At 42.3% G+C, this 71,899-nt stretch overlaps 3 protein-coding genes and 2 pseudogenes across 3 annotated transcripts; 4 read left to right on the top strand and 1 right to left on the bottom strand.

The window, feature by feature from the left end:
• The first annotated feature begins 6,098 nt into the window (after positions 1-6,098).
• LOC148000730 (uncharacterized) lies at positions 6,099-9,822 on the top strand. The gene is made up of 4 exons (XM_087586986.1): positions 6,099-6,264; positions 7,015-7,174; positions 8,559-8,690; positions 9,134-9,822. Exons 1-4 carry the CDS (start codon positions 6,174-6,176, stop codon positions 9,333-9,335), a joined length of 585 nt encoding a protein of 194 aa, XP_087443112.1. The 5' UTR covers positions 6,099-6,173; the 3' UTR covers positions 9,336-9,822.
• Positions 9,823-28,421: 18,599 nt separating this feature from the next.
• LOC134481918 (uncharacterized) lies at positions 28,422-35,891 on the top strand. Its single transcript, XM_087586985.1, has 6 exons — positions 28,422-28,526; positions 28,652-28,879; positions 29,620-29,782; positions 30,923-31,054; positions 31,513-31,689; positions 35,300-35,891. Exons 2-6 carry the CDS (start codon positions 28,729-28,731, stop codon positions 35,397-35,399), a joined length of 723 nt encoding a protein of 240 aa, XP_087443111.1. The 5' UTR covers positions 28,422-28,526; positions 28,652-28,728; the 3' UTR covers positions 35,400-35,891.
• A 4,950-nt stretch (positions 35,892-40,841) lies between these two features.
• On the top strand, positions 40,842-41,361 carry Glrx-ps3 (glutaredoxin, pseudogene 3; annotated as a pseudogene).
• A 10,492-nt stretch (positions 41,362-51,853) lies between these two features.
• Positions 51,854-55,004, top strand: Spetex2h (Spetex-2H protein). The gene is given in 4 exon segments (NM_001009969.1): positions 51,854-51,944; positions 52,695-52,854; positions 54,224-54,355; positions 54,797-55,004. Coding segments are annotated over 4 exon segments (591 nt in total).
• Positions 55,005-65,944: 10,940 nt separating this feature from the next.
• LOC148000729 (small integral membrane protein 14 pseudogene) lies at positions 65,945-66,244 on the bottom strand (annotated as a pseudogene).
• Positions 66,245-71,899: the final 5,655 nt, after the last annotated feature.

Genomic DNA, 71,899 nt, shown 5'->3' with positions numbered 1-71,899 from the left:
ATGTTACCCTTCAGGTGATCAATGAATTGTATAGTGGGTCTTCTGGAACTTTTGACATCTATTTGTCACTAAATACATCCCATTTCATATCCTTTTGATCTCTGTTACTTCACTATTTTCCAGTTCCATCCCTTTGCCTACAAAGTTCTTGGTGTATTCATTTTTGATACCCGAGTACTGTTCCTCTGTTTGAATAGAGCGCACTTTCTCTATTCATTCCTCAGTTGAGTTGAAGTCTATCGTGGTTGTTTCCAGCATTTGACTAATATAAGTAAGGCTGCTATGAACATATTCATCCACACGTCCTTGTCATATGTGGATCATGTTTGAGTATATGGGCTGAAGTGAGTGGTAAAGCTGGGTCTTCAGGTAAAGCTATTTGCATTGTTCCCATCATCCTCCACATTGATATCCAGAGTGGCTATACAGCTAGTAATCGCACCAGCAATGGAGGAGCGTTCCCCTTCCTCTACATCCCAGCCCACTCTGCTGCTGCCTCAGTTTTTATCTTAGCCATTCTGATTGGTGTAATGAAGGATCTCAGGTTCGTTTTGATTTGCCTTTTTCTGATAACTAAGGATGTCGAACATTTCATGATGAGTTTCTTAGGCACTGAGATCCTCAGTTGAGAATTTCTGGTTTAGCTCTCTGTCCCAGTGTAAAAGTCGGGTTATTTGTTAGTCTGGGAGTTTACCTTTTTGAGTATTTTGTTTATTTTGAATGTTGGCACTCTCTCAGATATAGGGTTGGTAAAACCCTTCTCCGAATCTGTAGCTTGCTGATTTGTCCTACTGGCAGTGTCCTTTGCTTTAAAGAAAGTTTTCAGATTGTTGAGATTTCATACATTTACTGTTGATCTTAGAACCTGACCCTTTGGTATTCTGTTCTGAAAACTTTCTCCTCTGCAAATGTGTTCTAGAAACTTTGTGACATTTTCTCTTCTATTAGCATCTGCATGTTTGGTTTTATGTGGATTTCCTTGATTCACTTGGACTTGAACTTTGTAGAAAGAGAGAGAAATGGATCAATTGGCACTCAACTACATGCAGACCACCAGTTAGGGTAGCATCATTTCTTAAAATGTCTTCTGTTATGTTCAAAGTCCTCAGTCATCAGGGAAATGCAAATCAAAACAACCCTGAGATTTCACCTCACACCAGTGAGAATGGCTAAGACCAAAAACTCAGGTGTTAGCAGATACTGGTGAGAATGTGGAGAAAGAGGAACACTCCTCCACTGTTGGTAGGATTGCAAACTGGACAACCTCTCTGGAAATCAGTCTGGAGTTTCCTCAAAAATTGAACATTGCACTGCCTGAGGACCCAGCTATACCTCTCCTGGGCAATACCCAAAAGATGCTCCAACATACAGCAAAAACACATGCTCCACTATGTTCATAGCAGCCGTATTCATAAGAGCCAGAAGCTGGGAAAACACAGATGCCCTTCAACAGAGGAATGGATACAGAAAATGGGGTACATTTACACAGTGAATACTACTCAGCTATTAAGAACAAAGACTTAATAGAAATCTTACGGCAATGGAAGGAACTAGAAAATATCATCCTGAGTGAGGTAACCCAATCACAAGAAAGCACACATCATATGCACTCACTGATAAGTGGATATTAGCCCAAAATCTCAGATTACCCAAGATCCAATCCACAGACCACATGAAGGTGAAGATGGATGACCAAAGTGTGGAAGCTTCAGTCCCTCTCAGAAGGGGGAACGAAAATACTCACAGGAGGAAGTGTGGAGATGATGTCTGGAGCAGAGACTGGAGGAAAGGCTACCCAGGGACTGCCCTAACTGGGGATCCAGTCTATATACATCCACCAACCTCAGACAATATTGGTGATACCAAGAAGTGCAAGCTGACAGGAGCCTGATATAGCTGTCTTCTGAAAGGCACTGCCAGAGCATGACAAATACAGAGGCGGATGTTTGGAGTCAACCATTGAACTGAGAACAATGGAGGACGCAGAGAAAGGATTGAAGGAGCTGAAGGGGTTTGCAACCCCATAACAACAATAATACCAACCAACTACAGCTCCAGGAGACTAAACCATCATTCAAATGGTACACATGGACAGACCCAGGGCTCCAGCAGCATGTGTAGAAAAGGATTGGCTTGTTGGGCATCAATGAGAGAAGAAGCCCTTGGTCCTGCGAGGCTCTATGCCCCAGTGTAGGAGAATGTCAGGGCAGGGTGGCAGGAAGGGTTGGGTGGGGGGGAGAACACCCTCAGAGAAACAGGGTGAGGAGGATGGAGTAGGGGGATATGGGTGTGAAACAGAGAAAGCCTATAACATTTGAATGTAACTAAAAACAAAGAATGAAAAAAATTAAAAGGCATAACAAATGCAAAAGATTGGGGTGCCATTCCATAGTCGTGATGTGTTTCTTCTGTGAGAGCATACTGGTTGTCACTTCTCTATGACTGTCTTCTTATTTGAAAGTAAATAATGGGATCATCTGTGGAGTGGTTAGTAAGAAAAAAAGCATTGCCTAACATGAATAGGTCCCTCCAGAGCATATGCTTAATATTCTAGGTATAGAGCAATTAGCTGTGGAGGGGGGATTAAAAACAAAAACCAAACAAAAAACAAGAACATCAACGATTAACATAAATTTTGAATCCTGGGATTAATGCGTGTGCTGACTTTGATCAGCTTTGTGGATGCTTCTAATAAACACACACGTCCTATCACAGTTCTAGCAGTCGCCAGCAGAGGGAGCTGTGAGGTAGTGTGTGCTTCTTCCTTTCCAAGACACCCCATGGCCTCAGGCCTGCATCCAGTGAGCTGGAACTAAGAGCAGCCTGGTTGAAACTCCTGCTGCCATGGCAGATTCGCAGGAACATTTTCCTTTGCCCACAAGGAGCCTGTGTGGAGGGGACCTTTTGGCGGGGTCCTCAAGGACTCTGCATGTCCTATTCTACAGGGAGAAGCCCAGATGGGTCTTTGAGAAAGGTCAGTGAGTTGTTGGGGGAAGTCTCTGATTGTGTGGCCAAGGGCCTGGAATGGCTGAAAGAATGGTTGCTTCCCTGAGGGCAAAGGATAGACCTTCTAGGGCTCTGACCTCCTACTTTATATTTTCACCTGGTCGCTTCTTATTCATATTTTCTTAATGGGATACGACTATGGTCTTGGTGAGCATCTTGATTCTCTGATTCTCAATCAGTTCTTTGTTGTCACAGACTTTTTGAGCTTACTCCAGCCCCTGGGACTTATTCATACCTCCAAATTTCTCTGACTTTTGGGATTTCTAATATTTGTGGCAAACTGAGTGACAAAAGCAATGAATAGCCTGGTGTTCAGTGCATATGGATCTGTGGGTGTATAGATATCATAAGCCTCTAGGATACACTCTGGGAAAGCAGCAGTGTGCTCTTAGGTCCCCTGTGTGACCTCACTTAACTTCGCCAATTTGTGGGCTTCTATTCTGCTGCTCTCAGAAATGGAAACTCCTGGAATAGATGTATAGTGTCCCATTACCTTTGTCATTCTTAGGGTATTAGTGGGAGTAAGTTTGATTGAAATATACTCTCAAGAACATTATCCAAATCAGTGCTTCTTGTGTGCTGTCTATATGAAGTACCAAGTTCACAGACAGATCTGCATGAACTTCCCAAAGCCAGCAAATTGGAGCATGAAGAAAGCCCAAGGCATCCATTACCAGCATCCTCAGCACCTGCCCCAGGACAGGGTAAATTGGCTTTGGTGGAAGAAGGGATCTACTGTGATAGCTGGCCCTCATACACCCAGAGAAGAATATACTAGGAGAGTTGGGGAAGGATTGTGGGAGAGAGTAACCGGGTGTCAGTGGGCAGTGAGCAGCATGCAATGTGAATAAGTGAAATATGTATAAATAAAAAATAAAATAAAGTTCTTTAACAAAATGGGACACAGTGTAATGTTGTAGTAACTATACTATGTTTACACTAGCGAACACTTTAACAACTAGAGTGACTAGACATGATAAAGTAGGATGCCTCTGTCACTTACAAATACTATTTACACAGCAAAGATAAATGCACGACTTGCAGCCCAAAGATCGATTGTTCCCAGCACATCTATGTGACTCTCCTTCCCTTTATCAGGACTCTGGAGGCCTCTGTTCATCCAGGTCTCACGGATCATCCAAAAGGCAGTCCCTTACCAGCTCTGATCAAGTGCCCTTGTGCTCTTGGCAGACCTCTGCTCAGGCTGCAGAGGCACTGAAGGGCCAGCCTTTTCCATGCGTGGGAAGCCATTATGTCAGCCTTTCCAGACTCTCTGCTACCCAACTGGAGACTTCTGCAGAGGCCTGTCGATCTCAAAACCAGAAGCTTGTCAATCCAAAACCCTAGGATGCCATCCTGCACTCATGATGTGTTGATTATCTGAGACCATACACGTTAACTCTCTTCTTCATGCCTGTTTTCCTTCTTTGAAAGTAAATAATGTGATCATGTGTGGTGTGGGTGGTATGAGCAAAATCTTTACCATGAAGAATAGGGCCATGAAGAGTGTGGACTTAACATTCTAGGTACAGAGCAAATAGAGGGAATTACCAAAGAAAACAACAGGAATTCTAACAATTGCAAAAAAAAAGAAGAGAAAAAAGAAAAAAAAACTTTATGGGTGCTGGGATTAAAGGCATGTATCAATTCTGACCAGCATTGTAGGTATTTCCAATAAAATATTAAAAAACAAACAACCCGATTATTCTTTTAGCAAGTGCAGCAGAGAAGACTGTGAGAGATCATGTGCTGCTACCACCATGCTATGATTCTGTAGCAACAACTTCCTTGGTGATAGGAGCCTGTATGCAGCAGGCCCCTTGGTGGGCCTGTCATCTCAAAAAAAGATGCTTCAGTCATCCAAAAGATTGGACTCCAGTATACTTCAGGCCAGGAAAGAAGCCAGCTACCATGGGTGAAAGAAGAAAGGAAAAATTACATTGGAAAAATATGTGCCTTATTTGGAAGAAATGACCCTAAACTTCTGAAGCATCCATCATCTCCACTCCTCTGTTTTGAGCTTTGTATAGCGATGTTGTCCAACTCCAGGTGAGAGTCAGAGGCAGAGCCCTTCCCAGAATAGACAGACGTGATTTTCACTCTGTGAGGTTAGGAGGCGTCATAGCACAGACTGAGCGCACCTAGGAGAAGAACACAGACGCCACACATGACAATGCCAAATGGACTTTCCCCTGAACTTATGGACCCACTAAAATTGAGGTTTAACCTGACCTCAGGCCATTCGACTCCCTGCCCATCCTGCTGATTCTTATGTTTGCTAGGAGTAAAGTATCAAGGGGCAACCCCCAATATCCTCATGCCTGGACTTGGAAATTAAGGAAGACAGATATTGGAGAAGTGATGGCTGTCGGGCTACAATGGAGGAACACGCAGTCCAGGTTGACCTTTACTCACTGATGACCAATTTAATTATCTGGCTATATTTGAGAAAGGAATGATGTCCTACTTAATGTGTAAAAGAAGGGACAGAAATTTATGATTTTATATTTGCCCTGTAGTTGATCCCCTATATTCCGAAGAAAAGGGAGTTTTTATTGCAAAAAGTAGGATTATTAACATTGACTTTGTGAAATACATGGACATGTATGTGGAAATAGTCCTGGCCATCAAGGAATGCACAATAAGCAAATATTATTCAGGTTTTATAAAATTAAAATTATAGGAGAAATATATTGGCCTCTAGGAAACAGGGAAACTTTGGGAATTAGACTGTATGTATGAGCATCGTCTCAGGTGTAGATTTATTATTGATAGAAATCGTCCTCATTTGTGGTCCCTAGAGATTTGGGTGCTAACAAAAATCTCTTCTCCAATTCAGGGTTGTAACCAACTCTCCCCATCAAAAGCATTGATGACATCCGATGAAGCAGAGAGACATATCTAACTTTGGAGGAGAAGTTGCCAAAGGATATTCCCTGGGTCACAGGAGAGGCTGCAGAAAAGGGCCCCATAGAAATTGGTTGCTTTTAGGAGAGCTGGGTAGCAGGGAGGCCATAGAACTTCCCAGTGACGTCATCAGTAATGTCTTCCTTGGACAATCTCTTGTATCTAAGCGAGCACTAGAATCTTCTGTGATGTCACCAGTGTTGTGGTGACACCAACTGCCTGTGGGATTCCCTCAGTGCCTTTTGGGTTCACAAACAGGCATGTTTCACCAGCTGCTCAAGCTCCTTCAGAAGGAGGGGGGAGACCAAGGAGAGACCAGACCGAGGCAGAAGAAAGCTGGCCTTCTGTCTTGTAAGTATGGAAGAATGAAATCATTCTGGGGAAGGCACAGTGAGTACTGGGTAGAGTCAGGGAACTTCCTCCAGGAGGTAGGTTTGAGCTGTGCCTTTCAGGAGTCGGCCTTACAAGCTGGAGCCTTGGAAATTGTCAATTGCAGACCAAGAGTCAAGAGTTCTGATGATTAATTTGACAGAGAGCCAGGAATTGGCAGGCCTGCAGCTTCTTTTCTATGAGCTTTTTAATTTCTACTGCCAAGGAATGCCAGGAGGAAGCCCTATGAGGATAACAATGTGCCCATTCATGGTTGGGTGCTGAAGCACTTCATCCTCTAGATTCCTGTAGGTTACTAAGCCTGTGGTGACAACAACAAGGAAGGATGAACCCCCTAGTCATAAATTGAGGTCGCAGACACTTTAAGCTTGAACACACGATTAGGGTTTGATGGTGCTGTGAACTCCAGGATTGACCTGCTCCACAACTGATATCTGCTGAAAATGTCCCAAATCTTTATGTCTGAGGTAGATTCTATCTTTCAGTATGAGGGATCATGTAATAGTGAGTGAGGCTTATGTATGGCACTGGAGGTTGGGAAGAGGGAAATAGCTTAAGAGTCCACATTAGAGATAGCTTTTCTTCTCTTTCAGGGATTCAACAAGTCTCCAGCCTTTCTTCTTCCTCAACCTCCTTTTTGAGATTCAGAATGGTCTTTTCTGCCCATGGGCTATTAAATATGTACATTCACTTGTGTTTATCTATCTACAGGGTTTATTCGGAAGGCATCATCAGAAAATTTCATCCGTAACCATGAAAAGCGTATAAAGAATTTGGAGGAACTAAAATCTGAAATCCAGAAGTGTAAAATCGAGCGGGATGAACTTTCTCAAATCCTGGACCTTTATGTCAATGATGGTTTGAACTACAGGTAGTCATTATGCCCTGTAACCTACTGACTGTCTTGTGCTCTCTCTGCTAAGCCAAGATTTCCTCACATCCAGAAAGTGTTTCACCTCTCATCCTGGACTTTAAGGAGCCTTGGCAGGTGCTGGCCTGTGAGAGAAGCTAGGTGCTGTGTGTTTAGGGTCAACCTCTCTTGTACTTGACCCTGATCTCCTTGGAGTTGGATTGGATTTTTTTCAACAGCTGGAAGGACCTGGTCACACTTGCTGCATCTAAGTGTGTGAATGAAATGCCTGAATGTCATCACTCTTACTCTGATTTTGGGCCTTATACACTGATTCTATGGCACCTCTATGATAAAGTTGGCATTCTAATTATGTTTGTATATGGGTTGGTATGTATGGATGGATGTGAAAGTATTTGTGTGTGTTTTGCTCAGGATCAGGGAGTCTGGGACCTTTGATTGGGTCTGAGGATTTGTTTGATGAACAGTTTGCAGGTCATGATAGTGATGAGTCCGTGGAGGCCGTCATTGATCAACAGAGCACTTTGCTCCTTCTGTTTACCTTGCTGGCACATAGGGCTCTCCTGAGGGGAGGAGGTGTTATGAATCCTCTTCCCTGTAAAAAGTAGTTACGGCCTCTGGGAGTCATGTAACAAGGATTGAGAATCTCTGCTTTCAAAACAAGAGAAAGTCATCACACATCTTTCTGTTGGACCCAAGGCTGTGGCACAGACTGGAGGAAACATCTTATATTTCTTACACAACTGTTCAATTCCTCCATGCTTACCTGGCCAGATCTTGAAGGTCAGCTCCCTCCATTTGGTCCCCTGGCTCTGCCGTCCAATGCCCAGGATAATGAGTTTAACCAGCACCAATAGGAAGGAGCAAGTTTGTGTTATATAAATGGGCTTAGGTAGTCCAGAGAACACTCTGATTTCATTTATTTATTTATTTATTTATTTATTTATTTATTTATTTATTTATTTTCCTGCTTTGAACTTTATTTTCTTTTTTCTAATTATCCAAGAATGGTTTATTGTGACCTAGAAAAGGTCACTGTGGGAATAAATTCTTGGCACTTGTTATTCCCAAACATGCAGCTCTCAGACTTTCCCCCCTCTTTTACAGAGGGTCTTTGTAGGACCGTATCTCACCAGCCTTTTAAGGAGCCCTTATTTCAAAACAAATGTGTGCTGATTTGCAGAGAAATATTTTCTATGGGAGAGTGATGGTTTGAGTCTCACTGTTGTGTTTTTGCTGTGGTCTTTGAGTTTTCCACTTTCTTCCCTAGCCCCCATTCCTTGAATTTGAATTTTTTATTGGGTATTTTTTATTTACACTTCATCTAATTCTGAAATCATGAGTTCAGACAGTTATTTGTTCCTTGGGTCATGTTCTAACACAGGCTGAGTGTTGAATTGCCAATGCTTAAATCCCAACATGAGATGAGAACGATGGATATGCATAAGATGACCAACTGGATAAGTGATGCCATGGAGAAGTACAAGGAGCTCATGCAAGAGAACAATTCCTACCGGTGAGTCACTGACAGAAAGGAGACCCCAGCACTAGGCGGGAAATACTTCTGTCCAGCTATGACTTTGAAAAAAGATCTGTGGTCCATGAGAAACACATGGAAAGTTTGTATAGCTGCTGAGTCTTCTATCAGCCCTCAGAGGGGATTGGCCCTTCACCTGCCAATGGTTTTAGAATACCATGAACACATAAGCACCCATATGCACCATTTCCTCTTCTTTGATGTGCACATACCCTCTTAGTGTCAGGATTTTCTGAAGTACTTTGATTCCCATGGAGTGCGGACTCGGGATTTGACCTGCCTCTAATTGGTGCTAACATGCAAACCGTGGCTCTATTCTGGAGATGCCTGGGGATGGGGCCCTTGAAGGGATGATTGTACTTGCAGGAGTGGCAGGCAAATAGAAACTGCCTGGGATTTACCATTATTTGTTTTTGATTCAGCATCAGAAACTTCCACCTCCTGAATGAACGCAATGAATTGAAGAAGAATGTAAGGATTTTGATGAATGAGAACAGAAAACTGCTGGTGGAGCAGACTGAACTGCAAGCATCCTGTGAGGAGGGAAAGAGGTTCTGTGAGGAGGCCAGCAAGACCATCTACACCGCAGATATTGGATCCTTGTGTCCTGTTACTTTTGAGTAAATCGAATGTATCCTTGTGAATCAAACAGTGATCTCGAACTCGTCACTCTTAAGAACCTTCTTTATTGAAGTGTGATGTAACCATCTGAAATCCCACAGCTCTCAGGCAGAGATGGACCCTGCATTCTCACAGGGATTGGGCATCATAATTACTTCCCAGTCAGACTGAGATACAAAGAAAATTGTACTTTCCGTGTAGATTGTGTGTCCAACTCTGAATACCAACTTCATGATGAAAAAATTATCAATGCTGTATCCTTATCAAATATTTAGCGACCGCTAAAATATACTCTTTTGTGGATGAGAGTGTTGAACATATTAATGGAATATTCATCAGGCTTTCTGTAGTATATCCCAGGAAATAAAACAATATTATAGCGAGTATAGAAGCAGTCATGAAACAGAATTGCTTGGTTTTGGTTTCCTTCAAACATGATATCAATTATAACTGCACAGAAGAGATAATAAATTGCAAGACCTTTCAGGGGATAGGGTTTTTATGGTTGGTTGTTTTCTTGTTCTTGATTAGGATGATGACTTTTGTTCTTGACAATGTACTATGTTCCATTTGGGATTTCAACTCAAGCAGACCACATAGTTTACAATTCAGTTTCTAGATTTCTTTAAAAGCTGGACAAAATATCCAGGCAAAGGTGCCCTATGAGTTTTCTCCTTTGGTTTTCCCTCCTTTGGGTGCTTTTGTTTTTGTTTGTTGTTGTTGTTGATTTATTTTACATTTATGAGTGTTTTGCCTTCTGTAGGTCTGTGCATGCTGTTCCCCAAAGGCCAGAAGAGGTCATTGTGTTTCACCTGGAACTTAAATGACAGAGGATTGTTAGGTGCCTTTTGAGAAACAAATTCTCAAATGATGAGCCATCTCTCCAGCCCCTACCATGGACGTTTGTCCTTCATCGTGTTCCTTATTAGTTGCAATGGATCATACCTGAACAAAGTGTTTCTTGAGATATGTAGGGATACATTCATGGGGTATGCATGCTAATTATCTAAACTTCCAGGCATCTATGTGAAGTTTTTAGTTAGGGTTTCACTGCCGAGAACAGATACCATGACTAAGACAAATGTTATAAAGGACAGCATTTAATTGGAGCTGGCTTAAAGATTCAGATCTTCAGTTCTTTATCATCAAGGTGGGAGCCTGGCAGCATCTAAGCAGATATGGTCCTGTAGGAGCTGAGAGTTCTACATCTTCATCTGATGTTTGCTAGCAGAATCCTCAGTTTCAGGCAGCTAGGATGAGGGTCTTAAAGCCTAGACCCACAGCGAAACACCTGACCCAACAAGGAAATACCTACTCCAAAGGAGCCGTACCGTATAATAGTACCACTCCCTGGGCCAAGCATATACAAACCTTCACATTCCACTCTGAGGCTTCCAGGGGCTTCTTCAAACATATGAGACTATGGGGGGCACATAGTGGTGTTTCTGAGACTTCCTTTTTCAATTCAATTTATCTGATTTTCTTAATCTAGGTCTTACGCAGAATCTTCAGAGAAGTGCAAAAGGTAGCCACATTCTTTACCATAAAATCTCCCCAAAGAGTCTCTAAGCAAATATTGAAATTCTTCACAAAACGCTTGGGACAGAGTCACACAATTTAAACCACTTTCAGTAACAAAGTCTTCCATATTTGTTCTAGGATAGCCCATTAAGCCCTATTTAAAGCATTTCCACAGCTTTCCAAATCCAAAGTCCCCATGAAAGAGCCCGAGTTGGAACAAATCTGAGGCCAGCGGGAAAATTCCACCACCAACCTCTGAGCACAGAAGGACCCCTCCCTTCCAGGAGGAGTAGAGCTAGTGTAGTTCCTGCAACAGCTGCAAACCAGACTGTTGAAAAAGCCTCCTGTGACTCCCCATCCGACTCCCTCAGAAAGTCCCAGAACAGCCCACTGACTGCCAGTCTATTTGGAGGTTGCCTCTCCCCCCTGATTGTACCCTATATAGTTACCATTGTCCAAATTCTGCCCCAATTGTTTGAATTCTACCCTAATTGTAAGTATATAACTCCCTGGTAGACTCTGCTCAGGGACTTCTCTCTCTGAATGGGATGACCCCGATATTTTGGAATGACTAAACTCTTGCCTTTACATAGATTTCCTCCTCTGTGAGTGACATTTCAGGAGGTTCAGGTAGTGGTTCAATTTGTACCTCATATTTTGTGTATTGGCCAGTAAACTCACCTCTTGGAGGAGACCCACAGGAGAGTGGTGAATCGGGGAAGTGACAACTTGAGCAATGTAACACAGTTGTCTACTTCTCCTCTATCTAGCTTCCATGTGTTCTGCTTTTGGTTAGATTCATATGTGCAAGCTTAAGGAGGGCTCGGACAGCCTCAGTAACAGGACTTTGATCTGGCCAGTGGCTGGAGCAGAAGGCCTGAGTTATCCTGTCCGTGGCATGGACAGGCTGGTCTGTGTACTTCAGCTGCGAAAGAGGGCGCTTTGTGTTAGTTGTTCTTTTGTTTTCTGTGTTCTTGGACTTGGACTGATGAAATTTTTTGACATGGGACAGGTTTTTAGGACTAATGACCACTTAATGTAACTTAGAGTGGCCTGCTTTTGATGTTAAATGGCCACAGGACCCCCCCCCCAAGGTGTCAGCAGTAGAGGATATAGTGTTTCAGAAGTTTTCCCTCCTCCTTCCTGCTAACACTTCTTTGTCAACGGGAACAAAATCTGAGTCCAGCCTAGCGGTTAGCTCCATCCTTGTTGACAGTGTTAGCTTTGGGGCTAGAGAGATGGCTCAATGGTTAAGAACACTGACTGCTCTTCCAGATGTCCTGAGTTCAATTCTCAGCAGTCATTTGTTGAGTTTCTTTTTCCCTCAGGACCAGCTCCAGGTTTTACATTTCTCACCGGTTTATCCCCTCTTCCCCTCTCCTTCTGCCTAGGGCAGACACAGTGCAGTCTGGCATCCAGGGTCCATGACAGGAGAGGCCCCAAGTGGTCATATGTATCCATTAACAGAGTTTGCAACTGACTCCTGCTCACATCTTTTGTTCAGTAAATGAATATCCTTCTTGCCAAGAGAAATGCATGCTCCCTGTCCGAGTAAATGTGGTCTCTGAGTTTTTAAGATGAAAAAGATTTATTTTATATAAAGAAAGGGGATGCCTCTGGTAGGCTCATGTTGAGGCATCTCTTCCCCTGAGGGACCAGCCACAAGATGGCATAATGTAGAGTAAACTGTATTCAGGACATGACACCAACTCCCCCGAAAAGTTCTTACATTCTCTTCACCACAGACATAGGCCAAGAAACTGGCCCTTGGGCCCACAGGGAACCCACCCAGGTTGGTTATTTAATGGGTGTAAGGGTTAGGGATCTCCTCCAGATTTGCCACCAGGCTCTACAAGCAGGTTTAAACAATAATTGGCCAGTGTTTAGATATGATATGAAATAAGAGAAAACAGAGAACTATAGTACAGGGCGTTCTTCAATTAGTTAGTGCCAAATATTAGATAAAAGTTACAGATACAAGCTAATAAAAGTTGCAAAGATTATAGAAGAGTGCAGATTAGACAAGAAGAATGAATTAGAGCCCCTCTAGCCAACAAAGCCCTGGATCCAGGAGAAAAGACTACCATAGAAATGGCCAATGGCTTATTTATCATAGAAACTGGACTCAGTGACAGCAGGATTGCCTGCTTATTATTGTTGCCACAGCACTGTTGGATAAAGATGCAGATAAGTTAACTTTGCGACTCATCACACACACACACACACACACACACACACACACACACACACAAAATTCTGATTGTTGTTCAGTAATGCCTACAGGCTTCATTTTCAGACTTTCTCAATTTACCATGGCTTACATATTTTCCAGCCACCTGTTTCCCCGAACCGTGCATTTCTGCTGCCCGACCCTGACTTGGACTGTCCACTCCATCAAAGTGATTCTCCTCTGCCAGAGACAGAACAGATCTGGTTTATTAACAAAAGCAGCTTTACCCATGAGGGTCAGAGGAGAGCAGGGGCAGTGGTGACACTGGAAATGGAGGTAGTCTGGACTAAGTCTGTTCCTCCAGACACTTCAATTCAAAGGGCCAAGCTAATAACATTAACACAAGCCCTCATCATGGAAAAAGAAACCAATGGCTAGAGATAACACATGGGCTAACAAGGCCGCTAAGGACATAGTCTTAAAGAAAACAGCATCTCTAGATTGGATACTGTTCTATCTGAACCACCTAGATCAACTGATATATGGAGAAAAAGTAATTAAATGGGATGGTGATGATCGACTGAATGTAAGCTAATATTATCCATCTCTTTAACAAGAACTCTTCTCAGAAAGATCCACAGAGTCACTCACTTGGGAGTAAAACGAATGACAAACTTTAAAGCTTATCAGCTGAGCAACACTCCCAGTCACCCCAAATATCCAAACTCCTGACTGAGAGGTAAGAGCCTGGAGGCCTCTACTGGGAAAATTGATTTTATAGAGATTAAGGAAGAAAGACATGGCTCAAAATACCTGCTGGTTTTTGTGGACATTTCCTCCTGGATAGACGGATAGAGATACTAGAAGAGATTTTCCCAGATTTGAAGCACCTAAAGTAATAGGACAAGATAATGGGCCTGCCTTCATATTTCAGAAATGTCAGTGACTGACTAAGATCTTGGCGACAAATTGGAAGCTTCATTATGCATATCATCCCCACCGCTAAGGGCAGGTAGAAAGGATAAATAGAACTCTAAATTAGACCTTAACTAAATTAGCCTTAGAGACTGGTGGGACTGGATGATGCTCCTTCCCTTTGCCCTATACTAGATGTATATGGCATTCTAGCCCCCATTGTATCCAGCCTACAGTTGGCAGCTATTACAGAACTGAAAATGATAATTTAATACTTAAGGTCAGCGCTACTCAATAGGCTCATGACTATGTTTGCCCTAAATTATGTGCCCTCAACACCCTGGCAGTCCCCTACATTGGGGAAATTATCCTTCACAGGACCATGAAGTTAGGGTTTTACTGCTGAGAACATATAGCATGACCAAAGTAAGTCTTATAAAGGACAACATTTAATTGGGGCTGGCTTATAGGTTCAGATGTTTAGTTCAATATCTTTAGGTGGGGACGTGTCACCCTCTAAGCAGGTGTGGTGCTGTAGGAGTTGTGAGTTCTCCATCAGAAGGCTGCTAGCAGAATACTAACACTCAGGCATTTCTCTGACCCCAGATATCTTAATCAAGCAACTGGCTTTTGAAAATGCTAGTACAGTAGAAAAACACTGTCTCAAAAACCAACCAACCAACCAAACCAACAAAGACAAATTAAAAACAGCAGCAACGGGGTTGGGGATTTAGCTCAGTGGTAGAGCACTTGCCTAACAAGCGTAAGGCCCTGGATGTGGTTCTCAGCTCTGAAAAAAAAAAGACAAAATAAAAACAGGAGCAGCAGCAACAATAACAACAACAAACGAAAGAAAGAAAACACCAATGCATACTCTTATGTGACCTTACCTCCAAGTTATTTCTGAATTATAAATAAAAATGCCTATAGTCAAAAGCTGTGCAGAATTAAGATAGGTGTTCCCTGGTGGTTCCAATTGGGGGTGGGAGACCATGACAGACGGGGTAGAAAGAAGAACATAAATAGAGGAGAAGCCACCATGAGGTAAGAATCTTTAAATAATGGACATGTGAGTGGGCTAATTGGAGTGAAAAGCATCCCAGACAAAACCATGGCAAATTATATAACAGAATTATTGGAAAAATATGCATAATAGTATAGAGGATAGCTATCTGCCCAGTTCTTGTGCTAATTAAGGATTATCATAGATATAAAGCTAGTGTGAATCTTTTATCCAGAAACTAACTGGGCAAAGGATGGGCAGAAATCCATGGTTGGGATCAAATACTTTCTACACACAAAACCAGATTCAGCACCTAGAATTACAATCTTCCCAAGCCCAGATAACTACAGACCAGCATAGAAACACAACCAGTAACAGCCAGGGCATTCAAATCTCTATTAGAGCCCATCAACACTATGACAGAAGGCCCTGAATATGTCAACATGATTGAAGAACAAGAATAAAATAGACTGTAAAACAGCATTTGCACATATGGGAGAGGCCTTTAAAGAGAAAGTAAAGAAATGTGTGAAAACAATAACTGTGGAAGGAAATGAATAAAGAAATCCTAAACAGAGAGATGTGGATGAGTAAAATGTAGGAACTCAAATAGTCTCTCAGAGGCAGACCTTAATAACAGACTCCAACAGATGGAATAGAGAACCTCAGGCATTGAAGAGATGATAGAAGGAATGGATACGTAGATAGAGGAAATCTTAAATCCAAAGGGAGGAAAAGAGTGGAGGGGGAAAGGAATAAAGGAAAAGCAAAGGAAGAAAGGAAGGAAGGAAGTCAATCCTGGAAGAAAACATCCAAGAAATAGACAGGATTTTTCTGCAAAATAACAAATATAATAATGATAAAGACAATAAAGTATATAGGAAGGATGAAAATAAACTTGGGTCAAAGGCAAATAAAACAAAAAACAAAAACAAAAACCAACAAACAAACAAACAAACAAAAATTCTCAACAAAATCATAGAAGAAAATGTCCTTAACTTAAACAAGAGACTCATCAAAGTAAAAGGAGCACACAGTATGAAATAGACTGGAGTGGAAAAGAAATTCCCCTGGGCATATATTACCTAAGACAGTAAACATGGAGAACAAATAAGTGTAATAAAAGCTGCAAGGGAAAAAGTACTGGCAACATACAAAGTCAGTCCTCCTATGAGAATCACACATTACTTCTCCCAGAGACTCTAAAAGCCAGAAGAGCCTGGATAGATTCACCGAAGACTAAGAGACCAGACTAATAAAGTTGGATTTTTGTTGACCCAAGGGCCTCCCTTCTTTTATCACATACAATATTATTAGATACTTCCTAAAATTGCCTTCAGAGCTTCTTTGAGGAAGCCTGAGGAGCTTAAGACCTCTGATAAAGTATTTTGTACAAAAGGACCTGCTTCCTTTTTCCTTATTTCTACTACAGCAGGATGGAGGCAAAGTTTTTTGCAAACTACTTTTAATAAGTAGCCCACATCATAGGTAATGGAAGAGAAAAGTTATTAGGATATGGGGGAAGAGGACCTGTTCAGCAATAGTTCTTCAGGAAGGAGCTTGTTTTCCTTTGGCAGCAGGTCAGGACAACAGCAAGCAGCAAACCTGACTCCGGAGGGGATTTCTCAGGGGAGGAAAGCAGGAGTGAGGTGGAAACATTGTGGCAGCGGCTGTGCAGACTCAGGAGCTCCTGCTCAAGCTGCAACAAAGCACCCTGTGCTCTGAAGCAGAGCAGCTTAGCCAGTTAGCTGGAGACCTGGCTCTCCCACTGCCTGCCTTACCTGGAAACCGCACAGAATACACGAGGACAAACAACTGTGCCCAAGCTGAGCAGGCAGCACAAAAGCGCCTGTGAAGGACCCGCAGGCACCACCTTAGAAAGCTTCATCGGAGCAGAGAGTCTAAAGTCTTTTCCTCCTTCAAGCATGGCACCCCAGCCCATTTTCTTTCATTCCCTGCCTTTATTTTGATGGCTTCTACTTCCCTTCATAAGTTTGTCGTTTAGTTTCTTTTCTCTCTTTTTTCTATCTTTGTTACTTTCTTTCTATCAACTAATATAAAGGACCAGCAATTTGATATTTCTAACCTAATATTTGTTGTGGTTATGCCGTACATATTTGCACATTAAAACTCTTTTTTCTTGCATTTGGCACACTTTAATCGGACTCATTAGCTTAGCTCAATTTCGGTTCTTGGGTTTTCTGAGGTAAGTGAATGTTGGGGTGACCTCATTCCCAACTCCTGATCCTTGTGCCTCTAAAGTCAAATGCTTATGAATTTTCAAGGTTTTCTTTGCCAGTGGATATGTGTGTGTCTGTGCACATATGTGCCACAATATTCAGTCCATGTTTGTACCATGGGTCCCAGGTATTGAACTCAGATAATCACACTAGTGCAGCAAGTTCTTTTACCTGCTAAGGACCTTGCTGCTATTGCACAAGTGTGTGTGTGTGTGTGTGTGTCTGTGTGTTTGTGTGTGTGTCTAATTTTCATATATGTATACACCATATATTGCGCCAATCTCTGCCTCTCAATACCATTGTCCTTCCTTTCCTCACCTCTGCTATCATTTCTTTTTATCCCTCTGGACAGTTTCTCGTTGTTGACATCAATTTAAAATGTAGGAACACACACACGCCATTTGAAACCAAGTTAAAATGAAAAAATAAAAATATGCAGTCTTTTTGATCAGTACTCCTTAGCAATAGCTTTTCTTTGATTTTTTATACAATTGATATATAATAATTAATGGGCAATCAGCTTGCAAATTTTCCTTAATGATTATATCCTTGGAATTTTCATAAATGTTAGTATACTATCTGTGGATAAAAATGTCAACTTTTAATTCCTACTAGTGACGGGCCTTAAATTATCACCTTCCTCCATTCTGACCACAGCAGTCTGCTGTCTATAAGGGTGATCACCACTTAATAAATAAAAGGGAAACAGAAGAGTGGTCTTGTTCTGACCCCTTCTACCCAAATGGTGTTACATGTTTGTCCTGAAGAAATGAGGATATGTTTTGCTAGGTATGGGGTGCCAGCTTGTGGAAGTGAGAATTTAGTGCACCTGAGTGATGTCTTCTCCCACAGTTGCCTTGGCTGGAGGAGACCTGAATCATCCCAGTCACAAGCACTCCTCTCTCGAAAGAAACCCAACCTCAGCTTTAAAGGAAATGGACACTTAATATCCAGTGAGATTCGTGCACATCCCTCACTCTTGCATAAGTCCAAAAGACTTTCAGAAAAATGAAAGGGCACTTAGCGCCATTAGAAAATTCATGCCAGAGTCTTCTGTCTAGTCCAATGGAACAATGCCTCGAAATACCCAGCTACAAGTTGTTAATCTATATGCCATGCCGTGAATCATCTAAGGTGATAGTATATTTCATAATGCCCTAGTAGGCACTTAATTGCTTTTTTGTGGATTTTTTGTGATTTTTCATGGTGGTGGTCCACTGTTACTTCAAGAGTTCAAGCAGGAGGGCAGAGGCAGGGAGTAGAACATCCTTGTTTACATAGATAGTTCCATGCTAAATACAAACAAAAAGATCTTGGATTACAAATACAAAACCCCAAATGAACATGTCATTGCAGATGTGTGTCCCTTCTGAGGGCACAGGTTAAAATCAAACTTTATCATGCCAAGAGAACATCCACAAGAAAATTGCTGGAGACACCAGGCAGATTAGAATAGAAGTAATGGTGCTGGAGAGGTAGTTCCACAGTTAATACTAGCTACTCTTCCAGAGGTCCTGAGTTCAATTCCCAGCAACCACATAGTGGCTCACAACCATCTACAGTGAGATCTGGCACCCTCTTCTGGTCTGCAAGCATGCATGCAGGCAGAATGCTCTATACGTCATAAATCTTAAACAAACTAAAATAAAAATAAATAGGTTTGGAAAGCTATGTGTATTATATATAAAAAGTGCAATTACATCTACTGCTATCCTGCATAGATATACAGGGGCCTGCAGCATCCTTCTATTTCTGATAGTTCACCCACCACTTCAATATCTGAGACCAGTGTCACTTATGAAATACTTCATTTAAGTTATAAATGTACCATTGTCATTCAAGCCTGGAAATATTAACTCTTTGAATGAATGTACAGAGAATTTTAGTCAGTATGTTGCCACAGGATCTGTCAGGGGTTGGAGAGATGCTTCACGGATTAAGAGTACCAATTGCTCTCCCAGAGATCCTGAGTTCAAATCCCAACAACCACATGGGTACTTACAGAACTCTGCAATGTGATCTGATACACTCTTCTGGTGTGTTTGAAGATAACTACAATGTACTCACAAGTAGATATTATATACTAAAAAAAAAGGAAAAATAGGACTTCTCAGTTTAATCTGGCAGACCTAAATGTCATGGACTTACTGGATGGAGCAGGGTGGGCTTGATCCTGTAGGAATGTACCCAAGCACTGAAATTGGCACTTTGAGTCACTATGCCCAGTTGTGAAGAGTCCTTTCATGGTTGTGGTGAGCAACTTTGCTTATCCTTTCCTATCAGCCAATTCTTTCTATATAAATGAGATCATTTCTGTAGTGTCTGGTTTCAGGTGAATTCTGATTGGCTCTGTGATTCTGACATTTTTGTGGCTCCAGTTGACTAAAGAGGAAGCCATCCATGGTTTTCTAGGTCTCTGAGTGTTTTACCTCTTTTAAAAATATTAATCAATCATGTTTATTTAAAGTATTAACATCAGAAATTTTTAATGGGAATTATTTTAAAAAATCATTAAACAACCAAATCGATTTTCCTATTCTAGCCATATAAGCCAGCTGGACTTTGTAAGGAAAATGATCTAAAGCATCAGTGTCAAGGACTACAGAAAACTGCCACCCACAGGTAAACTGCCACAGTAAAGTGACTACAGCATGGTTCTGTCATTCATACCAGACAACCCAGAATAAATACCTTATAAAAAGAATTAAAATCTATCCAAACCACTTAAAATACTTAAATGCAGAAACCTTAATTTTCCTTCAGTTGGGCCAGAAACCACCACAGTCGCTATGGTCAGTGTTCCAGGGAGAACGAGTGGAATGTTTAATCTTAGGCCAACCAACATAGCCCTCGACTTTTCAAAGAAATCGTTTACTCAGGTATACTGTAAACAAGGACTGTGGCAACACAGGAAACAAAGGCAGTTGGCAACTGAAACTTCTAGAAGCTCATGAAAACAATACCATCCAAACTGCAGATGGAAAAGGAGAGACAGGTAGTGCCAGGTTCTCTGCAGTCGTTCGGTCGTGCAGGGTGTCAAACAATCGCTGCTTCCCACACCAGGATGTTAGCCCACAGGAGGGGCTGGCGGGACCTGTCCACTGTGAGGACTGGAGGGCTTTCCAGGAAGGCTGAAGCCTCTCAGGTTAGGAGGCCTCAGTAGAAAGAGGAGCACAGCGATCACCATCCAGGCCATCAAGATCACAGTGATGCTGATGCCACTGTCACCGGAGGGCCCTGGCAATTCCCGAAGGCATTCTGTGTTGGTACAATAGGCCCGGGACTGCCGGAGCAGATTGATGAGTCTTCTCATAGTGCGTTCATGAGAGCAAATACATTCACAGGGATCAAATCCTCCTTCAGTCATGGTTGGTTACCAGCTTGACTTTACTCAACTCTTTAAAGCCACCCAAACAAGTGGTGGGTGGGGAGGGAGGTGGTCTGGAGTGTTCTGGACGCCCCTGTGGCTGCCGCTGCTGCTGGCCGCCACCCTCCTCCCCTCCGGATTAGATAGGCCATGTCACTCTTAGCCGCTAGACCCGTATCTGTGTTTTGCCTTTTGTATGGGTGGGTGGATCACGAGGTTGTCAAGTGTGGGCAGAATCTGGGAGACAGCTTTGCCTATCGAGGTTGGTGTTAGTCTTTGTATGGTTACCAGGAACCAATTCCAGATCCTCTGGAAGAACAGTAAGTGATTTCAACTGCTGTGATATCTTCCCTGCCCCTTCCTCTATACTTTGATCTTTCTTTTTTTTTTTTTTCTTTTCCGGAGCTGGGGACCCGAATCCAGGGCCTTGCGGTTTCTAGGCAAGCGTCTACAACTAAGCTAAATCCCCAACCCCATACTTTGATCTTTCTGTAGTCTCTCTGACTCCATCTGCCATAATGAAGACTTCATCTCATAAAACACTGTGGACAATAGCTACTGTGAAAAATACCATAAGTTGACAGAGCCTCCATTTTCACATAAATATATAAACACATAAATACCTAAAGAAACACAGAGACACACATAAACACACGCACAGAACACACAAAGACACACAGAGACACACACAGCCCAAGTCATCATATTCTTTAGTAATTCTGACCAGAGCCAAGTGGTTATAGGGATAGAAGAAAGTACAATTCCCAGCAATTGCAACTGAATATCATGTAATGCATATTTATGAAATGCATACTTCACAGTATTTTAGGATTCGAGTACATTATACTATCTATCCTTTATTTTCAAAAGTATCGAAAGTTATGAAGAGAATTCAGGACTAGTTCAGACTTGTGTCCATCAGAATCAGAACAGTTTGCTGTTTGAAACTTTCTTTTATTACAACTGTTTCCTAATGTCACATAGGAAAACCGGCTTCAGCCAGAAATGCCTTTAGCTACCACATGCATCTGAATCTCACCCTGGGAAAACCATGAGAATCCATGAGAGAATGTGTGTGGCTCTTTGATGTCCAGCTTTCCTGTAGGTCTCTTCTGGCTTGCACGGATACCACTCCTTGATTCCACCCTCTAAATGGCCGTGCAACCTTCTTGCCTTGCTCTGCTGCTGGTCACTGACAACTTGAGGAAGGTAAAAATTGCCTAGTGTGTTAGTGAAGCAGGCCTTTGAATGTCGCTCTGAGGGGTTTTGGGGAGAGAATCGACTTAAAGCTCACTCTGAATGGTGGTAACACCATAACTCTCAGGCCAGGTGCCTTCACTGAATGGCACAGAGAGGAAGCTAAGAGGTAGAATTTCCCTATTTCTGCTCCCTGCTCCACCCACATGGAAAGAGTCTCATTCACATCCTGCCAGCCAGTCCACTTCTACCAACTGCACCTCTCACAGCTACACTCACCCCTTCTAGGATGGAGTCTGTGCTTCCCGACTCTGAGCCAATGGAACCCTCCTTTCTTAAAATGCTTCTGTGACAGAATGGGAAACACGACCAGTGCAGTCACTGCTTCCTTCTGCCTTTTGCACACTCCTCCCGCCTGGTTCCCTCACAGCCTTCGCAGTCCAATGTGTCTATAAGAAAACAGGCTAAAAATGTCACCTTAATTCTCCTTTGACTTGTCTCTGGGAAGAGCCTTTTGCTACAACAGCCCAGATAGAAGAGTGAAAGAGGAAAAAGAGAAGAGAAGACAGTAGATGGCCTAGGCAAGGGATAACTGAAGTTCTCCTTGTAACACAAGCTACTTCCCAAGATATTACCATTAATCCAGTTTCTGTGTCAATATGACCCCCAAAACCTAACCACCTATCATTAGAGCACATTTGCTGACAAAATTTTGTTGCAGTTAAATTTCTATTATATGTCTTTCAAAACACATCTAAAAGTGGAGTGGGCTTTTCCAGCTAGATTCATGACCTCCTCTCTCCCACACAGCACCCATACTCAAATCACCTGTGACATCTTGTTTCCTAAACACAGGTATGGCTGTCACTTTTACTTTTCTCCATGGGATAGTTTAGGTAGAGTGACCTGACCACACCTGCCAATCAATGATTGGCCTTCTAGCTTTAATGACTTCGAAAAATTTATGTTTGTTGATAATGGAAATCCTCCCACAGTATAAAGTCATTTGCTCCTGCTCTCAAACAGAGGAAAAGAAAGAGAGAGAAGGTCTGCCTGCTAGGCATAGTCAAGGTAGGTCAAGGCCTGTTGGCAGATTTTTCAGCCTGCTGAGGTATGGAACCTTAAGAGAAGGTGTACTTGAGGCTTAAATTTCTATTGACCTTGGTGGTTAAAAACAGAGTAGTTTGGGGGATGGGAACGAATGCATTGTTTATTTTAACAATTTGTTTCTGTCAGCTTGTGGTTATGCTTCCCAGAGTGCTATAGTAAAATAGGGCTTTGAGAAATGTGCTTGTTGTTTCCTTGTACCCACCAGCAGCCCTTTCATAGCTGTCTCTTTCCTCTTCTTTTGGCCTTTCCTCATCTGCCCCTCAGAGAACCTTTCCACTTCCTACCAGTCAGTCCACCAAAGTAGGGCCATGCCGTTTCAGGAAACTGGAATTTCTGAAAAGCCCATTGAATATGGAAAGCAATATCCCCCAGGATATGTCCTGCAGCTCAGAGTAAGATGTTGCAAAAAGAGGATAACTGACTGATCTCCCACTTTGTGCTTTCAAAAAGAACAAATACTTCAAAACCATAGTTTCTTCCGCCTCTCCATTACAGAATCTGATTTCAGCCCTGCACACTGTGCTCTCCTGGATCCATGGATGCTAAGCTGCAGGTTCTGGAGATGCCAACCCCTCAGATGAATTCAATGTCTGCTCAACTCAGTCCATTCATTCACAATTCCTGGAGTCTTTGCGTCCACCGACCCAGACGCCCATCGCCGATCGAGAGTATTCCACGCAGCGGATCGAGTTCCAGCAAGCAGAAGGATCTTCAGTCACAGAGCACATTGCGGAACTTTCCTGACATGCTGGACAGAACTAAGAGGTTAGTGAGAAACAAGTTTGTGAAAAGGATCCTATGTCGCCATCTTCTGGGCAAATACAGAATTACATCCTATTACCTTACTTTGGAGTCTGAGGCTTCCTTCTAGCCTCCCATGTGCCTCTGTTCAAGAATAGATGCAGATATTCACAGCCAACCATTGGACTAAGCCTGGGGACCACAATGAAAGAGTTAGGGAAAAGCCTGAAGGAGATGAAGGGGATTGGAACCCAATATGAAGAACAACAATATCAATTAACTGGAGCCTTAGGAGTTCCTCGGGAATAAACTACCAACTAAAGAGGATATATGGTCCCGGCTATGGCTCCTGATACATATAGTGTAGAGCATGTGTAGCAACAACTGGCTCATCTGACATCTCTGGGAAGGGAGACAACTGGCCCTGTAGAAACTTGATGTCCCAGAGAAGGGGGATGCTAGAGGGGTGAAGTGGAAGTGGGTGGGTAGATGGAGGAGTGCCCTCTTAGAAACAAAGAGGATTGGGAGGGTATGGGGGTTCAAAATGGAGAGACCAATGATGGGGATGACATTTGAAATGTAAACAAATAAAATGACTAGTGTATAATAGATGGTAACAGACGTCTCCATAAGGACTAGATATTCATTATCTGTAACAGGTTCATTGAAAGTCAAAATCCATAACTGTTGTGACTTACTTATTATTGAAATTTCACATAGATGAACACAATCAACATTTTAACTTCTCTCCTTGCACCCATAATAAATCATTAGTTACCTTTATAAAACAATTTAAAAAGCAATTAGGGTTTCTACTCTCTTAGGCTTTGATACAGCGCTCATTTTACTGTCCCTCTCTATGTTCCCTCCATTGCTGCCCTCTCCCTGTCTCTTCACATTTCACATTCCTATCCCTGACAGTGTCCCTCAGCCATCCATGAGTGAACTTGTACTTCCCTAAATGAGGACAGTCTGGCCCACGTCCCTAGACCCTCACACTAAACTGATCATACAGTCACACAGATTGAAGAATCAACAGCTAACACCCACACCCACATTTCAGTGAATATGTATCCCATTTGTCTCTTTCAGTCTGGATTGCCTCATCCAGAATGACTTTTACTAGATCCATTCATTGTCCTGCATAGTGCATGCTTCCTTTTTGCCTTTTGTAATTGTTAAGCAGCAATGCAGTCTGTAAATGCACCACGTTTTCTTTATGCATTCATCCGTTAAGGGACAACTTAAATATTTCCAAATTCTAAGCATTATAAATGAGCTTCACTGAACATGGTTGAGCAAGGGTCTGTATTCTAGGATGAATCAACATCTGGACATGAGACCTGGAGTTGTATCTTAAGGTACAACAATTTTCACCTTCCTGAAGAACCATCATACTGATCTCCGAAGTTGCTGTAGAAGTTTTCCTTTCCACCAGGAGAGTATGAATGTTCCCCTTGCTCCATAACCCAGTCAGCTTGAGTTGTCACATGTGTTATTAACTTTAGTCATACTGACAAGTGTGAAAAGTGATCTCAGAGTAATTTTTATTTGCATTTGCGTGATGTGGAAGGATGATGAATATTTCTTATGAATTTCTGTCATTTGAGTTTCTTTTATTATGAATGTTATGCTTAGATATGTAGCACTTTTTAATTATTTTTCTTCATATACAGTGTTTTAGTTTTTCCAATATATATTTATATTAGCCTGTTGGGCCCTACCTTGGAGTGTTTCCCTTCCCCCTCGCTGTGCCTTTCAGCCTACTATGGCCAGAAGTTGTTTACACCCTTGGCAGCTTCTCTCGGTCCCTGATTTGGGGCCAGGACCTTCCATGGCACCCATTCCTCTTGCTGAGCCTTTCAGCTTATTGATGTTAAGAAGTTGTTTACGCCCCTGTGTTGGGGCCGGGACTTGCCACGATGCAGATTTTTCCTGTTTTCCTATTTTCCTGGTTGGGGTTTTCACCTGCTTTATTGTTTTTCCACGGCTTTTGCCTCTGGTATATAAGGAGATCTCAGTAAAGCGTGGACAGCCTTCTTTTAACACGAATGACCCGAGTGTGTGTTTCTTCTTAACTCTTATAGGCCTATGCCCGGTTCTGAGTGTCCTGATGACACAGGCATCATCAAATGGAGGTCCCACCAAGATTGGAAAAGAGAGGACAACCTGACAAGATGGTCCCAGGAAGCCGGCCAGTGAAGGAGGGACGTATTGGGGAAAATGGGCCAGGAAAAGTCCCAGTAAGCAGGATACAGAAGCACCGTGGGCATTGAAAGCACTTGCAAAGAAAAATAAAGATTTGGGGTACTGGTGAGTAAACCTTGTAAAAAGGGACAAGGTAATAATGGTCAAATGTTTTTGTGTACGTGTTCTTTTAGAGTTATGCTAAAATCTAGAGAAGCAAAGTTAATTCTCATAGATGCTTTTAGTCTTTGGACCCTGATTAGAGACAGTTTACACCCTAGACAAGAGAGAAAATGGTTTGAGAAAAACATTCCTCCCAGACTCTCCAGATCCTTTGGCAAAAGAAGGAAAGTGAGATTAAGCTTTTTAAGAGCTCTCCTAGGGACATCCTGCCTCCTTGCTGGCTCCTATTGGAGAAGTGCTTATTTCTGGTTCTATGTCCTTTAGGTAGGTTATCTGAGTCCTTTTGGTGGGACACCATCTAGCTCCTTCCCTCTATGTCTATTGTCTGTCCTTGTTGCACCAAACTGTCCATGGATGTCAATGTATGTCTGGGTTGTGCTTCTTGTTGCTTGAATGTTTTGTGTTTTATGTTTAAAAGAAAAAATGGTGAAAACTTTAAATGCTGGTTGATTCCCCTTGATTTAGTTTTAAGTCCTTTCAAGAAAGGAACAAATAAATAAAACAGTTTCAATTGACCTTTGGAGCCCAGCATCCTAGATAACTGGTTATCTCTGGTGTTAACTGTCATGTGTGTCTCTGACTGAATCCTGCCTCAATGGAGGAATGTAGCTAGGAGCCTAGGTCTGTCCACTGGGGAAGCTCCCCAGGGGGCTGGCTCAATGTCTACACTAGCTGGCCTTAAAGGTGCCAGCAGCTTCAAAGCTTCTATGGTAATGGAGCTGTTAGCTGTTTCTCTTAGAGAAATCTTTGACTGTGATATTTGGAATCAACAGGTAACAAGGTGCTTCTTTTAAAATGACAGCTAAAGAAGTAAAAATGGTGTTTGATCTAAGTACTAAAGATATGTGTAGTCACTTCATTTTTTTCTGTTTGGTTTTAAATGTATAATAAGCTTTACATGTCTTGGCTATAGGTGACTGGCTTTTAAGTTATTGGGTATGGTTGAAAATTTGTAATATTTGTAATAGAATGTTGGCTTAAAAAAGGAGTCATTCGAGAAAACACGTGGCATGTGCCAACCCAGGGAAACAGGTCTAGATTGGGATAATATTTTAATATAACTCTTATCATGGAAACCGGACTTGTAAAAGAATTTAGGGCAATGTCTCTTTGGTGAGGTATTAGAGCCTGCAATATCGATCCTTCATATGCAAGGCTTGGCCGTCATACTTTATAGCATGAGGAATGGACTTGGTGTTTTGGAGAGACTGGATTTTGGAGGATAGTTTGGTGGAGGGTGAGTTTTGCTTTCCAAAGATATGGCTGTGCTCTGATGTTACAAGGGAAACTTAAAGATTGTGGCTAATGATTGCCAGTGTTACATTGACTACAGTTTACAGTCTGATCCCAGACAGACTCGGGATTCTAACTCACACATATCTGTGCTTAAGAAAAAATCAAACAGGTGGAGATTGTCACAAGGGTTGATGAGGCTATGGAACTTATAAGAGCATGACAGCCTGCTTCCTCCAACTGCTATTTCAAGAAATACATATAGAATTATTATAGATTTAAAAGATTGGTCTTTTTTTTCTTTCCTTTTCTTTTCTTTTTTTTTTTTTTGTTTTTTTGTTTTTTTTTTTTTTTTGGTGCTGGGGACCGACCCGGGGCCTTGCTCTACCACTGAGCTAAATTCCCAACCCCTAAGAGATTGTTTTTATACTGTTTCTTGCACTCTTGGGTTGTTGTAAAATATTTCATTTCTTGTGTTTCCTTGGGTTTTGTTTGACTTGACCATACATTTGTATGCCTTTTTGAAAGAAAAATGTACTAATTTTTATTTATTTTGGTGAATTGTTCTTTGGATGACTTTTGTCTGTGGTTCCTCTGAATGCAGTTCCAACGGTGGCCAGAGAGACACCAGATACTGAGTTATAAATGATGGTTAAGCACCCTGTAGGTCCTCAGAGTGAAGCCAGCAGGTTGCCCAGGTCGAACTCCAATTCTAGCTCCCAGTGCACCATGATGTGCTACAGCTTCTCTGCTTCCTCCTGCTCTTCCTTGGCCAGCAGCACCTCTGCATTCTGCCCCTCCATGGCTCTCGCTTGGGTCTCAGTTCCTCCCTCACTTTTGGGGATTTTAACTTTAAGAATGGACAGAAAGTTTACAATTTGATGTTTGCTCTATACCTGAGAAGCTTTTTTGCCAGGAAAAGGGAGTTTCCATTGCACAAAATGGGATGGTAAGACAGAGATTTCAGGAAAAAACATGGGTGAATATATTGAAACCATGACCCCTCTCAAGGCACACTCCATGAAACAACATACTCCAACTTGCATACATTTAAAGGTGAAGGAAAAAAATATTGGCCTCTGGGGAACAGTAACAACTGTAGAAATTGGACTATATGTCACATGCATGGACCCTGGGTTTATACATTTCAGGAAGAAGAATATCCCTCATCCACGGTCTTTAGACCTTTGGCTGTTAACAAAGATGTTCTATCCATTTCAAGGTCTGATACAACTCTCCCTCTCCTCAGCAACTGAGTTGTAATGAAGGAGTGAGAACTCTGAAGCTCTGGAAGGAGAGTGAGCGAATGGGTGTTCCTGGCTCAAAAGTGAGTCTCTGGAAAAGCCACTGCAGAAACTGGTCAGTCTGGGTGGAGGTAGTTAGCAGGTAAGCTATGGCATTTCCCAGTGACATCACCGGTAGTGTCTTCCCTGGAAATTCTCTTGTATCCAGGAGACACTAGAATGTTCTGTGATGTCAGCAGTGTTGTGGTGACACCAACTGCCTGAGCGATTTCCCTTCATTTCCTAATGGGTTCCCGAGGAGGCATGTTCTCCAGGATCCTCAGTCTCTTTCGGAGGGACAATCATATCCATTCAGGCACCAGACCAAGGCAGAGGGAGGCCAGCCTTCTATCATGTTGGAGAAGAAGACGAATGGAAAGGTCCTTGAGGAGGTCAAGTGAGTACTGGGCAGGGCAAGGGGAGCTCCCTGGAGGAGGTTGGTTTGTGTTGGTCCTTCCAGGAGTAGGACGTATGATTTAGAGCCTCAGTCTTCCTAATGGCTGACCCAGACACAATAATTTCTGATCATTAGTTTGACAGAAAACCAACAACTGTTATATGTCAAGGGGCTTTCCTTGGATGTCTTTAGTGTCCTGGGCAGTGTCAAAGAATACCAGGATGAGCCTTTATAAGAATAACAAAGTGTCTCTTCCAGGATCGGCTGTTGAAACACTTCATTCTCAGCAGTGTCCTGTAGATTACTTGGGTAATTGATGCCAAGAGGGATACTCTCCTGGTCATATATCAAGGTCTCAGTTACTTTGTCCTTGAACACACATGATTAGGGATTCAAGATGTTAAGCAGTTTGAACTCAAGGACTTACCTGCCTCACATCAGACATTAGCTGAGAAGGTCCTCCAATTCTTCTTGTTTAGGCCAGCTTTAGAATTTCAGTGACAGAGGAATGGCTTTAGGAGGTGTGGTCTATATCTATGATGGCATATGTCATCATATGGCTATGATGGTGGGAAAAGGGAACTAGCTGAGTTCAGCTTAAAGATAGCTTTCTTGCTCTGTCAGGGATTCACTGTATCTGTAGAACTGTTCATCCTCAGACTTCTGTTTAGAGTAAGCATAGTTTTTCTTGACACTGTGTCCACATATATGCCTGTTTACTGGTGTTTATCTACCTACAGAGTTTGATCAGAAGGCATCGTCCCAACCCTCCACGACACCTGTTGAAGAGGAGAGAATGAAGCGTTTGGAGAACATCAAAATTGCTCTCCAGAAGATGCAGAAGGAGAGAGATGAACTCAGGAGAATCCTGGCCGATTACCCGAGAAAGAATTTAAATGACAGGTAGTCACAATGCAAGTTCTGTTAAATCCACATTTCCTCACATCACAGTAGGCTACAACTCCAGGGTGTCCTCATGGTCAAAATCACTTTCCTGATTGCATCAGAATGTGAAGTTCAGATGGGAATGGGATGGTGGCACAGGCTATTTTAATTCCTACAAACGGAAATCATAGCCTGTGGCCTGATTGAATCACAGTCTGGGAGTGAGGGTAGTAGTGTGTGAGCTCTCATTGTGTGGTTTAAGGAGACTGGACAGGTGTTGGCTAGTGGGAATTTCTAGGTGCTCTGATTATGACCAATCATTGTTGTAATTGACTTGGAGGTGCTTTGGGTTCAATAGTTCCTGTGAAGAGCTGGAGGGACCCAATCCCACTTGCTGCCTCACAGTGTGTGACTGGACTGACAACAGGGGATCATTGGTTTTCTCTGGTTTTATTCATTGTATTTGGAGATAATGCCACATCCTTATATTTAATTGGCATTCTAATTGTATTTGAGAGAGAGAGAGAGAGAGAGAGTGTGTTTTGTGTGAGTTTGTGTGTGTGTATGCATGTGTGAGTGTGTTTGTGTGTATCACTTAAGATCTGGGTATTCTATGTACTGATTTGGCCTGAGAATTATCCTGTGTCAATTTCCATGGCATGATAATGATGAGGGTGAGAGCCTCACTGTGAGCAGTAGAACATTTCACATCTGCTCAGGTGGACGCACATGGGAATCTCCTGGTGCGTGTTATAAATTCTTTTCCCTGTAAATACTGTTCATATTCCTTTGGGTTTTCATGTAGCAATAGATTCTATGATTGAGAATTGTTACCTAAGAACAGGAGAATAGTCTTCATGGGCTTAAGTTGGAGCCTGGATTGTGACACAGGGTCCTCGAATGTTCTTGGCAAGCTAGTCTATTCCTTCAAACCCCCTCAGGGAGCTCAAGCAAATCAGCTCCCTCCTTCTGTTTCCTGGCACTGCTGTCTCCGTGTTCACAATAATAAACTTAATAAATATCAAATGACCCAGTACCAAGAAGCAAGGGCGTGGCATGTCCTAGGCTGGGGTAGTTCAGGATTCAGTCTGAATTCATGTAATTCTTGAATCCTTCATTCATAATGTTATTTCATCCTTGGACCATGCCTTACCACAGGAACAACTTTGAGTCTGAGATGCTCACGATGCAGCACCAGGAAGTGATGACCGACATGAAGAAAATGAGTGAGCAGGTCAATAGAGCTTTGGTCAAATGTACACACCTCACACTGGAAAATGACTGGTACTGGTGAGTAACTTACAAGGTTGTGACAACAGCACAGGGCACAGCATGTGTCAGTCCATTCTTATCTTTGAAGTAAAATGAGGATCAGGCTTTTTAGTGTTTGAAGCAGACAAGGAAGCCTGTGTCTAAGGAAGGCTCTAGGACACACAGGACACAGAAAGATTGGCCTCCAAGCGACATTCTAATAAAATGGACAAATAAGCACACATGGGGATTAAGTCCTCTTCTGGGAAAAACTTGAATCAATGGTGTCAGGTTTTTGAGAAGTGCCCTGAGTCTTCTGGAATGTGGCTCTTTTCTCCATTTGACCTGTCTCTAGGTCATGCTCCATGGCTACTGTGGACTTGGACTATAATCTGGGGCTCTCTTCAGATCAGGACCCTAGAAGGAGTAATGGACTTGGAGACGTGGGAGGAAGTTGGAGACTGGCTGGGAGTCACCATTTTTTCTTTGTGTCTCAGCCGCAGCTTCTGCCCCCTCCTAACTGAGTTGTTTGAGCTGAAGAACAATGCCCAGAGAGCACGGCATGAGAACAGGGAGCTTCTATGGGAACAGATTGCACTGAAAGAGTCTATTAAGGAAACAACAAGGTTCTGTGGGGAAGCCAGTATGAAAATCCGTGTAACAAGCAGCCTCAGGTAGGATGAATGAAGCATCAAGGGCAGGTTTTCCTGATATCTAAGCATAAACCAAGTCAAACCAGTTTAACCTTCTCCACCTTATCCAGACACTCTCCTAGGTCTCATCCAGTTGTTCATCTCTTTGAACATTTACAAAACTCTCTGTGATGTTAGCTTCATGCAAGAAACTGGAGGATTGACAACCAAATCCTCCTGCTCAACTAGAAAATGCATTTCCTTAAGGGGGATCTGTTGATCACACACTGCACACTTACATGCCATTATGCTAGAGGGATGCCATGAGGTAGCCATCTTTGTAGTGCACAGAACTGATTAGAGTTCAGTTCAATTGCCAAAAGAATGGCTCTCATTGTCAATTATGATGGGGCTTGTGGACTTTCTCTCCTTTTCCCCGTACATTGAAAATGGTCCCTCCTGCCTGTCCAAATCGTGATTTCTAGTGACAGAGCTTGAGAAGCAGTTTGTCCGTCCTGTTTTATGTCAGTGTTTTAGTGTTCTTTCCTGTGGCTTATGTCCTGGAGCTGACTGGATGAACAGGGATGTAGGAAAGACTTCTCTCAGGGTGAGGGTTTGTGTGAGATATGTGAGGATTAGAGGGATTTTTTGTCCAGCTCTCTCAACCTAGTGTGCCCAAGAAGTGCATTCTCTACACAGGTTTACTCTATAAGGGAGGGATAGCAGTGTCTAAGCTCTCACTTGACACATTTCCTTTGCCTAATCTGTATTCAACAACTGTTCTTCCAGCCTGATGGCCTCCCCATTCTTTTCTGCTTCTCACTTATGATTTCTGTTCTCTCTCTCTCTCTCTCTCTCTCTCTCTCTCTCTCTCTCTCTCTCTCTCTCCCTTCCCCTCTCCATCTCTCTCTGACTCTGTGTGTGTGGGGGGGTGTTTTTTTGTGTGTTTGTGTCTGTGGGCACATACATGTGTGATCATGTTTATGGCTATGATGCATATTGTACTTTGGAAGTTGTTTGTTTTAATTGTTTGTGATATGGGTGTCTTATATATAGAAGTGTGTGTATATGTGTGTTTTTTCGCATGTGTGTGTGAACTCATCAAGTTTCTGAACGCAGACACATATACATGTATTTATATATATTGTATAAGTCTATATGTACATATTTAGAAACATGTAAAAGTATACACACACACACACACACACACACACACACACACACAAACACTCTGAGAGAGAGAGAAGAAGAGAAAACCTAATCTTTCCAATTACATTTTAAACTGTTCTTAATGGGGTCTTGATCACTATTCAAACTATTTAAACTGGGAAAACTATTCATCAACATTGACATTACTTGGAGAAAAACTCAGGAATAGGGTACAGGGATGTGAGGAGAGGCTGCTGTGTGAAATCCATGTACCTGAGTGTGGAAACTGATGACTGAGGGCTCTTCTGCCTTCTTTGCTCTCGGTGTATAGTAACAATGGAAGGTCATGTGGCTTGTTGTGTCTTCTCAACATCCTGGTTATGTTAATCATTTCCTGCCACCACTTTCTTTCCAGATTGGCCTAAACTTGGTTGAATATACCTTGGCTTTGGAGTTTGGCCTGGAATTTGTTATTTGAAAGATTAATTTGCTTAGAGTTGAATCTGCAGCACAAGATGTCCAGGAGTTATGCTGAGGTGGAATCACATCTTTGCCTCAGACAGAAACTGAGGCTCAAAATAGTCCACAGCACTCACCCTGTGTTGGGTCTGTGGCACTCTTAACCATTGTTATTCAAAATCATTTGATCTGAGTGAAAATCATCTGTAAGGAGGGTTTAGAACAGTGAGACCCTCAGACATTGCTGGAGGTATCAAATGGGTAGCCCTGTGAGACACCATGTACAACTCTTGTGAAAGTTCAACCTTTTGACACAGGGTTCCAGAAGAAGAAGTAGGTGTGAGCAGAGAAACTGTGGCACATTAGTGTTGTAGGGGTTCACCTCAGAGCAGCCATGAAGTAAAATTATGCAGATGTCCACCAGTCAGAAAGTGAAAAGGTACAATGTTGTCCACCCTTCCATGGACTGTGGCTGAGTTTGATTATACCTGCCAGCATTTGGCTTTGAATTAGCCTTCTCTTACTCGAATTATATCTGATAGCATCCCAGTACAAGTTTTACCTTGGATTGTGGTTATGGAGATTTCCTAGCTGTTTGTGCTGGTAGTTTGGCTCCCCTGTCAGGTACTGTATGGTAAAGGGACCTCATATTGAAAAATGCAGCTCACTTTGCATGCACTGGGAAACAGTGAGCAGAGGACTGAAGAGGCTCACCTGCCCCCACCCAGTGCTCTGTTGCCTGAAATCAGCCTCCTGTGCACAGCCTTGTGACCTTGCTAAGGAGGCTTGGCTAACAGGCCTAGATGTCACATTTCTAATTTCTGATTTTCATGGGAATACACTTTATTGGCTGAGCTGTCTTTAGGCTATGCTCACTGTGTACTTACCCCATTCCAGGTTTTTTTTTCTTATGCCACAATAGTAGACTGGGTGATCTCTTCTATTACCATTAACTGGGAAACTAACCACATTCTGCAAAATACTCTGCTTGTATGTGTGAACAAATATAATTGGGTGAGTTCAAAAGTGTGTATGTCTGGGTATCTGTCTGTCTGTGTCTGTATACATGCATGCCTCCATGGGCAATATAATCTTCTAATGACCAGGATGAGGAGAGCATGGAGGAAAGTCTGCAGGAGCCCCTGAATCAGCAAAAACTGGTCACTGAGCAAAAGGCCTTGTCTGAGAAGATGCAGCATCATTTCGGTGTCACTGAGATGGTTTGAAAGCACAGGATGAGAGGACCCAAGTAGATTCCCTGTACTTATAAACTGTCTTATTGGGTGTGTGACTTTCTCCATAGTTCTCAGCATCTGTCAGCTAGGAGCAGATCAGAATATTATTCTTGTCCATTTTAAAAGACATTCCGTCCATGAAGTGTATGTGATCCATAGAGATTCTGGCTATTGTGTACTGATCCCTCCAGTCTGAGCTCTCTAGTATTATCTGAGCCCAGTGCCTTTAAGTCTCCCCACAAATAGTTTTACGATACCCATAAACAAAGGAGTGGTATAGTTTATTGTCTGCATGAATATGTGCTTTAGAGTTCAATGCCTACCCTCGGCAAGATTTCCATGCCGCATATTCTTGCCAAATATAATATCACTTCAGTGTGCATGTACTTCTTGCGATATTGTTTCTCTGGGTCTTTGCTGATATTGAGGTTGTCAAGTGGACCCCAGGCATATTCCTGCACTGGAGGAATAATAATAGTCTTCATTTCAGAGATGGCCGGGTTTCCAAGGCCTTCCTATTGTTTTCTAGGTTGTTCATATCTCTCCTCAACTGACATTTAGCCATTGCTACATGATATGAAAATATAATGTATATGTATGATTGGATTTATCTGCTCTCCACTGTTCAATTTTTAGCAGTTTTAAAAGCTGAGAAAATATGCAGGCCTGTGGGATCTCTTCCCCTTCTCTCTTGGGCATGAGAGAATGACCTCAGATGAAAGATCATCCTGGATTATCCTGCTGAATTGTGCTGCTGTGTATGGGATAAGTGACATGGCAGGTCCTCACCAGGTCTTTTCCACCCCTAGGTCTGAACACTGCAGCAGAAGGTTTCCCAGGGCACAGAGCAGGACTACAGCTCTCAGAGACAGGACTGTCCACCAGGAGCACAGAGGGTGCAAAGATTGACACCACCTCCCCCATCTCAGTCCTTGTAACCATAGCAATCTTGGGCTGCATTTGAAAGACCTTGAGATGTGGCCTGGAACACGCCTCACATTTAACCTTTTGACGACTTGTCCATCAACAACCAACCACCCGGAATGAGGCGTCTACATTCATCTTGAGGAGATTTTTACCATCTTACCTGCCGTTCTGCTGTGTTTGCAAGGCCAGCAACAGGCTGGAGTTATATGTTGAAAACTGTGTAGCAATTGAATGCTGACTAATTTACTTGTTATATTTGATATTTAGTTTGAAGTTTGGTTTTATGCATTTGGTTTTATTTGTTTAAGTTTGAAGTTTTGTTATTTATTTGTTAACTTTAGTTTTTTAATTAATATGCTATATTCCTAATGCTATATACATTGAACTCATTGACTCCCCACTTTAAAATGTTCTTGAATAAATTAATGCTTGCCTATAAATAAAAATGTGACCTTTAACCCTTCACTCACAAGACCGTCCTGAGTCGTCTGTGGTTCTTCCTCCTGTAGCAGCACAAGTGTAAGGCAACAGTGGTGTTCTGCAAGTCTCATGCAGCTTAGGCTTCATCATCAGTTCACAGCCAGCCAGAGCTGCACAGGAACCTGTGCTCTTGATGTAGACAGTTTGTCATGCTCTGTGGAACCCACTTTCATGATGAAAAATATCCTTGCTTTATCCTTGTGCTCACAAATTTAGCTTCCTTTATAATGACAAACAAAGGAGAAACAGAGAAGTATTTCTCTAATACCTTAGAGGAAATAAAACCATTCAGTATGGGAATATAAAAAGCGATCAGGACACATGGAGCTGTATGCCTCTGCATTCCTTTTAATACAGCATCGGTTATGACTGCAGATTTATTGAATTCCAGCAATTTTGGAGGAACGATACTTTTAAAATTTTTATTAGATACAGTTCTTTATTACATTTTAAACATTATTCCCCTCCCTTGTTTCCTTCCTTAAGCCCCCATTCCCTTCCCTCTCCCTACCCCATATGTGTATCCCCTATACATCCCCCTTATTGTTCACCACTATTCCCCTGCACTGCTCCTGGAACATTTTCTTTATTGTTTTGTTGGTTTGTTTGTTGTTATTCTTTTTCTCCCATTTTTATTAAATTGGGCATTTCTTATTTACATTTCAAATGTTATTCCTTTTCCCAGTTTCCTGTCCATCAGCCCCTTAGCCCCTCCCCTTCCCGATCTAAATGGGTGTACCCTCCCCGTCCAACCCCCATTACTGCCCTCTCCAACATTCCCTACACTGGAGGTTCAACCTTGGTAGTACCAAAGGCTTCCCCTTCCACTGTTGCCCCAACAATGCTATTTACTGTTACCTACGCAGGGTCAGTCCATGTGTAGTCTTTGGGTAGTGGTTTGGTCCCTGGAAGCTCTGGTTGGTTCTTATGGGGTTGCAAGCCCCTTCAGCTCCTTCAGTCCTTTCCCTAATTCCTCCAATGGGTGTCCCGTTCTCAGTTCAGTGGTTTCCTTCTGGCATTTGACTCTGTATTTGACATGTTCTGGCTGTGTCTTTCAGGAGAGATCTATATCCGGTTCATGTCAGCATGTACTTCTTAGCTTCATCCATCTTATCAAGTTTTGGTGGAGATAGAGATATAGATATAGATATAGATATAGATATAGATATAGGTATAGATATAGATATAGATATAGATATAGATATAGATATAGATATAGATATAGATATAGATATAGATATAGATAGATATAGATAGATATAGATAGATATAGATAGATATAGATATAGTAGATATATACATAGATAGATATGGACCACATGTGGGGCAGGCTCTGAATGGCGTTCCTTCATTCTCTGCTCTAAAATTTGCCTCCCTATCCCCTCCTATGGATATTTTGTTCCCCCTTTAAAGAAGGAGTGAAGCATCCACATTTTGCTCATCCTTCCTGATTTTCATGTGGTTTGTGCCTTAGATCTTGTGTATTTCGAGTATAACCAAGAGGCGAGGATGCAAAAGAATCAAATGAATAGCTTGACGCCAGAGGTTGGTGGTGAACACCAGAGGGAAAGATCATTCTTCCAGAGACAATTGGCAGGTTTCTGGTAATTCAGCTTTACCAGACTACTTGTTTGGGTCCACAGAACTCTCTCAGTTGCCATCAGCAAGGTATGTTATACCCACATACACTGGACAGTGTAGAAGGAGATGTCAAAGCCAGATGTCACATTTACACCTATGTAAATAAAAAACAGAGATCATTTACCCAGAGAGGATTGCATACAGGTAGCCAATGCTCTGATAAATTATGGGAACCTGAATTAACTGACACATGGCCTCCTAGAGTAAGATAAAAGTACCTGCTTGTTTTATTGATACCTTTTCTGGGTGAGTAGAAACTCACTACACCAGACTGAAACTGATCATAGAGCAACTAGAAAGCTCTGCTAGGAACTTTCCCGCTAATTTTGCCACTCACTAGGAATGCTGCCATATAATAGCCCAGCTCTCACGGCCAAAGCCTGTAAAGAACAGTCAAAGATTTATGCATAGTTTGGAGTCTTTGTTGTGCAGAATTCTGGGCAGGTGGAAATAATGAACAAGATGTTAAAGGAAACACTATGGAAACTTTCATTAGAGTCCAGGAAGGGTGGAAAGGCTCTTTTCTTATTTTGGGCCTGCTGTACTCCATACAAGGAGGGATTGAACCATAGAATATTATGTTTAGAATACACCCCCCATTGCTTCTAAGTCTTAGAGATCAGCACTTGGCAGAATTCTTCAACTATTTTATTCTTGAAATCCTGTCCGTCCAGTTCTCTGTAAAGTCTATTACTTTGACTATCAGAGAGACCCAGTAAACCTCTAAATCTATCAACAATATCCCCTAATTTGGACCTGGTGGTAGTGAAACTGCATGAGCCAAGTGGGCATCGAAAAGGACAATGAAAGCAATTTGCAAAGGACCTACGTGGCGATGTTTTACACTCTTACAGTTATGAGTTTAGGTGGAATTTTAACATGGATTCCTCACAACTAGGTCAAGAACGTAGAAGCCACAGATGACAATGCCAAATAGACTCCCTCCAGAACTTCTGGACCTATTAAAGTTGAGCTTTCACCTGACCTCAAGCCCTTCCACTCCCTGTCCAACCTCCTGGATCTTACATTTGGCATGAATACAGGATCATGGTCCAAACTCTAACACCCTCAGGCCTGTCCCTGGGAACTCAGGAAGGTGGACACTAGAGAAGTGACGTCTAATGGAACTGCAGAGGACCAATCTCCGTCCACGTTGTCCTTTGCTCACTGATATCTGGTTATTTTTTTTGAGAAAGGATCCAGAAGTTTATCATCTGAAGTAGGTGCACAACATTTAAAGTTGTATATTCACTGTGTAACTGGGTTCACTATGTTACCAAGATCATTGCAACAAAGGAATTGCGAAACAGAGACTTCGTGAGTACACGTCCACGAATATATGTAAAGAAAGCCGGCTTTGAAGGAATGCACAATAAGAAAATGAAATCCAATATCCAATAAATTAAAGGTCTGGAGGGAAATACTGACTTTTGGGAAACCAGGAAAACCTAGGAAATTGGAATGTATGTCACAGGACTGGATCTGGGAATAAAATTATTATGCAGAAGAATCTTCCACCCTGTGTCCCTTGATCTTTCTCCCCACGCAAGCCCCTGACGCAATCTGCCCTTTCAGAGCAGGTAACTACTAATGGAGCAAAGAGAAATCTCTAGCTTTAGAGGGAGGAGATATGGAAAGGGTTCCAGTGTGTCACTGGAGAGCCTCCTGGAGATGGCACCTCAGAATCTGGTCACCATAAGGAAAGCTGGTTAGCAGGAGGCCCTGGCAGTTCCCGGTGACGTCATCCAAATGCTCTCCTGTAACGTGGCCTTCTTGACAGAGTAGCGTAAACTGCAATAAAAGGATACACTTGAAAGTAAAACTTGGAGGAAAGGCCCTGGCATATCTACATTGTCACTGTGAACTGTGACATTGCTCTCTTGGCTTCTGTGCCCAGACATGAGGGCTCTGAAGCTGTGCTGCATCCTGTGAACTGTGAATGAGCTTGTGTCACACGAAGCATGTGAATGGAGTGAGAAGACAGTAGGAGGACCTTGTGACACTGCCCTCCCAATGGAGACATGGAAGTGTTGGCAATCACAGTGGGTGAGTCTCAAGCTGCACTTTGAGACCCAGCCAGGCTACGTTTCACCTGTCAGCTCACTTCCTGCACATCCACCACAGGCCAAGGGCAGGCTCAGATGAAGCTCTGTTGAAGACAGGTGCTGTCCCTTGTGAGCTGCATCTCAGGGTATGCGGAAGACCATTCAGCCTCCCGTGATGTGGGAGATCAGAGTAGTAAGAGGCAGGCAGAGGGGACAGTTCTGTGTTTGTTTTCTTGGCTACCATAACTACATCTTCCAGGCTAAGAATTTGCTCATGGGAGTCTGCTGTGTCACATGTGTAAAGGCCAAGCTGTCTGAAGTCTCAATAACACAACTGGCTCCAGGCTGCTTTCTCAGTTACTGGGATTTACACGCAGTCCTTCGTACCTTGTCTTCTAGATCCACAAATTCTTTTCTGGCTTCATATGTACAAGGCATATTTTCTCAGTCTCTCTTTCTAGAGACCAGTAGGAACACACATATTGGATAGCCATGCTTATTGTCTAAACTGCCAGGCGTCCAGGTAGGGCATTAGTGGGTACAACATCATATCTCAGCATCTCTTACTGTAAGGGTTGAGCAGAACTCCCCCATCTCATCCTGGGTGACGATGTACATTAGACCCATCAGATTAAATAAAGAATTGAAAGACTTTCCTGGGGGTGAAGTGGTAAGGAAATCATGTTGCTGTACCATAAATGCACTGCTATGAGCAAGCTTCAGACAGCATGGGGGGATGCAGCCTGCAGCAGAGACCACAGGCCTTTGGTGGAGAATGATTCAGTTCAAAACTGGGAAGGGAGAAGGATGGTTGATATTGTTCCAGAAGATCTCACTGCCTCTAAAAAGAGTTTCTTCCAGATCAGTGAGTGATTCTTGTAAAGCAGCTCCTGGACTGGACTACTGAGACCAACCAAGAGCCCTCCAGACTAGTGCTTTCCAACCAAGAGACAAAAGTATCTACTCTGCGAATGATACATAGATACATACACAGAATACCTGATGGATACAGAGTTTCTTCAGTTCCATGAATGAGGGATTCAGCAGGTGAGATGGCTCAGCAGATAAAGGTAATTGTTGCCAACTTCCTACACCTGAGCTCCTTCCCTAGGACCTACATGATTGAAGGAAAGAACAAACCCCTCACAACTTGTCCTCAGATTTTTATGTAGTTGGGTTTTTCCAGATCTTAGTCCACAGAAGTAAAGACATCTGGTTTTCCAATCCTATTTGACACGGGACCAGTACCTTCAACCGAATGTTCCTTCCTGGAAAGCTGCAGCCTGTCAGCGTGGCTCAGTGGTTTGTGAACTGCAAGTTCCCATCTGGGAAGGTGGTCGTGTTCATCCAGCCCACCTGCCCCTATTGCAGAAAGACCCAAGAAATCCTCAGTCAACTGCCTTCCAAACATGGTCTTCTGGAATCTGTGAACATCACAGCCACTAACAACACCAATGAGATTCAAGATTATTTACAACAGCTCACTGGATGGAGAACAGTTCTTCAGGTCTTCATAGGTAAAGAAAGACTGCATAGGCAGACGCAGCGATCTGATCTCCATGCAACAGAATGGGGAGCTGATGACCCGGCTGAAGCAGATTTGAGCTCTGAAGTTAGGAAAAGGGGTGCAGGCAGAGGCCATGCCGAGAGCCATCATCCAGCCATTCCGACGGCCAGTACCCCTGAGAGATGATGTGCATCACAGAGGATGTCACTACTTTTTGGTGATGGGGATTTTCAACAAATTGGCTTTTATTTCTTCTTTTCCTCAGTGCTAAAACTTGTTGCTGTTTGCCTCTAACCATGGGGCTGAGAAGCTTAACAGACAACACTGGCTTGATTTTCCATTCATCATGTGCTGACACGTCTCTGCCTCTAAGCCCATGTTTCCCATCCAGTTGATCTAAATCCCCATTGAATCTGTTTCTGGTTTCCTGCCATGCTGGTCAGCTGAAGTCATTTTGCAGAAGTCCACTTCCTGAATGGTTATTAAATCAATGGATATTGTGAATTTGTTCATGAGCCACACTCAGGCCTTTCCCTCCCTCCTGCATGCACCGTCCCACTTCTCCATTCACAGCTCTCAGCCAGTGTTCTCAACCTTGCCCTCCCACAACCCACAGAAGTCCACACTCGTATGAGGACGCTGTTTGAAAAATCAGATGAAGAGCTTTAGCATACTTGGTCCTCACTGTAGCCATAATAACATAGACGACAGAGCTGATGGTTCATTGATCTCTATTCGTAAAGGAGATTAAGAAAATCCCAAGAAGTTTTATGTTGATCCTAGTCAGAGTACCAGCAAAGTCAAATATGAAATGCAAAATTGCAGAGCTCTCCTTCCAAGAATATCTGTATCAAAACTTGTTTGCAAAACACTGTCCTAAATAATTTCCTCCATTCACACTTTGACATTTTGTTTTGATGTCTTGCTATGACATTTAAGTATCATGGAACTGTAGGTCTCTTCTCTGGTCTCCAGTGAGAAGGACACATTCCTAATAATGATGGATCTGTAGATGACTAAAAAAGAAAAAAGAAGATCAGGATTAAAGTTCTGGGTTTAAGGTGTGACTTCCTACATCAAATATCCAGATTAGAAGTAAATTTGAATTTACAATAAACAGAAATCCCTCACAGATTTCCCCTCTACTTTTGTGGTTTGGTAATCTCAGATGAAGACAATTTAACAACCAAGAATAACCTTTAGAGTCATATTCTCTTCCTCACTAATATTCTTGAACAAATGGCACACTAAAAGATCAAAAGGAAGGGATGGTTATAGTGAAAAGCTACATCTGGGTCAGCTCTAACTCTCTTAGTCAAGGTGACTTTGGATTCGCTCCTTAATGCCCATGGATTGCTCACATAGGACTCTGTAGAGTGTTGTTTCTACTGCCTCACTTTAAGCTCTAGGCAGACCAAGCTATCAACCCTGCCCAGGTCTCTTTGGATTGCACATAAAAGACACATACATTAAGATACTTTCGATGAGATGGCTCAGTGGCCAGGTTCTTCTAAGTCTCCTCCAAATAGGATGCCCTCCTTTTTACTCCCAGCTCAGCACCTCTAAATCTGCCCTCAGCTCAGTTGTTCAGTGTCCTTTAGTCATAGCTCAGCACCCAAATCTGCTCTCAGCTTATTGTGTTTCTAACCTCCTGCCTGCTACACCAAGCCCATCTGGGAGGCCACCAATTGCCACTCAGCCCTAGATCTCAAATGGCTGGTAGTTCTTACTCCCTCTGAAGTATTAAATCCCTTCTCCTCCCTTGTGTCTCCTTGCCTGCCTGGAGGAAAACTAGAAGACCTGACTATGCCACCCAGCTGGTTGGCCAACAGCATCATTATTGAACTATCAGGGATCAGTGTTCACAGGAAGATTCCTGATCTAAGCATCAAAACCACACCCTACAGGACTCAACGCCTTTCTCTGGTTTGGGATAGGAGATAGAGTAGTTAGAATTGGATAATTGAAATTCAAATAATTATGATAGATATGTTACTAATTATGACTGGATAAAAGCCTCCAAGAGAGTGAAAATGAGTAACATGTAAGGCAAAAGGAAAAAGCCCTAATGCAGCAAACACAGTGGACCTGCCAGAAAGACTGGGGTCTTTCTGTGCATCTGAATTTGTACTTGACCTTTTTCCAACCACTTCTTGACCACTCCATGCACCCTAAGAAGAATAGAACAAAAAGGAAAACAAAACAAAATAAAACAAAATAAAATAGAAAACAACCAAAACGAAACAAACTGCAAAAGCAAAAGCAAAAAAAAAAAAAACCCTTGCTAAAACAGGAGGACTGAGGGAAGATTGCTTGAGGTCTTCATTGTTAACTACAACTACAAGCTACCAATGGCTTTCAATGCAAAAAGTATTTATTATTTTACTTGAAGCTTCTGTCTGGGTCAAAGAAACAGGGTTTGGAGGCAGCACCACCAGGAAACTGGAACAAATAATACTATAGAGCTCACCACTGATTATTACCGTGGTGACTGAGGGCACAGCAGAGAATACTGGTGTTAGACAATGGGTCTTGTGGTGTTCTAGATGCTTGCGATATCTATGACTCTGAAGTTAGTTAGAGCCGTCCCCAAGTCAAGGCTAAATGGATTCCTCCATGTCTTTGGAGCACAAGATCTGTCATCCAATTGAGTGACTATGGTTTGTACCTGGGACCTGGCCTCTGTAGTAAGGCTAAGGCTTCTGATGGAAAATCCTCCACCAAAACTCTGGATGGTCCATGGTGGTGCCAGCCAACAACCATGCCCTGCATCCACCCTGCAGCCTCCAGAAGAGGTTTCAAGAAGTCAAAGTTACCAACATTTTATTTGTGGCTTCAGCTTGTTGTCACTTTTTATTTTAAATAAAGTGCAATTTCTGTCATAATTCCTTCTAATTTCTTCCTCACATGAAACTTCACTTTTGACCTCAAATTCTATTCATGAAGTGTTACTTTTATCTGGAGCAGGCTAAGGTTTGTATTTTCCTTTTATACCTTGCTGTGATGGCTAATTGTAGTTGTCTAAATGATGCATTCTGGAGCAATTGACGCCATCAGAATGGCTGGCAGACTGTGTCTTTGGCATTTTCTTGATGGCAGTTGATGTATGGGGACTTAGCCCACTGTGGGTGGTACCAGCCCTAGTAAGGGGAGGAGAGGTCATAGAGAAAGGTAGCTGAGCAGATGAGTAAGCAGAGTTCCTCTCTGTTGTCAAGCTGCTGCCTTTTGTTCTTTTCTTGTATTCCACTGATGATGAACTGTAACTTATGGGGTGAATAAAACCTTCACTTTCCCACATTGGCATTTTTATGTTTCCTATGACAATAGGAAACTAACTTGAACAATCGGAATTTTTTTGAGATCTGCTCTGATAGTCCCTCCTCCTGCAGGTATGGAACCTCAGTTTTTAAATCAATAAACACAGTTCCTGGACACTCTAAACTGTTGAAATATTCGCTCTGCCAACCACATGACACTGCTTAGGTAACTATTAAATTTTTTTCACATGACATTTTTTCCTCCATGTTTTGTTCTCTTTAAAGCTATCTCTCTAAATATGTTAGCTCTTTGTACTTTAAAAGTTGTCCTTTGTCCCATAGTAGAATATTTATAGTCAAATTCATGAGTTTTATAAAGGGGGTGATTTATTGCAGTAAAATTTCTAATCACTATATATTGTATTAATTTTATTAATTCACCAAAAACTGACCTTATTATATTATCTACTTATCCATAAAAATATAAAAGCTTTGATTTATTCAAGTCTTTAATGTCTTTCAGAACATCAGCTGGAAAGTTCTTATATGTATTCAGGATGGATTGTGGGTACTTCATATGTCTTCTTACTAATAGTATGCTTTATAAGTGTGCTTATCAAGGGTGTTTTGTTATATATTTTAAGACTATTTGGAGTAGAATATTTCCCTGATTTCTTTCCCATGGTTTGTTTTGGGTATACAGGAAAGGTAATGAGTTTTGTGGGTTAATTTTGCATTCTACTACTTTTATGAATGTATTTTCAGCTTTAAGAAACTTAAGTTTTTAGAGACAGGTTGTCTCTATTTAGGATCACCTCTAACTAATTCATATTTGTCTTTGCATTTCAAGTATTTTACTCCACATTATTTAATTTTATATTTTCAGATTAGTATAAGGGAAATTTTTCCCAGATTTTCTCATGGTATGATTTGGATTGGCATAAAGGAAGGCTAAGAAATTTTGTGTGTTCCCATTGTATTGTGCTTTTATGAATGTATTTATCAGTCTTAAGAGACGGTGATACATTTTTAGAGTTTTTAAAATAGTATCACGCCATCTGCAAATGAGAAGATTTTGACTTCTTCATTTTTCATTTGGGTTACCCAAGTTCACCACCCACCACTGATGCTTATTGTTATTTATCCCACTTTTCCTCTGGGTTTCTCTCTTGTCTCTTTTCATTGTTACTACTCCCCCACCCTCCTTGTCCATCCTTCCCTGCCTCTACCTAGGTCCCTCCATCCCTCTGCCTCCCATGATTATGTTGTTCCCCCTTCTAAGTGGGTTTCAAGCATCCACAATTTGGCCTTCTAACATGTTACCCTTCATGTGATCAATGATTTGTATAGTGAGTCTTCTGAACTTTTGGGCTAACATCCATTTGTCACTAAATACATCCCATGTTATGTCCTTTTCAATCTCTGTTATTTCACTGTTTTCCAGTTCCATCCCTTTGCCTACAAAGTTCTTGGTGTATTCATCTTTGATACCCGAGTACTGTTCCTCTGTTTAAATAGAGCACACATTCTACATTCATTCCTCAGTTGAGTTGAGGTCTATCGTGGTTGTTTCCAGCATTTGACTAATATAAGTAACGCTGCTATGAACATATTCATCCACACGTCCTTGTCATATGTGGATCATGTTTGAGTATATGCCTGAAGTGAGTGGTAAAGCTGGGTCTTCAGGTAAAGCTATTTGCAATGTTCCCTGATCCTCCACATTGATATCCAGAGTGGCTATACAGCTAGTAATCGCACCAGCAATGGAGGAGTGTTCCACTTTCTCTACATCCCAGCCCAATCTGCTACTGCCTCAGTTTTTTATCTTAGCCATTCTGATTGGTGTAATGAAGAATCTCAGGTTCGTTTTGATTTGCCTTTTTCTGATAAGTAAGGATGTCCAACATTTCTTGTTGTGTTTCTCAGGCATTGAGATACCGCAGTTGAACATTCTTGGTTTAGCTCTCTGTCCCAGTGTAAAAGTTGGGTTATTTGGTTGTCTGGGAGTTTATCTTTTTGAGTACTTTGTATATTTGGAATTTTGGCACTCTCTCAGATATAGGGTTGGTAAAACTCTTCTCCGAATCTGTAGCTTGCTGTTTTACCTATTGGCAGTGTCCTTTGCTTTAAAGAAAGTTTTCAGATTGTTGAGATTTCATACATTTACTGTTGATCTTAGAGCCTGACCCTTTGGTATTCTGTTCTGACAACTTTCTCCTGTGCAAATGTGTTCTAGGCACTTTGCGACACTTTCCCTTCTATTAGCTTCTGCATGTTTGGTTTTATGTGGATTTCCTTGATTCACTTGGACTTGAACTTTGTAGAAAGAGATAGAAATGGATCAATTGGCACTCAACCACATGCAGACCACCAGTTAGGGTAGCGTTGTTTCTTAAAAGGCTTTCTGTTATGTTCAAAATCCTCAGTCATCAGGGAAATGCAAATCAAAACAACTCTGAGATTCCACCTCACACCAGTCAGAATGGCTATGATCAAAAACTCAGGTGTTAGCAGATGCTGGCGAGAATGCGGAGAAAGAGGAACACTCCTCCACTGTTGATTGGATTGCAAACTGGACAACCTCTCTGGAAATCAGTCTGGAGTTTCCTCAAAAATTGAACATTGCACTGCCTGAGGACCCAGCTATACCTCTCCTGGGCATATACCCAAAAGATGCTCCAACATACAACAAAGACACATGCTCCACTATGTTCATAGCAGCTGTATTCATAAGAGCCAGAAGCTGGGAAAACACAGATGCCCTTCAACAGAGGAATGGATACAGAATATGTGGTACATTTACACAGTGGAGTAGTACTCAGCTATTAAGAACAAAGACTTAATAGAAATCTTACGGCCATGGAACGAACTAGAAAATATCATCCTGAGTGAGGTAACCCAATCACAAGAAAGCACACATCATATGCACTCACTGATAAGTGGACATTAGCCCAAAATCTCAGATTACCCAAGATGCAATCCACAGACCACATGAAGCTCAAGAAGGATGACCAAAGTGTGGAAGCTTCAGTCCCTCTCAGAAGGGGGAACAAAAATACTCACAGGAGGAAGTGTGGAGATGAAGTTTGGAGCAGAGACTGAGGAAAGGCTACCCAGGGACTGCCCTAACTGGGGATCCAGTCTATATACATCCACCAACCCAGACAATATTGGTGATGCCAAGAAGTGCGAGCTGACAGGAGCCTGATATAGCTGTCTTCTGAAAGGCACTGCCAGAGCATGACAAATACAGAGGCGGATGTTTGGAGTCAACCATTGAACTGAGAACAATGGAGGAGGCAGAGAAAGGATTGAAGGAGCTGAAGGGGTTTGCAACCCCATAACAACAATAATACCAACCAACTACAGCTCCAGGAGACAAAACCATCATTCAAATGGTACACATGGACAGACCCAGGGCTCCAGCAGCATGTGTAGAAAAAGATTGGCTTGTTGGGCGTCAATGAGAGAAGAAGCCCTTGGTCCTGCGAAGGCTCTATGCCCCAGTGTAGGAGAATGTCAGGGAAGGGTGGCAGGAAGGGTTGGGTGGGGGGGAGAACACCCTCAGAGAAAAGGGTGAGGGGGATGGGGTAGGGGGATATGGGTGTGAAACAGAGAAAGGCTATAACATTTGAATGTAACTAAAAACAAATAAAGAATGAAAAAAATTAAAAGGCATAACAAATGCAAAAGATTGGGGTGCCATTCCATAGTCGTGATGTGTTTCTTCTGTGAGAGCATACTGGTTAAGTCACTTCTCTATGACTGTCTTCTTATTTGAAAGTAAATAATGGGATCATCTGTGGAGTGGTTAGTAAGAAAAAAAGCATTGCCTAACATGAATAGGTCCCTCCAGAGCATGTGCTTAATATTCTAGGTATAGAGCAATTAGCTGTGGAGGGGGGATTAAAAACAAAAACCAAACAAAAAACAAGAACATCAACGATTAACATAAATTTTGAATCCTGGGATTAATGCGTGTGCTGACTTTGATCAGCTTTGTGGATGCTTCTAATAAACACACACGTCCTATCACAGTTCTAGCATTCGCCAGCAGAGAGAGCAGTGAGGTAGTGTGTGCTTCTTCCTTTCCAAGACACCCCATGGCCTCAGGCCTGCATCCAGTGAGCTGGAAGGAAGAGCAGCCTGGTTGAAACTCCTGCTGCCATGGCAGATTCCGCAGGAACATTTTCCTTTGCCCACAAGGAGCCTGTGTGGAGGAGACCTCTTGGCGGCTCCTCAAGGACTCTGCATGTCCTATTCTACAGGGAGAAGCCCAGATAGGTCTTTGAAAAAGGTCAGTGAGTTGTTGGGGGAAGTCTCTGATTGTGTGGCAGAGGACCGGGAATGGCTGAAAGAATGGTTGCTTCCCTGAGGGCAAAGGATAGACCTTCTAGGGCTCTGACCTCCTACTTTATATTTTCACCTGGTGGCTTATTATTCATATTTTCTTAATGGGATACGACTATGGTCTTGGTGAGCATCTTGTTTCTCTGATTCTTAATCAGTGCTTTGTTGTCACAACTTTTTGAGCTTACTCCAGCCCCTGGGACTTATTCATACCTCCAAATTTCTCTGACTTTTGGGATTCCTAATATTAGTGGCAAACTGAGTGACAAAAGCAATGAATTAGCCTGGTGCCCAGTGCATATCGATCTGTGGGTGTATAGATATCATAAGCCTCTAGGATACACTCTAGGAAAGCAGCAGTGTGCTCTTAGGTCCCCTGTGTGACCTCACTTAGCTTTGCCAATTTGTGGGCTTCTATTCTGCTGCTCTCAGAAATGGAAACTCCTGGAATAGATGTATAGTGTCCCATTACCATTGTCATTGTTAGAATATTAGTGGGGGTAAGTTTGTTGAAATATACTCTCAAGAACATTATCCAAATCAGTGCTTCTTGTGTGCTGTCTATATGAAGTACCAAGTTCACAGACAGATCTGCATGAACTTCCCAAAGCCAGCAAATTGGAGCATGAAGAAAGCCCAAGGCGTCCATTACCAGCATCCTCGGCACCTGCCCCAGGATGGGTAAATTGTCTTTGGTGGAAGAAGGGATCTACTGTGATAGCTGGCCCTCATATACCCAGAGAAGAATATACTAGGAGATTTGTGGAAGGATTGTGGGAGAGAGTAACCGGGTGTTGGGGGGCAGTGTGCAGCATGCAATGTGAATAAGTAAAATATGTATAAATAAAAAATAGAATAAAGTTCTTTAACAAAATGGGACACAGTGTATTGTTGTACTAACTCTACTATGTTTACACTAGCAAACACTTTAACAACTAGAGTGACTAGACATGATAAAGTAGGATGCCTTTGTCACTTACAAATACTATTTACACAGCAAAGATAAATGCACGACTTGCAGCCCAAAGATCGATTGTTTCCAGCACATCTACGTGACTCTCCTTCCCTTTATCAGGACTCTGGAGGCCTCTGTTCATCCAGGTCTCACGGATCATCCAAAAGGCAGTCCCTTACCAGCTCTGGTCAAGTGCCCTTGTGCTCTTGGCAGACCTCTGCCTCAGGCTGCAGAGGCACTGAAGGGCAGCCTTTTCCATGCATGGGAAGCCATTATTTCAGCCTTTCCAGACTCTCTGCTACTCAACTGGAGACTTCTGCAGAGGCCTGTCAATCTCAAAACCAGAAGCTTGGGTAATCCAAAACCCTAGGATGCCATCCTGCACTCGTGATGTGTTGATTACCTGAGACCATACACGTTAACTCTCTTCTTCATGCCTGTTTTCCTTTTTTGAAAGTAAATAATGTGATCATGTGTGGTGTGGGTGGTATGAGCAAAATCTTTACCATGAAGAATAGGGCCATGAAGAGTGTGGACTTAACATTCTAGGTACAGAGCAAATAGAGGGAATTACCAAAGAAAACAACAGGAATTCTAACAACAATTGCAAAAAATGAAGAGAAAAAAGAAAAAAAAAACTTTATGGGTGCTGGGATTAAAGGCATGTATCAACTCTGACCAGCATTGTAGGTATTTCCAATAAAATATTAAAAAACAAACAACCCTATTATTCTTTTAGCAATTGCAGCAGAGAAGACTGTGAGAGACCATGTGCTGCTACCACCATGCTATGATTCTGTAGCAACAACTTCCTTGGTGATAGGAGCCTGTATGCAGCAGGCCCCTTGGTGGGCCTTCATCTCAAAAAAAGATGCTTCAGTCATCCAAAAGATTGGACTCCAGTATACTTCAGGCCAGGAAAGAAGCCAGCCACCATGAGTGAAAGAACAAAGGAAAAATTACATTGGAAAAATATGTGCCTTATTTGGAAGAAATGACCCTAAACTTCTGAAGCATCCATCATCTCCACTCCTCTGTTTTGAGCTTTGTATAGCGATGTTGTCCAACTCCAGGTGGGAGTCAGAGGCAGAGCCCTTCCCAGAGAAGACAGACGTGTTTTAGACTCTTATGTCTGTGAGGTTAGGAGGTGTCATAGCACAGATTGAGCACACCTAGGATAAGAACACAGAAGCCACAGATGACAATGCCAAATGGACTTTCCCCTGAACTTATGGGCCCACTAAAATTGAGGTTTAACCTGACCTCAGGCCAATCGACTCCCTGCCCATCCTGCTGATTCTTATGTTTGTTAGGAATAAAGTATCAAGGGGCAACCCCCAATATCCTCATGCCTGGACTTGGAAATTAAGGAAGACAGATATTGGACAAGTGATGGCTGTCGGGCTACAATGTAGGAACACGCAGTCCAGGTTGACCTTTACTCACTGATGAGCAATTTAATTGTCTGGCTATATTTGAGAAAGGAATGATGTCCTACTTAATATGTAAAAGAATGGACATAAATTTATGATTTTATATTTGCCCTGTAGTTGATCCCCTATATTCCGAAGAAAAGGGAGTTTTTATTGCAAGAAGTAGGATTATTAACATTGACTTTGTGAAATACATGGACGTGTATGTGGAAATAGTCCTGGCTATCAAGGAATGCACAATAAGCAAATATTATTCAGGTTTTATAAAATTAAAATTACAGGAGAAATATATTGGCCTCTAGGAAACAGGGAAACTTTGGGAATTGGACTGTATGTATGTGCATCGTCTCAGGTGTAGATTTATTATTGATATAAATCGTCCTCATTTGTGGTCCCTAGAGATTTGGGTGCTAACAAAAATCTCTTATCCAATTCAGGGTTGTAACCAACTCTCCCCATCAAGAGCATTGATGACATCCGATGAAGCAGAGAGAAATATCTAACTTTGGAGGAGAAGTTGCCAAAGGATATTCCCTGGGTCACAGGAGAGGCTGCAGAAAAGGGCCCCATAGAAATTGGTTGCTTTTGGGAGAGCTGGGTAGCAGGGAGGCCATAGAACTTCCCAGTGACATCATCAGTAATTTCTTCCTTGGACAATCTCTTGTATCTAAGAGAGCACTAGAATCTTCTGTGACGTCACCAGTGTTGTGGTGACACCAACTGCCTGTGGGATTCCCTCAGTGCCTTTTGGGTTCACAAACAGGCATGTTTCATCAGCTGCTCAAGCTAGTTCAGAAGGAGAGGGGAGACCAAGGAGAGACCAGACTGAGGCAGAAGAAAGCTGGCCTCCTGTCTTGTAAGTATGGAAGAATGAAATCATTCTGGGGAAGGCACAGTGAGTACTGGGTAGAGTCAGGGAACTTCCTCCAGGAGGTAGGTTTGAGCTGTGCCTTTCAGGAGTCGGCCTTACAAGCAGGAGCCTTGGAATTTGTCAATTGCAGACCAAGAGTCAAGAGTCCTGATGATTAATTTGACAGAGGGCCAGGAATTGGCAGGCCTGCAGTTTCTTTTCTATGAGCTTTTTAATTTCTACTGCCAAGGAATGCCAGGAGGAAGCCCTATGAGGATAACAATGTGCCCATTCATGGTTGGGTGCTGAAGCACTTCATCCTCTAGATTACTGTAGGTTACTAAGTCTGTGGTGACAACAACAAGGAAGGATGAACCCCCTAGTCATGAATTGAGGTCGCAGACACTTTAAGCTTGAACACACGATTAGGGTTTGATGGTGCTGTGAACTCCAGGATTTACCTGCTGCACGTCTGATATCTGCTGACAATGTCCCAAATCTTTATGTCTGAGGTAGATTCTATCTTTCAGTATGAGGGATCATGTAATAGTGAGTGAGGCTTATGTATGGCAATGGAGGTTGGGAAGAGGGAAATAGCTTAAGAGTCCACATTAAGGATAGCGTTTCTTCTCTTTCAGGGATTCAACAAGTCTCCAGCCTTTCCTCTTCCTCAACCTCCTTTTTGAGACTCAGAATGGTCTTTTCTACCCATGGGCTATCAAATATGTACATTCACTTGTGTTTATCTATCTACAGGGTTTATTCGGAAGGCATCATCAGAAAATTTCATCAGTAACCATGAAAAGCGTATAAAGAAATTGGAGGAACTAAAACTTGAAATCCAGAAGTGTAAAATCGAGCGGGATGAACTTTCTCGAATCCTGGACCTTTATGTCAATGATGGTTTGAACTACAGGTAGTCATTATGTCCTGTAACCTACTGACTGTCTTGTGCTCTCTCTGCTAAGCCAAGAGACATCAAGAAAGTGTTTCACCTCTCATCCTGGACTTTAAGGAGCCTTGGCAGGTGCTGGCCTGTGAGAGAAGCTAGGTGCTGTGTGTTTAGGGTCAACCTCTCTTGTACTTGACCCTGAGCTCCTTGGAGTTGGATTGGTCTTTTTCAACAGCTGGAAGGACCTGGTCACACTTGCTGCATCTAAGTGTGTGAATGAAATGCCTGAATGTCCTCACTCTTACTGTGATTTTGGTCGTTATACACTGATTCTATGGCACCTCCACGATAAAGTTGGCATTCTAATTATGTTTGTATATGGGTTGGTATGTATGGATGGATGTGAAAGTATTTGTGTGTGTTTTGCTCAGGATCAGGGAGTCTGGGACCTTTGATTGGGTCTGAGGATTTGTTTGATGAACGGTTTGCAGGTCATGATAGTGATAAGTCTGTGGAGGCCGTCATTGATCAACAGAGCACTTTGCTCCTTCTGTTTACCTTGCTGGCACATAGGACTCTCCTGAGGGGAGGAGGTGTTATGAATCCTCTTCCCTGTAAAAAGTAGTTACGGCCTCTGGGAGTCATGTAACAAGGATTGAGAATCTCTGCATTCAAAACAAGAGAAATGTCATCACATCTTTCTGCTGGACCCAAGGCTATGGCACAGACTGGAGGAAACATCTTATACTTCTTACACAACTGTTCAATTCCTTCATGCTTACCTGGCCAGATCTTGAAGGTCTGCTCCCTACATTTGGTCCCCTGGCTCTGCCGTCCAATGCCCAGGATAATTAGTTTAACCAGCACCATTGGAAGGAGCAAGTTTGTGTTATATAAATGGGCTTAGGTAGTCCAGAGAACAGTCTGATTTCATTTATTTATTTATTTATTTATTTATTTATTTATTTATTTATTTTCCTGCTTTGAACTTTCTTTTCTTTTTTTAACTATCCAAGGATGTTTTATTTTGACCTAGAAAAGGTCACTGTGGGAATAAATTCTTGGCACTTGATATTCCCAAACATGCAGCTCTCAGGCATTCCCCCTCCTATACAGAGGGTCTTTGTAGGACCTTATCTCACCAGCCTTTTAAGGAGCCCTTATTTCAAAACAAATGTGTGCTGATTTGCAGAGAAATATTTTCTATGGGAGAGTGATGGTTTGAGTCTCACTGTTGTGTTTTTGCTGTGGTCTTTGAGTTTTCCACTTTCTTCCCTAGCACCCATTCCTTGAATTTGAATTTTTTATTGGCTATTTTTTATTTACACTTCATCTAATTCTGAAATCAAGAGTTCAGACAGTTATTTGTTCCTTGGGTCATGTTCTAACACAGGCTGAGTGTTGAATTGCCAATGCTTAAATCCCAACATGAGATGAGAACGATGGATATGCATAAGATGACCAACTGGATAAGTGATGCCATGGAGAAGTACAAGGAGCTCACACAAGAAAATAATTCCTACCGGTGAGTCACTGACAGAAAGGAGACCCCAGCACTAGGCAGGGAATACTTCTGTCCAGCTATGACTTTGAAAAAAGATCTGGGATCCCTGAGAAACACATGGAAAATTTGTATAGCTGCTGGGTCTTCTATCATCCCTCAGAGGGGATTGGCCCTCCACCTGCCAATGGCTTTAGAATACCATGAACACATAAGCACCCATATGCACCATTTCCTCTGCTTTGATGTATATATACCCTCTAGTGTCAGGATTTTCTGAAGTACTTTGATTCCCGTGGAATGCGGATCGGGATTTGACCTGCCTCTAATTGGTGCTAACATGCAAACGGTGGCTCTATTCTGGAGATGCCTGGGGATGGGGCCCTTGAAGGGATGATTGTACTTGCAGGAGTGGCAGGCAAACAGAAACTGCCTGGGATTTACCATTATTTGTTTTTGATTCAGCATCAGAAACTTCCACCTCCTGAGAGAATGCAATGAATTGAAGAAGAATGTAAGGATTTTGATGAATGAGAACAGAAAACTGCTGGTGGAGCAGACTGAACTGCAAGCATCCTGTGAGATGAGAATGGGAAAGAGGTTCTGTGAGGAGGCCAGCAAGACCATCTACACCGCAGATATTGGATCCTTGTGTCCTGTTACTTTTGAGTAAATCGAATGTATCCTTGTGAATCAAACAGTGATCTCGAACTCGTCACTCTTAAGAACCTTCTTTATTGAAGTGTGATGTAACCATCTGAAATCCCACAGCTCTCAGGCAGGGATGGATCTCTGCATTCTCACAGGGATTGGGCATCATAATTACTTCCCAGTCAGACTGAGATACAAAGACAATTATACTTTCAGTGTAGATTGTGTGTCCAACTCTGAATACCAGCTTCATGATGAAAAAATTATCAATGCTGTATCCTTATCAAATATTTAGCGACCGCTAAAATATACTCTTTTGTGGATGAGAGTGTTGAACATATTAATGGAATATTCATCAGGTGTTCTGAGGTATCTCCCAGGAAATAAAACAATATTATAGGGAGTATAGAAGCAGTCATGAAACAGAATTGCTTGCTTTTGGTTTCCTTCAAACATGATATCAATTATAACTGCACAGAAGAGATAATAAATTGCAAGACCTTTCAGGGGATAGGGTTTTTATGGTTGGTTGTTTTCTTGTTCTTGATTAGGATGATGACTTTTGTTCTTGACAATGTACTATGTTCCATTTGGGATTTCAACTCAAGCAGACCACATAGTTTACAATTCAGTTTCTAGATTTCTTTAAAAGCTGGACAAAATATCCAGGCAAAGGTGCCCTTGAGTTTTCTCCTTTGGTTTTCCCTCCTTTGGGTGCTTTTGTTTTTGTTTGTTGTTGTTGTTGATTTATTTTACATTTATGAGTGTTTTGCCTTCTGTAGGTCTGTGCATGCTGTTCCCCAAAGGCCAGAAGAGGTCATTGGGTTTCACCTGGAACTTAAGTGACAGAGGATTGTTAGGTGCCCTGCAGGCCTTTTGAGAAACAAATTCTCAAATGATGAGCCATCTCTCCAGCCCCTACCGTGGACGTTTGTCCTTCATCGTGTTCCTTATTAGTTGCAATGGATCACACCTGAATAAAGTGTTTCTTGAGATATGTAGGGACACATTTATGGGGTATGCATGCTAATTATCTAAACTTCCAGGCATCTATGTGAAGTTTTTATGTTAGGGTTTCACTGCTGTGAACAGATACCATGACTAAGACAAATGTTATGAAGGACAGCATTTAATTGGAACTGGCTTAAAGGTTCAGATCTTCAGTTCCTTATCATCAAGGTGGGAGCCTGGCAGCATCTAAGCAGATATGGTGCTGTAGGAGCTGAGAGTTCTACATCTTCATCTGATGTTTGCTAGCAGAATACTCAGTTTCAGGCAGCTAGGATGAGGGTCTTAAAGCCCAGACCCACAGCGAAACACCTGACCCAACAAGGAAATACCTACTCCAAAGGAGCCATACCTGATAATAGTACCGCTCCCTGGGCCAAGCATATACAAACCTCATTCCACTCTGAGGCTTCCAGAGGCTTCTTCAAACCTATGAGACTATGGGGGCCACATAGTGGTGTTTCTGAGACTTCTTTTTAAATTCAATTTATCTGATTTTCTTAATCTAGGTCTCATGCAGAATCTTCAGACAAGTGCAAAAGGTAGCCACATTCTTTACCATAAAATCTCCCCAAAGAGTCTCTAAGCAAATATTGAAATTCTTCACAGTATGCTTGGGACAGAGTCACACAATTTAAACCACTTTCAGCAACAAAGTCTTCCATATTTGTTCTAGGATAGCCCATTAAGCCCTATTTAAAGCATTTCCACAGCTTTCCAAATCCAAAGTCCCCATGAAAGAGCACGAGTTGGAACAAATCTGAGGCCAGTGGGAAAATTCCACCACCAACCTCTGAGCACAGAAGGACCCCTCCCTTCCAGGAGGAGTAGAGCTAGTGTAGTTCCTGCAACAGCTGCAAACCAGACTGTTGAAAAAGCCTCCTGTGACTCCCCATCCGACTCCCTCAGAAAGTCCCAGAACAGCCCACTGACTGCCAGTCTATTCGGAGGTTGCCTCTCCCCCCTGATTGTACCCTATATAGTTACCTTTGTCCAAATTCTGCCCCAATTGTTTGAATTCTACCCTAATTGCAAGTATATAACTCCCTGGTAGACTCTGCTCAGGGACTTCTCTCTTTGAAATGGGATGACCCTGATATTTTGGAATGACTAAACTCTTGCCTTTACATAGATTTCCTCCTCTGTGAGTGACATTTCAGGAGGTTCAGGTAGTGGTTCAATTTGTACCTCATATTTTGTGTATTGGCCAGTAAACTCACCTCTTGGAGGAGACCCACAGGAGAGTGGTGAATTGGGGAAGTGACAGCCTGAGCGATGTACCACAGTTGTCTACGTCTCCTCTATCTAGCTTCTTTGTGTTCTGCTTTTGGTTAGATTCATATGTGCAAGCTTAAGGAGGGCTCGGACAGCCTCAGTAACAGGACTTTGATCTGGCCAGTGGCTGGAGCAGAAGGCCTGAGATATCCTGTCCGTGGCATGAACAGGCTGGTCTGTGTACTTCAGCTGCGAAAGAGGGTACTTTGTGTTAGTTGTTCTTTTGTTTTCTGTGTTCTTGGACTTGGACTGATGAAATTTTTTGACATGGGACAGGTTCTTAGGACTAATGATCACTTAATATAACTTAGAGTGGCCTGCTTTTGATGTTAAATGGCCACAGGACCTTCCCAAGGTGTCAGCAGTAGAGGATATAGTGTTTCAGAAGTTTTCCCTCCTCCTCCCTGCTAACACTTCTTTGTCAACGTGAACAAAATCTGAGTCCAGCCTAGCAGTTAGCTCCATCCTTGTTGACAGTGTTAGCTTTGGGGCTGGAGAGATGGCTCGGTGGTTAAGAACACTGACTGCTCTTCCAGATGTCCTGAGTTCAATTCTCAGCAGTCATTTGTTGAGTTTCTTTTTCCCTCAGGACCAGCTCCAGGTTTTACATTTCTCACCGGTTTATCCCCTCTTCCCCTCTCCTTCTGCCTAGGGCAGACACAGTGCAGTCTGGCATCCAGGGTCCATGACAGGAGAGGCCCCAAGTGGTCATATGTATCCATTAACAGAGTTTGCAACTGACTCCTGCTCACATCTTTTGTTCAGTAAATGAATATCCTTCTTGCCAAGAGAAATGCATGCTCCCTGTCCAAGTAAATATGGTCTCTGAGTTTTTAAGATGAAAAAGATTTATTTTATATAAAGAAAGGGGATGCCTCTGGTAGGCTCATGTTGAGGCCTCTCTTCCCCTGAGGGACCAGCCACCGGATGGCATAATGTAGAATAAACTGTATTCAGGACATGACACCAACTCCCCCAAAAAGTTCTTACAGGTTCTCTTCACCACAGACATAGGCCAAGAAACTGGCCCTTGGGCCCACAGGGAACCCACCCAGATTGGTTATTTAATGGGTGTAAGGGTTAGGGATCTCCTCCAGATTTGCCACCAGGCTCTGCAAGCAGGTTTAAACAATAATTGGCCAGTGTTTAGATATGATATGAAATAAGAGAAAACAGAGAACTCTAGTACAGGGCGTTCTTCAATTAGTTAGTGCCAAATATTAGATAAAAGTTACAGATACAAGCTAATAAAAGTTGCAAAGATTATAGAAGAGTGCACATTAGACAAGAAGAATGAATTAGAGCCCCTCTAGCCAACAAAGCCCTGGATCCAGGAGAAAAGACTACCATAGAAATGGCCAATGGCTTATTTATCATAGAAACTGGACTCAGTGACAGCAGGATTGCCTGCTTATTATTGTTGCCACAGCACTGTTGGATAAAGATGCAGATAAGTTAACTTTGCGACTCATCACACACACACACACACACACACACACACACACACACACACACACAAAATTCTGATTGTTGTTCAGTAATGCCTACAGGCTTCATTTTCAGACTTTCTCAATTTACCATGGCTTACATATTTTCCAGCCACCTGTTTCCCCGAACCGTGCATTTCTGCTGCCCGACCCTGACTTGGACTGTCCACTCCATCAAAGTGATTCTCCTCTGCCAGAGACAGAACAGATCTGGTTTATTAACAAAAGCAGCTTTACCCATGAGGGTCAGAGGAGATCAGGGGCAGTGGTGACACTGGAAATGGAGGTAGTCTGGACTCAGTCTGTTCCTCCAGACACTTGAATTCAAAGGGCCAAGCTAATAACATTAACACAAGCCCTCATCATGGAAAAAGAAACCAATGGCTAGAGATAACACATGGGCTAACAAGGCCGCTAAGGACATAGTCTTAAAGAAAACAGCATCTCTAGATTGGATACTGTTCTATCTGAACCACCTAGATCAACTGATATATGGAGAAAAAGAAATTAAATGGGATGGTGATGATCGACTGAATGTAAGCTAATATTATCCATCTCTTTAACAAGAACTTTTCTCAGAAAGATCCACAGAGTCACTCACTTGGGAGTAAAACGAATGACAAACTTTAAAGCTTATCAGCTGAGCAACACTCCCAGTCACCCCAAATATCCAAACTCCTGACTGAGAGGTAAGAGCCTGGAGGCCTCTACTGGGAAAATTGATTTTATAGAGATTAAGGAAGAAAGACATGGCTCAAAATACCTGCTGGTTTTTGTGGACATTTCCTCCTGGATAGACGGATAGAGATACTAGAAGAGATTTTCCCAGATTTGAAGCACCTAAAGTAATAGGACCAGATAATGGGCCTGCCTTCATATTTCAGAAATGTCAGTGACTAACTAAGATCTTGGGGACAAATTGGAAGCTTCATTATGCATATCATCCCCACAGTTAAGGGCAGGTAGAAAGGATAAATAGAACTCTAAATTAGACCTTAACTAAATTAGCCTTAGAGACTGGATGATGCTCCTTCCCTTTGCCCTATACTAGATGTATATGGCATTCTAGCCCCCGTTGTATCCAGCCTACAGTTGGCAGCTATTACAGAACTGAAAATGATAATTTAATACTTAAGGTCAGCGCTACTCAATAGGCTCATGACTATGTTTGCCCTAAATTATGTGCCCTCAACACCCTGGCAGTCCCCTACATTGGGGAAATTATCCTTCACAGGACCATGAAGTTAGGGTTTTACTGCTGAGAACATATAGCATGACCAAAGTAAGTTTTATAAAGGACAACATTTAATTGGGGCTGGCTTATAGGTTCAGATGTTTAGTTCAATATCTTTAAGGTGGGGACGTGTCACCCTCTAAGCAGGTGTGGTGCTGTAGGAGTTGTGAGTTCTCCATCAGAAGGCTGCTAGCAGAATACTAACACTCAGGCCTTTCTCTGACCCCAGATATCTTAATCAAGCAACTGGCTTTTGAAAATGCTAGTACAGCAGAAAAACACTGTCTCAAAAACCAACCAACCAACCAAACCAACAAAGACAAATTAAAAACAGCAGCAACGGGGTTGGGGATTTAGCTCAGTGGTAGAGCACTTGCCTAACAAGCGTAAGGCCCTCGATATGGTTCTCAGCTCTGAAAAAAAAAAGACAAAATAAAAACAGGAGCAGCAGCAACAATAACAACAACAAACGAAAGAAAGAAAACACCAATGCATACTCTTATGTGACCTTACCTCCAAGTTATTTCTGAATTGTAAATTAAAATGCCTATAGTCAAAAGCTGTGCAGAATTAAGATAGGTGTTCCCTGGTGGTTCCAATTGGGGGTGGGAGACCATGACAGACGGGGTAGAAAGAAGAACATAAATAGAGGAGAAGCCACCATGAGGTAAGAATCTTTAAATAATGGACATGTGAGTGGGCTAATTGGAGTGAAAAGCATCCCAGACAAAACCATGGCAAATTATATAACAGAATTATTGGAAAAATATGCATAATAGTATAGAGGATAGCTATCTGCCCAGTTCTTGTGCTAATTAAGGATTATCATAGATATAAAGCTAGTGTGAATCTTTTATCCAGAAACTAACTGGGCAAAGGATGGGCAGAAATCCATGGTTGGGATCAAATACTTTCTACACACAAAACCAGATTCAGCACCTAGAATTACAATCTTCCCAACCCCAGATAACTACAGACCAGCATAGAAACACAACCAGTAACAGCCAGGGCGTTCAAATCTCTATTAGAGCCCATCAACACTATGACAGAAGGCCCTGAATATGTCAACATGATTGAAGAACAAGAATAAAACAGACTGTAAAACAGCATTTGCACATATGGGAGAGGCCTTTAAAGAGAAAGTAAAGAAATGTGTGAAAACAATAACTGTGGAAGGAAATGAATAAAGAAATCCTAAACAGAGAGATGTGGATGAGTAAAATGTAGGAACTCAAATAGTCTCTCAGAGGCAGACATTAATAACAGACTCCAACAGATGGAATAGAGAACCTCAGGCATTGAAGAGATGATAGAAGGAATGGATACGTAGATAGAGGAAATCTTAAATCCAAAGGGAGGAAAAGAGTGGAGGGGGAAAGGAATAAAGGAAAAGCAAAGGAAGAAAGGAAGGAAGGAAGGAGGGAGGGAGGGAAGGAAGGAAGGAAGGAAGTCAATCCTGGAAGAAAACATCCAAGAAATAGACAGGATTTTTCTGCAAAATAACAAATATAATAAAGACAATAAAGTATATAGGAAGGATGAAAATAAACTTGGGTCAAAGGCAAATAAAACAAAAAACAAAAACAAAAACAAACAAACAAACAAACAAAAATTATCAACAAAATCATAGAAGAAAATGTCCTTAACTTAAACAAGAGACTCATCAAAGTAAAAGGAGCACACAGTATGAAATAGACTGGAGTGGAAAAGAAATTCCCCTGGGCATATATTACCTAAGACAGTAAACATGGAGAACAAATAAGTGTAATAAAAGCTGCAAGGGAAAAAGTACTGGTAACATACAAAGTCAGTCCTCCTATGAGAATCACACATTACTTCTCCCAGAGACTCTAAAAGCCAGAAGAGCCTGGATAGATTCACCGAAGACTAAGAGACCAGACTAATAAAGTTGGATTTTTGTTGACCCAAGGGCCTCCCTTCTTTAATCACATACAATATTATTAGATACTTCCTAAAATTGCCTTCAGAGCTTCTTTGAGGAAGCCTGAGGAGCTTAAGACCTCTGATAAAGTATTTTGTACAAAAGGACCTGCTTCCTTTTTCCTTATTTCTACTACAGCAGGATGGAGGCAAAGTTTTTTGCAAACTACTTTTAATAAGTAGCCCACATCATAGGTAATGGAAGAGAAAAGTTATTAGGATATGGGGGAAGAGGACCTGTTCAGCAATAGTTCTTCAGGAACGAGCTTGTTTTCCTTTGGCAGCAGTTCAGGACAACAGCAAGCAGCAAACCTGACTCCGGAGGGGATTTCTCAGGGGAGGAAAGCAGGAGTGTGGTGGAAACATTGTGGCAGCGGCTGTGCAGACTCAGGAGCTCCTGCTCAAGCTGCAACAAAGCACCCTGTGCTCTGAAGCACAGCAGCTTAGCCAGTTAGCTGGAGACCTGGCTCTCCCACTGCCTGCCTTACCTGGAAACCGCACAGAATACACGAGGACAAACAACTGTGCCCAAGCTGAGCAGGCAGCGCAAAAGCGCCTGTGAAGGACCCGCAGGCACCACCTTAGTCAGCTTCATCAGAGCAGAGAGTCTAAAGTCTTTTCCTCCTTCAAGCATGGCACCCCAGCCCATTTTCTTTCATTCCCTGCCTTTATTTTGATGGCTTCTACTTCCCTTCATAAGTTTGTCGTTTAGTTTCTTTTCTCTCTTTTTTGTTTCTTTGTTACTTTCTTTCTATCAACTAATATAAAGGACCAGCAATTTGATATTTCTAACCTAATATTTGCTGTGGTTTATGCCATGCATATTTGCACATTAAAACTCTTTTTTCTTGCATTTGCCACACTTTAATCGGACTCATTAGCTTAGCTCAATTTCAGTTCTTGGGTTTTCTGAGGTAAGTGAATGTTGGGGTGACCTCATTCCCAACTCCTGATCCTTGTGCCTCTAAAGTCAAATGCTTATGAATTTTCAAAGTTTTCTTTGCCAGTGGATATGTGTGTGTCTGTGCACATATGTGCCACATATTCAGTCCATGTTTGTACCATGGGTCCCAGGTATTGAACTCAGAATATCATACTAGGGTAGCAAGTTCTTTTACCTGCTAAGGACCTTGCTGCTATTGCACAAGTGTGTGTGTGAGTGTGTGTGTCTGTGTGTTTGTGTGTGTGTCTAATTTTCATATATGTATACACCATATATTGCGCCAATCTCTGCCTCTCAATACCATTGTCCTTCCTTTCCTCACCTCTTCTATCATTTCTTTTTATCCCTCTGGACAGTTTCTCGTTGTTGACATCAATTTAAAATGTAGGAACACACACACGCCATTTGAAACCAAGTTAAAATGAAAAAATAAAAATATGCAGTCTTTTTGATCAGTACTCCTTAGCAATAGCTTTTCTTTGATTTTTTTATACAATTGATATATAATAATTAATGGGCAATCAGCTTGCAAATTTTCCTTAATGATTATATCCTTGGAATTTTCATAAATGTTAGTATACTATCTGTGGATAAAAATGTCAACTTTTAATTCCTATAGTGACGGGCCTTAAATTATCACCTTCCTCCATTCTGACCACAGCAGTCTGCTGTCTATAAGGGTGATCACCACTTAATAAATAAAAGGGAAACAGAAGAGTGGTCTTGTTCTGACCCCTTCTACCCAAATGGTGTTACATGTTTGTCCTGAAGAAATGAGGATATGTTTTGCTAGGTATGGGGTGCCAGCTTGTGGAAGTGAGAATTTAGTGCACCTGAGTGATGTCTTCTCCCACAGTTGCCTTGGCTGGAGGAGACCTGAATCATCCCAGTCACAAGCACTCCTCTCTCGAAAGAAACCCAACCTCAGCTTTAAAGGAAATGGACACTTAATATCCAGTGAGATTCGTGCACATCCCTCACTCTGGCGTAAGTCCAAAAGACTTTCAGAAAAATGAAAGGGCACTTAGTGCCATTAGAAAATTCATGCCAGAGTCTTCTGTCTAGTCCAATGGAACAATGCCTCGAAATACCCAGCTACAAGTTGTTAATCTATACGCCATGCTGTGAATCATCTAAGGTGATAGTATATTTCATAACGCCCTAGTAGGTACTTAATTGCTTTTTTGTGGATTTTTTGTGATTTTTCATGGTGGTGGTCCACTGTTACTTCAAGAGTTCAAGCAGGAGGGCAGAGGCAGGGAGTAGAACATCCTTGTTTACATAGATAGTTCCATGCTAAATACAAACAAAAAGATCTTGGATTACAAATACAAAACCCCAAATGAACATGTCATTGCAGATGTGTGTCCCTTCTGAGCGCACAGGTTAAAATCAAACTTTATCATGCCAAGAGAACATCCACAAGAAAATTGCTGGAGACACCAGGCAGATTAGAATAGAAGTAATGGTGCCGGAGAGGTAGTTCCACAGTTAATACTAGCTACTCTTCCAGCGGTCCTGAGTTCAATTCCCAGCAACCACATAGTGGCTCACAACCATCTAAAGTGAGATCTGGCGCCCTCTTCTGGTCTGCAAGCATGCATGCAGGCAGAATGCTCTATACGTCATAAATCTTAAACAAACTAAAATAAAAATAAATAGGTTTGGAAAGCTATGTGTATTATATATAAAAAGTGCAATTACATCTACTGCTATCCTGCATAGATATACAGGGGCCTGCAGCATCCTTCTATTTCTGATAGTTCACCCACCACTTCAATATCTGAGACCAGTGTCACTTATGAAATACTTCATTTAAGTTATAAATGTACCATTGTCATTCAAGCCTGGAAATATTAACTCTTTGAATGAATGTACAGAGAATTTTAGTCAGTATGTTGCCACAGGATCTGTCAGGGGTTGGAGAGATGCTTCACGGATTAAGAGTATCAATTGCTCTCCCAGAGATCCTGAGTTCAAATCCCAACAACCACATGGGTACTTACAGAACTCTGCAATGTGATCTGATACACTCTTCTGGTGTGTTTGAAGATAACTACAATGTACTCACAAGTAGATATTATATACTAAAAAAAAAAAAGGAAAAATAGGACTTCTCAGTTTAATCTGGCAGACCTAAATGTCATGGACTTACTGGATGGAGCAGGGTGGGCTTGATCCTGTAGGAATGTACCCAAGCACTGAAATTGGCACTTTGAGTCACTATGCCCAGTTGTGAAGAGTCCTTTCATGGTTGTGGTGAGCAACTTTGCTTATCCTTTCCTATCAGCCAATTCTTTCTATATAAATGAGATCATTTCTGTAGTGTCTGGTTTCAGGTGAATTCTGATTGGCTCTGTGATTCTGACATTTTTGTGGCTCCAGTTGACTAAAGAGGAAGCCATCCATGGTTTTCTAGGTCTCTGAGTGTTTTACCTCTTTTAAAAATATTAATCAATCATGTTTATTTAAAGTATTAACATCAGAAATTTTTAATGGGAATTATTTTAAAAAATCATTAAACAACCAAATCGATTTTCCTATTCTAGCCATATAAGCCAGCTGGACTTTGTAAGGAAAATGATCTAAAGCATCAGTGTCAAGGACTACAGAAAACTGCCACCCACAGGTAAACTGCCACAGTAAAGTGACTACAGCATGGTTCTGTCATTCATACCAGACAACCCAGAATAAATACCTTATAAAAAGAATTAAAATCTATCCAAACCACTTAAAATACTTAAATGCAGAAACCTTAATTTTCCTTCAGTTGGGCCAGAAACCACCACAGTCGCTATGGTCAGTGTTCCAGGGAGAACGAGTGGAATGTTTAAGCTTAGGCCAACCAACATAGCCCTCGACTTTTCAAAGAAATCGTTTACTCAGGTATACTGTAAACAAGGACTGTGGCAACACAGGAAACAAAGGCAGTTGGCAAGTGAAACTTCTAGAAGCTCATGAAAACAATACCATCCAAACTGCAGATGGAAAAGGAGAGACAGGTAGTGCCAGGTTCTCTGCAGTCGTTCGGTCGTGCAGGGTGTCAAACAATCGCTGCTTCCCACACCAGGATGTTAGCCCACAGGAGGGGCTGGCGGGACCTGTCCACTGTGAGGACTGGAGGGCTTTCCAGGAAGGCTGAAGCCTCTCAGGTTAGGAGGCCTCAGTAGAAAGAGGAGCACAGCGATCACCATCCAGGCCATCAAGATCACAGTGATGCTGATGCCACTGTCACCGGAGGGCCCTGGCAATTCCCGAAGGCATTCTGTGTTGGTACAATAGGACTGGGACTGCCGGAGCAGATTGATGAGTCTTCTCATAGCGCGTTCATGAGAGTAAATACATTCACAGGGATCAAATCCTCCTTCAGTCATGGTTGGTTACCAGCTTGATTTTACTCAACTCTTTAAGGCCGCCCAAACAAGTGGTGGGTGGGGAGGGAGGTGGCCTGGAGTGTTCTGGACGCCCCTGTCGCTGCCCTGCTGCTGGCCGCCACCCTCCTCCCCTCCGGATTAGATAGTCAATGTCACTCTTAGCCGCTAGACCCGGATCTGCGTTTTGCCTTTTGTATGGGTGGATCACGAGGTTGTCAAGTGTGGGCAGAATCTGGGAGACAGCTTTGCCTATCGAGGTTGGTGTTAGTCTTTGTATGGTTACCAGGGACCAATTCCAGATCCTCTGGAAGAACAGTAAGTGATTTCAACTGCTGTGATATCTTCCCTGCCCCTTCCTCTATACTTTGATCTTTCTTTCTTTTTTTTTTTCTTTTCCGGAGCTGGGGACCCGAATCCAGGGCCTTGCGGTTTCTAGGCAAGCGTCTACAACTGAGCTAAATCCCCAACCCCATACTTTGATCTTTCTGTAGTCTCTCTGACTCCATCTGCCATAATGAAGACTTCATCTCATAAAACACTGTGGACAATAGCTACTGTGAAAAATACCATAAGTTGACAGAGCCTCCATTTTCACATAAATATATAAACACATAAATACCTAAAGAAACACAGAGACACACATAAACACACGCACAGAACACACAAAGACACACAGAGACACACACAGCCCAAGTCATCATATTCTTTAGTAATTCTGTCCAGAGCCAAGTGGTTATAGGGATAGAAGAAAGTACAATTCCCAGCAATTTCAACTGAATATCATGTAATGCATATTTATGAAATGCATACTTCACAGTATTTTAGGATTCGAGTACATTATACTATCTATCCTTTATTTTCAAAAGTATCGAAAGTTATGAAGAGAATTCCAGCCTAGTATCAGACTTGTGTCCATCAGAATCAGAACAGTTTGCTGTTTGAAACTTTCTTTTATTACAACTGTTTCCTAATGTCACATAGGAAACCCGGCTTCAGCCAGAAATGCCTTTAGCTACCACATGCATCTGAATCTCACCCTGGGAAAACCATGAGAATCCATGAGAGAATGTGTGTGGCTCTTTGATGTCCAGCTTTCCTGTAGGTCTCTTCTGGCTTGCACGGATACCACTCCTTGATTCCTCCCTCTAAATGGCCGTGCAACCTTCTTGCCTTGCTCTGCTGCTGGTCACTGACAACTTGAGGAAGGTAAAAATTGCCTAGTGTGTTAGTGAAGCAGGCCTTTGAATGTCGCTCTGAGGGGTTTTGGGGAGAGAATCGACTTAAAGCTCACTCTGAATGGTGGTAACACCATAACTCTCAGGCCAGGTGCCTGCACTGAATGGCACAGAGAGGAGGCTAAGAGCTAGAATTTCCCTATTTCTGCTCCCTGCTCCACCCACATGGTAAGAGTCTCATTCACATCCTGCCAGCCAGTCCACTTCTACCAACTGCACCTCTCACAGCTACACTCACCCCTTCTAGGATGGAGTCTGTGCTTCCCGACTCTGAGCCAATGGAACCCTCCTTTCTTAAAATGCTTCTGTGACAGAATGGGAAACACGACCAGTGCAGTCACTGCTTCCTTCTGCCTTTTGCACACTCCTCCCGCCTGGTTCCCTCACAGCCTTCGCAGTCCAATGTGTCTATAAGAAAACAGGCTAAAGATGTCACCTTAATTCTCCTTTGACTTGTCTCTGGGAAGAGCCTTTTGCTACATCAGCCCAGATAGAAGAGTGAACGAGGAAAAAGAGAAGAGAAGACAGTAGATGGCCTAGGCAAGGGATAACTGAAGTTCTCCTTGTAACACAAGCTACTTCCCAAGATATTACCACTAATCCAGTTTCTGTGTCAATATGACCCCCAAAACCTAACCACCTATCATTAGAGCACATTTGCTGACAAAATTTTGTTGCAGTTAAATTTCTATTATATGTCTTTCAAAACACATGTAAAAGTGGAGTGGGCTTTTCCAGCTAGATTCATGACCTCCTCTCTCCCACACAGCACCCATACTCAAATCACCTGTGACATCTTGTTTCCTAAACACAGGTATGGCTGTCACTTTTACTTTTCTCCATGGGATAGTTTAGGTAGAGTGACCTGACCACACCTGCCCATCAATGATTGGCCTTCTAGCTTTAATGACTTCGAAAAATTCATGTTTGTTGATAATGGAAATCCTCCCACAGTATAAAGTCATTTGCTCCTGCTCTCAAACAGAGGAAAAGAAAGAGAGAGAAGGTCTGCCTGCTAGGCATAGTCAAGGTAGGTCAAGGCCTGTTGGCAGATTTTTCAGCCTGCTGAGGTATGGAACCTTAAGAGAAGGTGTACTTGAGGCTTAAATTTCTATTGACCTTGGTGGTTAAAAACGGAGTAGTTTGGGGGATGGGAACGAATGCATTGTTTATTTTAACAATTTGTTTCTGTCAGCTTTGGTTATGCTTCGCACAATGCTATAGTAAAATATGGCTTTGAGAAATGTGCTTGTTGTTTCCTTGTACCCACCAGCAGCCCTTTCATAGCTGTCTCTTTCCTCTTCTTTTGGCCTTTCCTCATCTGCCCCTCAGAGAACCTTTCCACTTCCTACCAGTCAGTCCACCAAAGTAGGGCCATGCCGTTTCAGGAAACTGGAATTTCTGAAAAGCCCATTGAATATGGAAAGCAATATCCCCCAGGATATGTCCTGCAGCTCAGAGTAAGATGTTGCAAAAAGAGGATAACTGACTGATCTCCCACTTTGTGCTTTCAAAAAGAACAAATACTTCAAAACCATAGTTTCTTCCGCCTCTCCATTACAGAATCTGATTTCAGCCCTGCACACTGTGCTCTCCTGGATCCATGGATGCTAAGCTGCAGGTTCTGGAGATGCCAACCCCTCAGATGAATTCAATGTCTGCTCAACTCAGTCCATTCATTCACAATTCCTGGAGTCTTTGCGTCCACCGACCCAGACGCCCATCGCCGGTCGAGAGTATTCCACGCAGCGGATCGAGTTCCAGCAAGCAGAAGGATCTTCAGTCACAGAGCACATTGCAGAACTTACCTGACAGGCTGGACAGAACTAAGAGGTTAGTGAGAAACAAGTTTGTGAAAAGGATCCTATGTCGCCATCTTCTGGGAAAATACAGAATTACATCCTATTACCTTACTTTGGAGTCTGAGGCTTCCTTCTAGCCTCGCATGTGCCTCTGTTCAAGACATAGATGCAGATATTCACAGCCAACCATTGGACTAAGCCTGGGGACCACAATGAAAGAGTTAGGGAAAAGCCTGAAGGAGATGAAGGGGATTGGAACCCAATATGAAGAACAACAATATCAATTAACTGGGGCCTTCAGAGTTCCTCGGGACTAAACTACCAACTAAAGAGGATATATGGTCCCGGCTATGGCTCCTGATACATATAGTGTAGAGCATGTGTAGCAACAACTGGCTCATCTGACATCTCTGGGATGGGAGGCAACTGGCCCTGTAGAAACTTGATGTCCCAGAGAAGGGGGATGCTAGAGGGGTGAAGTGGAAGTGGGTGGGTAGGTGGAGGAGTGCCCTCTTAGAAACAAAGAGGATTGGGAGGGTATGGGGGTTCAAAGTGGAGAGACCAATGATGGGGATGACATTTGAAATGTAAACAAATAAAATGACTAGTGTATAATAGATGGTAACAGACGTCTCCATAAGGACTAGATATTCATTTTCTGTAACAGGTTCATTGAAAGTCAAAATCCATAACTGTTGTGACTTACTTATTATTGAAATTTCACATAGATGAACACAATCAACATTTTAACTTCTCTCCTTGCACCCATAATAAATCATTAGTTACCTTTATAAAACAATTTAAAAAGCAATTAGGGTTTCTACTCTCTTAGGCTTCGATACAGCGCCTCATTTTACTGTCCCTCTCTATGTTCCCTCCATTGCTGCCCTCTCCCTGTCTCTTCACATTTCACATTCCTATCCCTGATAGTGTCCCTCAGCCATCCATGAGTGAACTTGTACTTCCCTAAATGAGGACAGTCTGGCCCACGTCCCTAGACCCTCACACTAAACTGATCATACAGTCACACAGATTGAAGAATCAACAGCTAACACCCACACCCACATTTCAGTGAATATGTATCCCATTTGTCTCTTTCAGTCTGGATTGCCTCATCCAGAATGACTTTTACTAGATCCATTCATTGTCCTGCATAGTGCATGCTTCCTTTTTGCCTTTTGTAATTGTTAAGCAGCAATGCAGTGTGTAAATGCACCACCTTTTCTTTATGCATTCATCCGTTAAGGGACAACTTAAATATTTCCAAATTCTAAGCATTATAAATGAGCTTCACTGAACATGGTTGAGCAAGGGTCTGTATTCTAGGATGAATCAACATCTGGACATGAGACCTGGAGTTGTATCTTAAGGTACAACAATTTTCACCTTCCTGAAGAACCATCATACTGATCTCCGAAGTTGCTGTAGAAGTTTGCCTTTCCACCAGGAGAGTATGAATGTTCCCCTTGCTCCATAACCCAGTCAGCTTGAGTTGTCACACGTGTTATTAACCTTAGTCATACTGACAAGTGTGAAAAGTGATCTCAGAGTAATTTTGATTTGCATTTGCGTGATGTGGAAGGATGATGAATATTTCTTATGAATTTCTGTCATTTGAGTTTCTTTTATTATGAATGTTATGCTTAGATATGTAGCACTTTTTAATTATTTTTCTTCATATACAGTGTTTTAGTTTTTCCAATATATATTTATATTAGCCTGTTGGGCCCTACCTTGGAGTGTTTCCCTTCCCCCTCGCTGTGCCTTTCAGCCTACTATGGCCAGAAGTTGTTTACACCCTTGGCAGCTTCTCTCGGTCCCTGATTTGGGGCCAGGACCTTCCATGGCACCCATTCCTCTTGCTGAGCCTTTCAGCTTCTTATTGTTAAGAAGTTGTTTACGCCCCTGTGTTGGGGCCAGGACTTGCCACGAGCAGATTTTTCCTGTTTTCCTATTTTCCTGGTTGGGGTTTTCACCTGCTTTATTGTTTTTCCACGGCTTTTGCCTCTGGTATATAAGGAGATCTCAGTAAAGCGTGGACAGCCTTCTTTTAACACAAATGACCCGAGTGTGTGTTTCTTCTTAACTCTTATAGGCCTATGCCCGGTTCTGAGTGTCCTGATGACACAGGCATCATCAAATGGAGGTCCCACCAAGATTGGAAAAGAGAGGACACCCTGACGAGATGGTCCCAGGAAGCCGGCCAGTGAAGGAGGGACGTATTAGGGAAAATGGGCCAGGAAAGGTCCCAGTAAGCAGGATACAGAAGCACCATGGGCATTGAAAGCACTTGCAAAGAAAAATAAAGATTTGGGGTACTGGTGAGTAAACCTTGTAAAAAGGGACAAGGTAATAATGGTCAAATGTTTTTGTGTACGTGTTCTTTTAGAGTTATGCTAAAATCTAGAGAAGCAAAGTTAATTCTCATAGATGTTTTTAGTCTTTGGACCCTGATTAGAGACATTTTACACCCTAGACAAGAGAGAAAATGGTTTGAGAAAAACATTCCTCCCAGACTCTCCACAGATGCTTTGGCAAAAGAAGGAAAGTGAGATTAAGCTTTTTAAGAGCTCTCCTAGGCACATCCTGCCTCCTTGCTGGCTCCTATTGGAGAAGTG

The sequence above is a fragment of the Rattus norvegicus genome, chromosome 15, assembly GCF_021556685.1.
Source record: "Rattus norvegicus strain SHRSP/BbbUtx chromosome 15, alternate assembly SHRSP_T2T, whole genome shotgun sequence".
Classification (NCBI taxonomy): domain Eukaryota; kingdom Metazoa; phylum Chordata; class Mammalia; order Rodentia; family Muridae; genus Rattus; species Rattus norvegicus.
The sequence above is the reverse complement of the archived record's forward strand: the minus strand, read 5'-3'. Positions and strand labels throughout refer to the sequence as shown.

What these genes read in the sequence shown, in the direction of transcription:
- LOC148000730 (XM_087586986.1), top strand. Translation starts at nt 6,174, where the DNA reads ATGTTTCACCAGCTGCTCAAGCTCCTTCAGAAGGAGGGGGGAGACCAA. An exon ending in AATGATGGTTTGAACTACAG is followed by an intron (nt 7,175 to 8,558) that starts GTAGTCATTATG and finishes GTTCTAACACAG; the next exon opens with GCTGAGTGTTGAATTGCCAA. An exon ending in CAAGAGAACAATTCCTACCG is followed by an intron (nt 8,691 to 9,133) that starts GTGAGTCACTGA and finishes TTTTTGATTCAG; the next exon opens with CATCAGAAACTTCCACCTCC.
- LOC134481918 (XM_087586985.1), top strand. Translation starts at nt 28,729, where the DNA reads ATGGGTTCCCGAGGAGGCATGTTCTCCAGGATCCTCAGTCTCTTTCGG. An exon ending in AAGGTCCTTGAGGAGGTCAA is followed by an intron (nt 28,880 to 29,619) that starts GTGAGTACTGGG and finishes ATCTACCTACAG; the next exon opens with AGTTTGATCAGAAGGCATCG. An exon ending in AGAAAGAATTTAAATGACAG is followed by an intron (nt 29,783 to 30,922) that starts GTAGTCACAATG and finishes GCCTTACCACAG; the next exon opens with GAACAACTTTGAGTCTGAGA.